Consider the following 72,089-nt stretch of genomic DNA (forward strand, 5'->3'; position numbering starts at 1 on the left):
AAATGTGTTTTTAAGGGAATTAATTAGTTTTAAAACACTGCCTGTCTGATGTTATTATTATTCTCATCTTTGAATTGAGAGATTAATTATTTCTCTCATATCATTAATTATTTCTCCATTTTCCTTTACAGAATAATACTTAGATGCAAACAGGAGATAAATAATTGACTGGTTTTTCTCAACTAGCATTATGTATTTTCCATTAGGAATGTATCTTTCCAACTAAAAACTTTTGGAGATTTTTTTCCCAAGTGCATTTAGTATATGATATACCTCACTCTAATAAGAACACTGTTCTATCTCTCTAGAAATATATATGTAGAAGAACATGGATCTGAAGTTTGCTGAATATTTCACTTAAATATTTTCTGAAATCATGTTCTGTCACTACTTACAAAAACCCAGTTCATAGTTTACTTTGAATATGGAGATATTCTGGTGTTTTATCAAACTGGAAATGTCCAAAATAAATATCATATAAGATGAATAGAAAAGAGACTTAATATATGCTGATTCTGTAAATGTCTCATATGTTTTCTTACGATGATTAATCTGCACTAACTCACCTCATATTACACACATACTAAAGTAGATGCTTAGGTTATAAAGAATTAAGTAGTATCAAGTTTTTCTCATGAAATGATGCCTGGTTTTTAAAACTTATCATACTGCACACTATTAGTGGTATATCAGGAATTAGTATGTAAAAAATGCAAATCAGCAGAAATATACTAAAATACTTTTCTATGAGCAAACTTCTGGGCCTAACGTATCTCTCTGTCAATGTGTTTTACATATGGATAGAAGAATTTTTCATTGCTTTTAGAAGTTAGATAATTACTGCATATATCTGAACTTTCTATAGAAAAATATATTATGAAATTTATTTATTGAGCTAGATGGATTATCGTTCAGTGTAAAATCTATGAGTATATTCACTGATGATGTAGTCAGTGACATTGTTGAGCTGTGGAATGTCCCCAGTCAAATTACTGGAGTTATGTGCCAACACAATAACATAAATAAATAAAACCCCCACAGCTATATTCACCTATAGTCATTTTTTATGTGTGATTGAATTTGGACTGGCAGACACCCACTTCCTCTTTTTCTCCTTTTCCTAGCTCCAATGTCAATGGTGTAGAAGTTGTAAAAACTTTTTCAATGGTATAGAAGTTGTAAACAGTTTTTTTGATATAGAAGTTGCAAATACCCTTTCTGTTTATCCCTTCAGTGCTAGAAATTTTCCACCTGGTGCATTTTTACTAATGAAGTCTGGTTATCTAACTTATTTGCTTAATAAACTCTGTGTGTATGTGCGTGTGTGTGTGTGTGTCTGTGTGTGGGTGGGTGGGTATGGGTGTGTGTGCATGCGTGTCCCACAAGTAGGAAATGTAACCAAATCAGTTGCACTTGTGGAATATGACAAAGTGTTAAAAAGGAAGCTTATTTTCAAAATTATTAGGCAAAGTAAATACTGCAATTTGAAAAAGTCAACTATTTAACCCAAGATAATTTATGCATATAAAGATCTGGGCTAAATGCTGAGGAACAATGGAGCCTGAGGGTATGTGTTTTTCCCATCTTTCTTTTTCCCATCACCCCCATCTTTCTTCAAACATATTCAAGTCACAAAGTATGGTTAATTAACTGATGTATTTTCTTTGCCGGAATTACTACTGAATATTCCATTCATTTTATTTTTCTCATATCTAAAGCTTGAAGGAAAAAACAATAATTACGCACTGTATAGCAACCCAAATGTATTGCAATTGTCTACTTTATTCTCCTTGGTCCATCTTGCACTCAATCAGTGGACAGCAAGTCTGACAGCACACATTACTTGCTAAATAATAATTTGGTTATGTGCTACTTGTTCCTGACAGTCTATTTATATTGCATTGATGACCTCTCTCTTATATATACCAAATCAAACATTTTATTTTCACAGAGCAAGATGGAAAATGGTACTAAGCTGTAACCTGCTGGTTGGCAAGTGAACATGTTCCTTTCTTATCAGGTATCAGGGTGTCTACTTGCAAGGGAAAACTGGTGTCTCTGAAGAGCATTGCCAAGGGAAGGAATTAGGACACAGAAGAAAGACAGAATCTACTGTAGAATAGAGTAGAGCCCAAGAAACTTATTAATAATGGAGTGAATTTTGAACAAGATACTTCAGGAAGGTGTGAAGTATGAAAGGACAAAACTCTGTTTTACATCTATTGTTAAGAATACATGTTGGATCTATTTCCCCTAAACTTTCCAATTGACTTTTTTACAAACTTGGCTCCAAAACCTAGTTTAGTAGATCACATAAGCACATGTTTTTGTTTTAAACATGTGATATTTAGACACTGAACTGAAGTGAAAGTTTGAACCAATATGAAAGAGAGAAGAAGAGTGTGTATTATGATAGTAGAAAGAATTTCTTAAACAAAAGCAAAATGGAAGAATGTTCATTAGGCAAAATGCAGTAAGTGGCTGGTTATGCCACTTACATTCATGTCTGGTGTGAATGGTGAATTAAGAGGAAAGAAACCTGACAAATATACTATATATTCAGTTTCTACAATTTTAATGTATTGAGCTCCTGTCATTGCTAAATCTATTCAAATCAGAAAAGAAAAAAACAAACAAATGAGAAAAATATATGAATTGTTGTTCAGTTAAGGAAAATAATGGCCTATTATTGGTGGTCTTTATGAAAACAGCTTACTCTTTTTCATTTCAGTAGCTATGATGCATAATTAACAGTCTTGCAAATAGACCATAGGTTGATCAGATAGTGGAATTCAATAGCTATTGCTCTAAGAATAATTCTGGGGCTACATGTTGTGTTTAAGATTATTGGTAGAACATGATCTATGAATGTTTTCCTGTGCACTATAAATCCTCAGCATGTCTTTTCCCTGCCCCCTCCTACCCCTCTTGATGTCTCACAAGAAAGCTGCCTAATTTAGCATAGAATAAAATAAACTCTATAGATGTGAACCTGGTTGGAAAAAGTATTTCAATTATATTCTACTTGCTGACATTTACAATTAAAAGCAATGAGTATCTTCTGTGAGTAATCACTCTGATGGATTGGGATTTCAGGAAAGCATTAACACAGTAGAAAATGAATAGGTAAAACATAAATCTCAGCATGTAAAATGATAACTTTTACTTCCAGAGCTCAGATTGTTATGATATATATACACATAAAGTCCTGTATTAACGAGGAAGGATTTGTTTTGAAAAGCATCTTTTATGCACACAGCTGTGGATTTCATTACATGTTGTTTATCTTTGTTTATTATAAATCCTAGAAAATGACAGTGCTTCAGGATAAGGTGAACAATTGTACTTAATTGCCTAGACACTGTTGTGTTGGAGTAGTTCAGTTTCTCTAAAAGCCTAGATGGTCAGGGAATACAGACCTGAGGTGAGGAAAAATGTCTTTGGTATCTCTGGGATGCCTGAAAGACTCTTCCTTGGCTTCCCACAGAGAGGGAAAAGTAAAGACTCGGTAATGATTTACCTTTCACGTAAATAAAACACTCACCTTTTTTTTCCCCCAAATGTGCAACAGACGCTCTGTGTAGGGAAGACTAATGCCATTCTTGACTCAGGATTTCATTTAATCACAATCAACATTGGATGTGTGAGGAGTCATTGAACCTAAATATCTCTTAGTTCCTTTTACCTCTGTGTGTAAATTCCAATACAAAAACAATTAAAATCTTTGCTGTCTTGAAAATATAGTTTGCATCACTGTACTCAACACAGTGTTTTATCATCTCACACTATAAATGGCTAGAACAGGCAGAATCCTGGAAGAAGACAGCACTCTGGCAGGTTTCTGATGGGAAAAAAAAGTCTGGTTGCAGGTGAAAGTGAAGAATGCTGCTTCTGAGAAGAAGGAAAAACCTTCACAGAGCTTTTTTTTGAATAGGGAAACCATAAAACTGTGAGAACAGGAGGCAAAAATTGAGGAAAAGAAGATTTTTAATGGGTTATTTTATTCCCTATTCTTGTTATTTTTTGTGTTTCGATGAAATATATACATAGAGATTGGAACCATTTTGATGTTCTTTAGATATCTATCTTTAAATAAGTAGGACAGTTTCATCAAAAGGCTCTTCCTCCTCTGTGGTCCCCTGACATAATCTTCCTGCACACTGTATGCCAATAATAAAATTGGAATTTTTAATTTAGCTAGTAAGTGAAAACCGCATCTGTTACAAAATGACCAGTTGCAAAACTAAATTTCCCAAAAGAAAAAAACCCTACAGTTAAAAGCCCTAGCTTCCAGCTGTCTCTCAAAGACAGAATAACACAACATGAAATAAAATCCCAAGGTAGGACAGTTTTCTGTCTGTCACGCAAAACAAAACAAAATTACCTTTTAAACTATTTATCAAATCTGAGTTTCACACATTGATTTTAGTTGTTATTGACGCTTGGATCACTAATGCAACATTTTATGTAACTTGAAATATTTCAAGTAAATAAAATTGCTTGACAGTTAGAATCCTGATCTTCAAACAAACATGTATCACTCAGAGCTCTGGTTCAATACACCATTCACTATCCATCTAGCATATTTTCTTCTGAAGACAAGTGGAAATGGACTGGCCAGATGAATGATGGCTCTTGTCAAGGTTTTGCCTTAGTCAGTACAATCACTGGACAAAATATAGAAATAACTTATTGTGCAGAAGCTGAAGCCCTGGTTCCTCCTTTCAAGACTGTGCTAAGCAGCAAGACCGGAGATGTGGTCTACATGACCTCCCTGTAAATATTCTGTTTCCTATACAAGTGATGCAGTTGCAACAAAGCCGGTGAATACTGCAAAGACAAAGCTCCCCTTTGGCCTGATTGTAGCCTGCTATTTTCCTTGGTGGTGAAAGATATGGCCTTGAATGTCCTTGGGCCAGGAAGAGTGCTGAGCACAAGATATTCACCTCTGACTCATGTTAGCTGCTGTGTATGTACTGGTCTTTTCTTCATATCTGCTTTAAAATAAAGCAACTACCTAAAAATTTAATAAATAAATAATAAAAGCCTAATCTAAAGGCTGTGTCTTCAGTGTCAAGAGAGCACTGGCAAAGAAATTTTTAGTTTTTGCTTGGAGATGTGCATGAGCTATAAGCCGATCTAGTCTGTAATGGGTGTCCTCGAAAGCACAAAAATAAAAGGGGTGGATTTTTATGTGAAACGTTGTGATATATTTCATCTATTAAGTGTTGTATAAAATGCTTGCATATACCTTAAATTGGTATCCCCGATGTTATATAAGTCCAAGGGCCATTGTGAGGGTGATGTGGATTTAAATGCAAGTACTTCAGTTTTGCCTCAGGCCAGCTTTATGTACTTCAGTCACAAATGGGACGTTTTCACCAGCTAGCATTTAAGGTATGCTCCCTTCTTCTGGAATATAATTAGATTATTGCCATTATGATACTAATTCTGCAACTCCCTCAAGGTGCTAAGATCTGCATACCATCCATATGTTCTGTTGTGTTCCTAAAATTGACCACAAAACCTTCAAAGTGTGGCTACTGACATAATTGTTACTGTTCTTACCTTTTGCAAGACACTACATAGTAAGATTTTTCAAAGATTCGAGCCCATAGTCTAGCATTTCTCTTTTGTCAAGTACATAAATGTGATATTTAAAAACAGGAGGGGAAGAGTGAGAATCTGATGAACTCCTACACCTTATTAGATGGCTTTAAAGTTAGATAATTTGAAGATTTTCCAGAGGATTTCAGAATGCTTCACTGAATTACTGTCAATACACCTGTGCAATAAGCTCACAATACAGAATTGTCCCAATACTAACAATGTTGTTAGAAAGGAGACATTTGACTAAAAGGTGATGTGATTGCCAATTTCTTTAATGGGCATTCGTAATGAATTTTATCAGAAGACTGATTCACATAGAACATGGACAATTACCTTTGCCCACATTTAATATACCACAATTGCCACATTAGCCTTGGTTTCATTACTTCTAAGAAGTACTTTACTTCCAAAGTGTATTGTGCAGTAGTATAATACCCTAAGCATTATATACAGATAAAAAGTCACTTTTCAATTGCTCATGTTTCCCAAATTATGATACACATAAAAAAAGAGGATGAGTATACAATACAAAATGTCTTAATCAGCAGAAAAAAAGAAGAGATTTAAGCCTCTTTTGAAACTTGGGTTGAAACAAAGATACAGAGATGTGATTTTTGATCCTTTCAATGACTGGATAATAAAATTCAGTAGAATTTATAGTTAAATCCTGTTGTATTCATACACCAGTGAAAATTTGTACCAGGTTAAGGTTGTGACAACACATTGTTTCAATTTATATATTTTTTTCTTAAACATATTAAGACTGGCTTGTATAGGACTGTTCAAAAACACACCAGGAAGTTCTCTAAGTCAAATAAATTATTTTATTTTTAGAAAGTTTTCTTAAAAATTCCTTTTATTTTTCTTTGAGTTTTTTTTGGTTTGTTTCTTTCTTTTACCTTCTGTTGAGACTTAACATATCTATTTAATTCTGAAATATTTAATTCTAGAAGGTTGAAAATTTAATCTTTCCCTATGAGGGAAAGCAGACATATAGATCTATCTCTCATTAGCACTAGATAAGAGCTGCTACCCTCATATGGTACACAAACATGCCACATCCTCTGTAGTCCTGAGCAGGCCTCAGCAAGCAATGTAACTGTAATTGTATGTGAGTAATCTTTGCTGAGTTGTGCAGTGAACTGCACCTTGGCACTTCTACATCTGTCACACAGGCTGAATTCTCAATATGTATGAACTGTCTACAAGCAGCTGAAAGATGAAGGCTATTTTTCTAGATATATTGACTATAGAGTCTATTTAAAAGCCTAAGACTATTCATTCCATTATTTTAATTAACTAAAACTTATGAGTTGATTGATTTTTGCAGACTGGAATATTTTGCAGACTGGAATAGTGTTTTGTTTGTTTTGAGTAGGAGGTGACATGAAGTTATGTGGAAACAGTAACCGACAGATATTGCAGAGAATTAAAATGGAAGCTACTGAAAAATACCCAGTCATTAAAACCAAAACTTTTTTTCTTGTGAAACAATGAATAGATATCTTGAGAATCTTTTTTTCAAAGATTCAGAATTTTCACCACATTATTTAATCTTTTCAGAAAGTTGTTTCTCCTCAAGCAGAAGAAACAGCAAAACAAAACAACTTTGCAGAAATACCTGATAATTGAGATAAGGAGAATATTGTAAAAATTGTCTTGACGTAGCTATTCTGAGTTATTGTGATGTATTAAAGTCAAGTGAAAAAAGTTTTTATTCTTTAGTATGTTGATCCGGTGGCAGGCTATTTAAATTTTTAATGATGTATATTTTAGAAGCTTTTATTGATGATGTGTTCAGACAATGCCCTTTAGGTATATACAGCCGCCAATACCAATAAAATGCCATGGGTTGTTTCAAAGAATCAGAGTGTCTGGGGTTGGAAGAGACTTCTGGAGGTCATTGGGTTCCACTTTCCTGTTCAGGCAGGTCCATCCAGGACCATGCACAGATGGCTCTGGAAAATCTCTGAGAATCTCTAAGATGCAGGGTCCATCTTCGGACCATCCAACTTCTGCCAGTTACTCCCCACCCTCACAGTAAAAAACTGTTTCCTGGTGTTCTGGAGGAAAATCGTGTGTTCTAGCTTATGCCACTGCTATTACCTGTCACCAGACACATTAAAAAAAGCCTCACAAGCTCTAATAAAAATAAGGCTAGAAGCAGACCATGGGTACATAGACAAACAGGGACACACAGAAACAACATTTAGTTTTCTGAAGGCATAATAACCAAAAGAGTTTTGCTAACTGAATTTTAGTAGACTAAACAACCTGTTTTACAGGAAAAGGAGAAGAAAGGATTTTATATTTGTCAAGTATGATGCACAGGTTGCCATTGCAGACTGAGTGAACTACAAACAAAAAATTAAATGTGAGAATATGCTTTAAAAAATATTTGGAAAGAACATGATTCTATCAAGGGAGATGTGGTGGGTTTTACTGAAAGCCAGCCTTGAAACCTTAAATTTCCCCCTGAATTCTAATAAAAGACAGTCTGCTTGAGATAATTTTTTTTGATGTCAAAAACATAACAACCTCCCCCCCACCAAAAAATAGCCAACACCAAACAACTGAGAGACAAAGACTTGATTTGACTGTCTAATTTAGGCCCTTTCATTCAACACTTACAAGACTATTGAGAATTTGCCAAGTAAAAAATTCCTATATTTCAAGACTTGTTTTTTATTAATTAGCAGTGTTTTGACATAGTGTACAGTAGATCAAGAACTGAATGTGATAAAAAAAGTCCATGTGAAATAAAAGCTGTTACATAATATTAAATGGAAATAATTTATTTATATGTAGTGCAAGTAACTTTCACATTCTTCCTTATGGAATGACACTGACGCCAGAAACTGCCTGCCAGATAAATTGTGTCTGAAGGAATTGAAAAATCTGAAAAAATATTCAAATAGTGATCTTCTCTGAAGGACAGCAATGTGGACCGTGTTATGAATGTGGATATCACATATGCAATAATTCAAGGCAAAAGGAAAACCGACAATCATGGCACAAGAAAAATCCTTGTATTAAATGTTACTGTACCTTCTTCCCTGAAATAAAGTTACTTTAAAAGCTACAGTATAAAGGAATTGTGTATTCACTATTTTTGCTGTTTATGACTCTCTTATCAACATCTGATGCTCACCTGCAATGTAGCAAATATTAGTATTGATGTTTTACGGTGAAGTATAGGTTCAATGAACGAAAGTTAGATTTTGTTCCTATTTATCCTAAATACAATAGATCTAAAAATAATGGAACACCAGTGTACAAGGCAGAAAAGCTAGATTTTAATCTGTATTTTTAGCAAATGATGAAATAGCACTTGAAAAGCATGTGGTCTAGTTATGGACAAATTCTTCAAGAGAAGCTTGAGAAGTTTTAACTGCAAGACGCTATTGTCCCTGGAGATTTACTGTGAAGATCTGGTCAAGGCTAAGTAAAAATCTCACCGTATTGAAGGCTTCGAACTATCACCTGATAAAAGTGACAATGCATGCAAGTAAGGCAATGTCTCTCCACTGTAGTGTAGGCACATGAATTTTGTCCGGTGTCACACCCTTAGACAGTCATGTCTATGAGGAAAGAGTTGTTTTATTTCTCTAAAATTCAAAAAAAAAGGAAAAGGAGGAGAACATATTTTATCAGTTTTACTGAGAAAATATTGGACAGATGGTAAATCAAACTAAGTGCACTGAGCATTTTAGAATGCACTTTGAAAACTTAGTCTATGAAAAAAATGTGTGATGCATTCAGCATTTTTTAAGGTTATGTTTAAGCTATACTATATCTAGAAAATATATTTATAATTTTTCTTGCTCACACCAATGAGTTAATACATATATATCTTTGTTTTGCCTTTGTTGGACAAGCCCAATATTCTGCATTGATGCCCCTCCATGAATGAATGACGTAAGGTTTCTATCTGGTTTTTGTTCATAAACCCCGCAAACTAGTGTCTCTAATGATAACTGAGTTATCATCTTGGTATCGGCTTCGAACACAAGCCACAGTCTTCACAGTGCCTGAACATTTTCCACTCCAAATATAGCCTTTGCTCATAAGCTTTTTTAGTTGCACACCTAAGTTTTTCATTTATAGGCTGGGAACATATGGAATATCAATACCAAATGTCTTTCAAGAAGTTCAAATTTAGATATGCAGAATTAGTATTATCTCTGTGGTTAGAACCTAGAACTGTCTGGAATTTCTGTTAAGACGAGTGGAGGTAATTCGTGGGGTGTTTTCAGTAATGACCTAAGAATCAACTAAAGGTTCAAAAAAACTGTCTTTGAATTTGTTCAGGAAAACATACATTTCAAAGAGAAGATTAGAAGGGATAGAAAAAGGCTGAACTATTTTTGGGGCTGTTTCTTTGTGGGAGGTTCTTTGTCTATCAGCCAGCTTCCTTGCTGAATGACAGCTTTTGCTGGAATAAGTGATAAGGACTAAAGGATAAAGACTAATTTTTTTCTCATTGAGCGAGATGACAAACCCACAAAGGACGCATGTGGTCTTAACTGCAATGTTTCAAAGAAAACCTTTCCTGCTTTACTAAATTGAATGTGTATTGTATATTTAGAGTTTTCAGAACCTTGCCTTTAAAAACACTCATCAAGAAGTGTGTTTGACTTGCACTATATCTGGGTAGTATCCATATCTCATTATTGCCTATTTACTGTAAACAGTCAAGTAGGAAACTGGAATCACTTTCATGATTGTAGAAGAGAAATTCAGATGAAATACAACAACAGACAAAAGAGACTTGTCTTTAAATTCCTGTGAATACTTAGGGTGATATTTATTATCCCTCAACAGTTTACTGTATTGGTAAAAGCACAATGCTTGAATCTGCTACAGGTTATGGCAGTTTGAAAACCATATTTGGTCACATTTAAAAGATATGATAAAGAATCATTATTTAATAGAATTTACATATTCTCTTTTCACAGCAACTGCACATTACTGAGAATGGCAGTTTAAATGCTGAAAGCTGAACAAAGTATTTCCAGTCCAGTAATTAAAGCTAGAATGGTATTCAGCAAACTTGAACAAAACCAAATAGACAGCTTGTTATCTTTCTCCATAAGTATAAATGTGTATCTATCTAGGTATATTGAGATATATACACACACACATATTTGATATTGTCATGATTTAAATCCAGCTGGAATTAAACACCACACAGCTACTCATTCAAACCCCCTTCTCTCCACCCTACCCTGGTGGAATGGGGAGGAAATTAAAAGTAAAATTTTTCTGTTGAGATAAGAACAGTTTAATAATAGAAAATAAACTAAAATATAGTAATAATGGCAAATGATAATAACACTGATTACAAAACAGGAAGACCAAGTGATGCTCAGTACATTTGCTCACCACCTGCTGACTGATGCCAGACCCCCACCCAGTGAACACAGATCAGTCTCTCTTCCCAATAAATCCCCCAATTTATATGCTGGGCAGGATATGGTATATGGAACATCTCTTTGGTCAGTTTGAGTCATCTGTCCCAGCTGTGCTCACTCCCAATTTTTTTTGTCTCCTCCTTACTGGCAGAGCATGAGAGAAAAGTCCAGTATAAACCCAACTTAGAAAAATCGAAAACATCAGTGTGTTATCAACACCATTCCCATTCTGAACACAAAACATGGCAGTGTTTTACAGATCGTGGTAGCTACTGAGAAGAAATTAACTCTACCCTAGATGAAACCATATATATATATATATACACACACACACATACATATAGAATATAGAAATGATGTACTAAAGCTTTTGTAGTACTAAAGTAGAGTGAGCAGGAGTTCTTGGTTCAATCGTTATTGATTTTTCCATACTTTCTACTTTGAACTATACCATTTTGCTAAAAAACTGGGAGAAGGGACATCATCTGCTTAGCTTGCTTAGTACTGTTTATGTAAAAAATTGCTATTTCTCTATGAAACCATTCTCGGATGATGCATTATACATTTTATTTGGCGTACTTAAAATTTCTGGTTTGCTATTTGGCTTCTCATGTCTTATCAGCTACTAGAGTATCTTCTCTTTCATACAATACTTCAAAATTTTCAATGTCTTACAGAAATTGAGAGACTCTCTAAACTGAGAGGTTCTTTGATACTTAAAATAAGCAATGCTAAAATGAAGTCCTTTTGATATACTGATAGAAATAATTTTCCCCCATTGATAATGAAAAATGAGAGTCTACTAACACTGATTATTTCCATGACGGGAGTTCATTACTTTTCTTGGATAATCAAATCAAAATTCATCATATAAAATGACTATTCTTTTTCATGTGGCAACGATCCCATTTTTCTTTCTATTACCTTCTTAATTTCTCCAAGCTGTGCATGACACTGTAAAAAAAAAATTCTTTTCCCCCTATCTGATAAAAATTCTTAGAACAGAAAACTTATCACATGAATAAATTTGTATGCATACTTGGTAGAGAAACCATCTCATTTAAGGTGAACAGGAATTTTATCAGGTCCTAATAGGTAGAAAATAATCTAAAAACATTTTATGACCACTCAAAGATAAATTACATACACATGAATTCAGAACATAAGTGATTTTAAAATAAATAATTGATATCTGAAGAATTAGAAAATTCATATTTTATGAGACTCTATTGACAATTTAAAAAGTTAGGTTTCAATATTTCTTTTATACAAGATAATGACTTCCATTCCCTCTACAGCCAATTGTTACAGAGGAAATTGGGGCTGTAGTTAAGAAGGAAACACATCTGCTCTCTTGTTAGAGCCTAAATTCCTCAATCCACCTGGGGAGGAGTATCTACTCCATGCAGTGAGTAACTTAAATTAGGCTTGTTATGTCAAGAAAAAGAAAAGCCAAAAAAAGGGAGGGTGAGAAATAAAAAAAAAATAATAAAAAAAAAAATCACCTTTTTGAGAATTACAGACTCAATTATGTTGGAAGAGACCTCTGAGATCATCAAGTCTAATCTGTGACAAAGCATCACCTTGTCAACTAGACCATGATACTGAGTGCCACATTCAGTCTTTCCTTAAACACTTTTGGTAATGGTGACACTTCCATCCCCATGGCAGTCCATTGCAATGCCCAATCACCCTTTCTGGGAAGAAATTCTTTCTGATGCCCAACTTAAACCTCCCCTAGTGCAGCTTAAGACGACCATGTCCTCTTGTCCTGTTACAGGTTGCCTGTGAGTGAGAAGAGACTGACCCCCACCTGGCTTGTCCCTCCTTTCAGGCAGCTGTAGAGAGTGATCAGGTCACCCCTGAGCCTCCTTTTCTCCAGGCCAAACACCCCCAGCTCCCTCAGCTGCTACTCACCAGATGTGCTCTAGATCCTTCACCAGCTTCATTGCCCTTCTCTGGACCCACTCCAACACCTCAGTGTCCCTCCTGAAGGAAGATTCTTCTTTCCATTTACTAAGGCAACACCAATGGCTAGATTATTATTTAGCTCTTAAGTGCTAAAGCATTCTTCTGTTTATCTGTAACAAGGCTGTACTTCAATATAATTTTTGGAGTTGTGCCTGGCTGACCCTCACAACTTTCTTTTATCCTGGCGGTCTCATAGCTGACTTCTGTAGTGATAGACATTGTTTATACAGAAAGGCTGGAAACTCAGCATTCAAGGAGGTGAAATCAGTGAAAAGAAAACCTCTGCCCCCTTCATGAGTTCACTTATTTTTTTCTGTGCAAGTTTGAGTAAAAAGTCTCCAACTTCTTTTTATTTTTAAGCTTCTCAGAGAATATTTAGAAAGCTGTGCTTGAGAATTCAAACATTAATTTCTTGTGGAGGGAGGATATAACCACTCTACCTTGATAATTTTTGAAATAAGGCAGTGGGCAGGCTAAGGTAGACAATGATGGCAGAGAAGAAAATAAGAATTAAACAAATGCAATATACTTTGATACTTTTTTTGTATTTATATTCAGTTACACAAATGCACATACATATTTCTATGCACAACTGTGAATTTTTTGGTTTTTTGCAATGCATTTATGTTTATTAGTGTCTTATATTTTCCTGGCAGCTCTAGTGTGTCAGGCTCTACAGAAAACTGTATTTTACAACATTTAGCATCTATAGAGAAAAAACTGTTAGGGGAAATTCAAATGAACAAGGTGTCCACAATGGAAAGAGAAATTAAAATAACTCTTAGTAAGCAGAAAAAAAATTAATATTAAGAAAGATTTTTTTGGGGGGTGGGAAATGTGTCTTCAGAAGAGACAAAAGCAAATGTGAAAGAGAGCAGAGCTCATTTATGTAAAGTTGCAGTAGCCCTGAATAAACAAGAATACTTGCAGCAAAAATTACATAGAGATGACAAACAAGGAGGTTTTGATCCCTGAATTGTCTATGAATGCATAGAACTGTTATATTATTGCAAAGTTCCGTACCTTCTTGGTGATTTCTCATGGGAATCTCCTCACAGCGCTGACTCCTTCTTCTTCACAGCACAGCCAACAAACTCCAGCTCTCCTCACAGCACAGCCAGCAAACTCTTTCCTCAACCATCTAACCTACTCTTTTGTAGCACTCATATCCTTATTGGACACAGCTGTGGCCTATTAAGGGCAGGCCTGTTCCTAATCTTTGGTGGTTGGTACAGCTGCAACTCCTCAGGTGTGAGACAACCTTCTGCACTATCTTTATTTTCTTACATTCTGTCCCTGCACATAGAGCTACCTATTTCAACATCAGTTTTACATCTTTCTAATTTTAGCTTTTATTACCCAGGTGTCAATTTTTTTTTTAAAAAGTCCTTACTAATATGCAAAATAGCTGAATGGAGGGTTTTTTTTGTTGTTTATTTTTAGTAAAGCAACTAATAAAATACAAAGTGAAATTGTACTGCTGCAGAGTTTTTATATTTGTCATCCTTTGTTTCATTTGTACACTTATTTCATTTGGAAAAAAAAAAGAATATACTGTATAATCCATTTGTTCGGTGATTGAGCAACAGGCAACCCATACATAAATTGCTTTCTTGATATTGATCAGAAGTGTCTCAGAAACAATAAAAATAATACACTAATAACTGATATTGTAGATTGCAGACACAGCACCACCAAAGAGCACCTAAGGAAAATTAGGAAGGAGAATGATGGCTTTTAAATTTGTTAGCTTGCTATTAAACTTTTGCATATTCAGAAATCTTTCTTCTTTAAAATTACTAGTCTTTCCTGAGGAAATCTAAGTGCTCCTTGAATCTTCAATAGTGAATAGAGGATTTTTGGCCATAAAATATGTTTGAGGTCAATTAAATTATTTCTCATTTGTTCTGCAAAAGAAAGGAATAACCTGAATCCTCAAGGCAAGAGTGAACAGGTTTTGTAATGTCTTTAAATGACTTTAGTTAGCAGTACTGAAGACTACTTTAATAAAACAATGAGAAAAGACAATTTTTCATATTTATCTAATTCACTTAGAGCAATACCTTGTAGGTCAATGAGCTATGAGGGAAGGCAAGAGTAGGAATTTGCACTTTTTTCATCCTTTATTTTCCTTTCCTTTTTACTGTGCTAAAAAGTACCAGTGCAAAAGACAATTGAAAAAAAACAAAACAATAATTCAAGACTTAAGCTGTGAAGGAATCAGCATCTTCTCCAAACAAACTTACTGTACAATATTACACATTGCATCTTGACAGCTGGCTCAAAGAGAAAGTGATTTTCAAGTAGAAGGTAAACTTAAAGCATGTGTTTTGAATGTCTTGGTCACCAAGAAAATACTTCAATACTGGTGGGGAAAACTCTGACCTCTGAATCTTCTGCTGAGTGGAACTATTGGAGCACCTATTGCTTTGCACTCCTGAAATTGTGAATTTGTTAATTTTTTATTCTCAATAATAAAGAAACTGAGAAACATGTTGAAGCACAGTTGGATACAGTAGGCATTTTCACCATTCTTTAAGCCTTCCTACTCTTCAGATAAGGGGTTGGAGACTTCTGTATGTTTGTGAAAGTGACTGCAGAAAAAAAAAAGAAAAAAAAAGTTGTTGGGATGCTACAATCTCTGAGTTTTCAAAACTGACTTCTACAAAGATATTTAGTAAACATACAGGTTGCTTAAATCATTTTGAAAAACTTCCATATCTATTAGACAGGCTACTCCTTAGATTTTATTATAAAGCTCTAAATTATTGTATTGGTATACCATTTTCCTTGTAATCTGGCAGAAGCTACTAAAAATTTTTGTTAGTTCTCAAAGATTGTTTCTCCCTTGGAGAAACATCAATGCTGAATTATTAGGATGCAAATAAAATAAGATCCAGCAAGTGGTATGCATGTAAAATGCTCTTCAGCATTGCTTCTGGAATCTAATTGATTCCTTTGCTCTCTTGTGATTGCTTCCTTTTTTTTAATTTTTGCTCTCTTCATGGAACTGCCCCGATGACCTGCTTTATCTATTGCTCGGATTGAATTTTTCCATAAATCCTTTTGCTTTGATCTAATGTATCTCTCAGGATCAACAGAGTCCTGAAGAGCAATTCTGAGTCACGACCGATAATGACACATTTTAGTATACAACCAAATTTCGAAGAACCCTTTTTCCTTTCAAAAGACTCTGCAGAATAGGGAAGTTACACTCAATATCACACTGCTGGGTCATGACAAGAGCAGGAGAGCAAAGCACCCACTCTATACATTCACTAATGTAGGTGAGGCCAGACTTGAAAATTTGACTGTGTACTCAAGTCAAGCATGGGGTATTACAAACTTTGCTTAATGTAACCAACTGTGATAATTCTCACCTTAATAAATATTAAAAATGTTTAATATGTACCATACATACTTAACTACTTTATGTGAATTTCAAAATACACTTTGTACTGCAGACTCGAAATGCTTTCATTCTCTCTGCTCTTGAAATAAATTTCTTATTATTCATTTTCAAGGTATCCCTTTATTAGAAGTTTCAGGTACATTGGCAGTTATGTGGGCTTTCACATGTAAATATAGTCTTCTGATTTTTCCTATACTTCCTAGATTTAACAGGAGATGAAAAATCTGTATTTGCTGCATGGTTTGAATAGTTTATAAAACTGAACGGAATAAAAGAAAAGATTTTATGATGACTTCAAACTTGTATTGACTTTGATATACTAATGCTAAACCTATACAAGTAGAAATTTTAGCAAATAGTTATCTTCTGCATGATGTGCTAACATTATGGGATTTTGTTTCTATTATGGCACAGATTTTTATTAAATATATTTTTAACCTTTTTTAAATAAATTTTTATTTTAAACTGACAGATGAATGATTCTCTATTATAGCTGTGTACCAAAGAAATGAATGCTTTAAAACTTGAAAAATTTCACTCGTTTCATAACATAATTTTTTTTTAAAGTTCAGGCATGCACATTTGTGTGAATATTTGAGCTAGACATGGAATATAAATGCAAGATTAAGCAATATAAAACTTTGCAGCATCTTGTTAAATATGTAACAGAAGTGGAAGGTGTATCTGATGCCGTTTGAGTGAACATGAAGCACCAGTGCAACCAGTAGATATGAAAGCACTAAGTTAACAGAAGTAGCAAGTGAAATCATATTCTATAAATCCAGTTCTGTGCAACAGTATATGGATGCTTCAAAAGTAAGAAATACTTATAAATAACATATAGAAAGAATATTAGGCCAATTAGGAAAATGCAGAAGATTTTGAGGCAAAACTTCTAAATTTGCAGAATTTGTTGTCATGCTAGCACATCAGAAACTTAGAAAAAACGATTTCTAATTATAAACAAATGGAGAAAAATGTTAGAGAGTGGAAATCCATCAAAACACAGATTTTTGTAATGAATAAATGTTAGTAATGGAAATTAAAAGTTCTTTTACTCATCAGACCCATCGTATTGTGGGACAGCCTTCACGTAGAAACATTAGAGGCAAAACACAGTTCCACTTTAAAGTTGGAAAATCTTTGCTTTATGAAAATGTAGGAGGTTAGAGAGTTTCAGCTTGATGTTCGGGGAAGTCCTTTTAACCTGTCCTTTTTAACTTTAGCAGCATTCTGTTTCACCATGGGCTGATTGCATTGGTTCAAAACAGTGCTCTTGAAACTAATCACTATTTGATTTGGGATATTAAGAAATGGAGTGAGCCCTGATCTTGGGTATACAGTAGTGCTCTGCTCTGCAATATTGTCAAAGCAACACTGTTAGGAAAGGTTAATGCAAAAGTATGTTATAATGATGATACCACTGCACAAAAATCATGTATTTGCCCCTCTTATCTGGATCACATTCACAACAGGCAGGATTTTAACACTTGTCAAAAGGAGAACAGTCCATCTGAAGATATGAGAAATGAGCTTGCAATAAATACATCTGCTCCTGCATTTTAAATTATTAATATAAAATGCCACACAAGTAAAAATTTTAAAATTAATTAATTATAAGATATGAGTATTTTGTGAGAAGATGGCTTAAAACACATTAAAAGCTGAGGGCTGAAAGCATTTGCCCTGTCCTCAAGGGAAAGGAAGCTTTTCAGCTTGTCATATAGTATGACCTCCAGTACATTCAAGCCACTAAAGTCATCCATGGGCAGATATTCGGACAGACAACATACTTTGTTTTAAGTTTCTCAGGAAAAGGGATAAATAAATAAGAAATCAGCAAAACCATATAAAATTACCAGCTTCCATTGTCTTCTTTCCTTCCCCAATCAAATGAGTAATATATATCTAAAATGATTAATCATTCACGTAAGTTTCAGGATAATTTTATCAGAAGAGTTCCTTGGAAATATGTGATTTTGTGAGCATACATCTCTTTTGGGGCAGCTAACTAACAAATCAAAACAAAAGCATAAATAACTAGTCCAACGACTTCAGACAATGCCTTGAGGAAAATGCTGATTCTAGCCGAAATTTTCAGGGGAGCTGTTTTAAATCTGACAAGTCTGAAGTCCTGTGTTGTAAGACAGATATCTAGTTTGCAGAAAACACATAATAAAGATCTGTTAAGTACTATCTGAAGTACGATCATCAAGGTTGTGCAGATGTTTCAAGAGCACGTCTCTCCTCCCACTGCTCTCTCTTCACATAAAGCTGCAACTAGAATAAGACAGTGTACACTTTCTGTGGAAAAGAAATTAAATGCCTTTCTAGGTCAGCAGAAAAGATTTTTCAGTACTTTTTTTCTCCTTTTATGTCTTTTAGGAAGAAACTTGTACTTCTAGACCTAGACAGGATATGTATGAAAAATAAATAAAAGCAGTGCAACAATTAACAAGGAAACAAATATAAACAAATATGATCTTTATGCAGAAGATCACGTGCAGATAATGTGTATTTTGGGAATAGAGTTTGCTGTTACTCAGACGGCTATAACATGCTGAGAAAAAAATGCATGGTATAGGAAAGCTACATAGCTATATATGCCAATTGATGTCCTATGTTTGTATGAATACATCCTACCATATACTTTCATGGTTTTTACCTCTATTATTTGACAAGAAAGTCACAAAAATTCTAGCTTGAATGAATTTGTGAGATGCATGCAACATTGCCTCCCCTACCTGTGTCCCATTGCACTGGGGACAAATCTATGAGTATTCTAACTCCATTTCACAATTAATCAATGACACTGTAGAAGAAACATTCTCTATAAATGGTAGCTTTCAGTACAAAATAGTTTCAATGTACTTCTTAATATTCTATGTTTGAGGGCCTGGCAAAGTTAGCTAAAGACCTTGGGCACGGTTAAATGACTCTTGAAATGGAATATCTTTTCTAGTAAGACACATGTATTTCTAAGGTAATGAGCTCTGTTGGGGGTAATTTAGATTACAGAATGCTTTAGATTATAACACTATTGTTTCTAATTAGGTATGCCTTAAAAAGGAGCATGAGTTTTTGTGTTACTGAATATTTAGTGACTATTAATTACCTGCTAAATAAAATACATAATTTTAAAAGATTAAGAAAAAAAATCCAATAATAGATATTGTATATCTTATGTACATAAGGGAGTACAATATGGTTGCTTGAGAAAACAGTTCCATGAATTTCAGTAACTCTGCTTCAGCACTTCAAAACACACCTATAACACCATACCGCTGAATCTGGCAAATGGGAGACAGATGAAAGACTGCTGAGCAAGCTGAGGGCTCAAAATTCCACTTAGAACAATTGTGAAACTTCAGCAGAAAGTGTTCTAGCATTTTCCTTTTTGTATAGATGAGAGGAGAAGGCAGTGTCAGATGGACTAGCTCCTCTATTGATGTAAATCAGCCCATCTAAGCTGATGTTCTAGAGATACAGAAATTTATACCAGCTACAGAGATGTTGTAATGCATATATATGAAATATATGTAGGCCTGTTCCATGGGTTAGCTTCTTTTCTGCTCTCTGGTGCAAAATAACCTTTTTGGTATACTCCCTTCTAAATGTTTCTATCAAGACAGTCTTTCCTTGTGTGTTTTTTTGCTGTATAACATTAGCTGAACTTTTCAACCTATCCAAAATATAGAACAAAATAATAATAATAATAATAATTTAAAAAAGATAAATAATTAAGAATTGTGAACATTGAGTGAAGCTGTGAAGTTCTTAGAACTGGATTTCCAGGACAATTAAGTGGCATAAGACAATTAATGCCCCAGAATTGGCTACAGTCTGGGGAAACCTTACCCTTACATAAAAAAGCTCTAAATAAGAAGCGGAATGAAGTGTGCTGTAAAATTGTGCAAAACATCAGCATACAGCTCTTGTGTGTATGACACCTCCACATCTTGCCTGTGCATGAGAACACCAAGTGTGGAAAACCCAGGGTCTGTCGTGCCCAGGTTTTTCCTGCAAGATGCATCACCGGGGGCTGCCTGCAGCTGGGTGCTCAAGCAGAGGTGATTACATGGGTGTGAGTCCTGTACCCAGATAATGTTCTAGCTGTAGCTAATTCGGAGTTCTTCGCTGATTTTATGAGGACATGTTTTCCTAGTAGGAAGGGCAAAAACAAGAACCCAAGGATAAACAGAGAGGAAATTTTAGTCTTACAAAGTACATAAGAAATGAAAAACCAGAAATAGAAACGGTAGGCTTTCACAGTTCACGTATTGAATTGGATGATAGTGCTAAAAATCAAAAGGAACCTTTCTTTGGACACATACACAATGGCCTGGAAATCAAAAATTAAGGTATTTTTATTGAAAAACAAACAGCAGTAATGAAAGAAACCAGGACACAAGCTTTGATAAATATCAGTCACACTACAGACAGTCAAAGAATTTGCAATTGTCTCAGGGTGCAGTTGGGATTAAATGGATATTTGTGTTTGGTGCTGTGAGGTTTTATCCAGAAATTATCATCTGGTTCAGTATTTCTGAATTACAGTGATTTCTCCTTTCCTAAATTAAGTTGGGTAGTTAGTTTGATTCTAGCTATTTAGTACTCTAACTAAGTTTAATTAAGCAGAATAGTGACTGTGTGTTTATGAACTTCATTTTTCTTGCTGTTATCCTGTTCAAAACTCTCAGTGTGGTTTTGGCATTCTGAAAACAACAGGTGAGCTCTCCTATGCTGAATTAGCACTGCATGAAATCTTATTGAGAGTAACAAAGTCTGATCCCTTGTGACTTTTACTGATCTCCTACAAGACTTTAAAATTTCAGAGTTCTAGAAACGAAACTGATCACAGGTTACTGATATGATGCCAATGATTTAAATGAATAGCCAAGACTGAGTAGTGGGAATAAATCCTGGTATTGCAAGGATTTGCAAGGATCCTTTGTTCTTCCAATTTTGCAAGTCCCTACCAATGTGACATTCATTGCCCTGTTACAAAACTGGGGTCTTCTGTTAGATGTTGGAGCCATAACAGTCTAGTCATGATTTTTCTTTTCTACACCCACTTTGGGGGAAAATAATAGATAATCAAAAGACCAAAACAATCAATGGATTTGTATTGTCAAAGGGGAGCTGCTTAAGTTCATGGGGATCAGAGATTCTTTCTGGTGGTTGAGCGCCAGAGATGGCTCTGAGTGTTGACACATTAGCGACACTGTGTGAGAATAAAGATTAGGGAGAAGAAAGTAATTCTGAGCATTTTGATAACTATCACACAGAAATAGCCAGCAGAAAGGAAGCAGCAACTTCAACATGCTTTTTACTTCATTTTAGTCTAGTTTCAATTAAAGAGAAAAAATATAGCTGAACAAATCCGATATAGATGTTCAGGAGCTCCATTAAGAAAGAGTCATGTGGCGATAGAGCATAGTTTTGAGAGAGGATAGTCCTAATTAACCAATTTGTTTTACAGAAAAGTAAAATCATGTTAGAAAGAGGGACCTTTCTTTCACAGAGCTTGACCTATGTTTTTTAAGCTTTTCTCCTTTATTCCATCTGCTTCCCAGGAACCACAGTTTCCTATAATGGCCCTGTGGTGCTCTCTTTTCTTGTCTGTGAAATACTGCAGAAAGCAAAGTGTCAGTACTTTGAGGACAATGGAAAAAATGGAGAGATCTAGCATCACTGAAAGATAGAAAGATTTAATGTGCGACCACCTGCAAAGGGACTAACTACTAACTACAAACAACTGATTGAAAATCAAAATAAAGGAACACACTTTTATGTTGCAGGAAGGATTTCAGTGGCTGCAGTGAAAATTCAGGAAAATAATTTCTCATGTATATAGTAGACCAGTGGTGCAAAAACTCTCTTTGGAAAAAATAGATTATAAAGTCTTATTTTCTTTAAACTTTTTTCACTTTCTATGATGAAAAGGAAAAATAAAAACACTATACCAAGAAACAAAGATGAGGAAGGAAAAATATAAGTGGGAGAAAATCCTACAAGAATTTCTGACCTGTCTCACCCACTCATTACTGATTAACGAACCAATAAAAAGATACCCTTGTATTCTCACTTGAAAGCAGGTATTTCACTGACTAGGAATGAAAAAAAAAAAATAAAGGGAGATTAAAGGAAAAAACAGCATAGTGAAAACTAGCAAACTATAATTAGCTGGAAGTTTGCAATGTATTTTTTGGTCCTGGTTCCTGTGTTTTAACACACTCCCCTGAAAAAGAAGGGTCTTAGCCAGGGTTGCACAGCTTGCACAGCTACATGCTTTTACTTTACTGAAGGGGAGTGAATTCAATATCTTGTATTCAACATGGCTTTTTTGGAAATCTTGAAAACTCACAGGTTCTTTTTTTCCAGTGCATTTGACTATGACATACATCTAGGCTAAATGTGGCACCAGTAAGAAGGGATCTTCTGCATTCAAAATAATCTAGTCTGCCAGAAAAACTAAAATGCAGGAAGAGTCTAGAGTTTGTATTAGCATGGCTACTTTGATCTTTTGATTATCATTTTTGTTATTAAAATGCATGAGAAATAACTTTATGCATATCCATATTAATTTTCTTGTTTAACATTAACTTTGAAATGGGAGTGTTTGCTGGTAGTGGGGAAATTCTGTAGATAATAAGGAACAGAACAAACTTCCAGTAAAAGAAGTGTGGCAAATTAATTATGAGAGTCAAGGACAGTAGAACACCAGATTATTAGTATCATTTTCGTTAAATCTGTAACAAAACTATAGCTTCTACAAAAGTTTCTTAAATACAGAAAAGAAACAGATATAAAAGGTTGAAGAATTTTTAAGAAAGGACTTAAATTGCTAGGCTTTATATATATTACTAGTGTTTCAAGTGATAATTTTCACTCCAGGTATCCTTTCAACTTTATTAAGCATTCTCATGGATAAAAATCTTAAAGATTATGTTAATTCTCTTTAACAGAAAACAAAATGTTAAATGATGTTCTAGCTTCAGAAAAAACAGTGTTGACACAGCCTATTTATCTGTACATGTATGCTCATATTATCCTCTAGTTAATGTAAAAACTTTTGAAGAATGTGAGCGATGATGATTAACTCAACATTCAGACAGGGTATTTTCTGGATGCTGTCCCATTGGCAGAGACCATCCTTCCTGAATACAGAAAATTCTGGTTAAACATGCTGCTGCTCCAACCCCTCTACCATTCTCTTGGGTTACTGAAGAAGTATATCCATGATTCTGTTCTGACTGCCTTTGTGGCAAAAGTATTTGTCAAATTTATCTATTAGGTTGACTTTGAATTAAAAAAAAAAAAAGTAGTGTTTGGAATTATACCTGAAACATCACTCCTCCCTAAGTTAGCAAAAAAGGGCAATTAGGAATGTAGATAATCTACTAGCACTGGTACACAGAGAAGCAGAGCTTTACTGGCAGACCTGTAATGATAATTAACCACCCAAAGACAGTTCTTAATTGGCAAAAATATTTACTTTATATTGCAGTATGTGTATGAAGCATTTTTCTCTCTTTTTGAAATAGAATTCAAAAGTGCTGTTTTCTGAATCTAATAAAGGATTATATTTGACATTTTTAAAAAAAGGTGCAGCAGGACACAATCAATGTTCCCACAGCCTAACTGGACAGATGGGCGTGACGGCAGTGCCAATTTATACTCAACTGAAAGACTGCTGTTGGCCAATATTTACTTAATTTGTTGTCACTGCCACTCTCATCCAAATGAAACTGCACATTACATAAAATACCATACTCAAGCCTGTCATTTTTGCTATGTTAGCTATGTTCATGATTATTTTACGTCATTTAAGGAAGAAAAAAAAGGCAATGGGATTTATAATAATGTACAAACACTAAATTATGTTTCACACAATGCAGTATAAATGGCAAAGACCTTGGCTAGGAAACCTCACTGTGTCACTGTTGAGAGTTTCAAGCCTGTGGTGTCAGATTAATGTCTGCTTGGTTTTGCTTGGTTTTTTGTGTTGTTATTGTTGTTGTTTTTTTCTTTTTCTCTTTTTTAAGTCTTTATTTCTAGAACATCCCTGGGTGTAGATATAAGATATTTTCTATAATTCAGCATCCGAAGGTCAGTGACTTAAGTTAAACTGTGCATGTCCTAAAATATCCAGTAAATAAATAGACGGACTGCATTTAAGGAATGGGTGGAAAGCATATTTAAAATAAATGTTTTTCCCTCAAAACAAGCATATATTAGAAATATCTAAAAATGTAGACAGCTTAAATTGCATGTTTTGCAAAAAGAAAGCACAGGCTGCTTTTAAGCTGAGAATCAGAGGCCTAATCCTAAAATACCCAATATGGGTATTTTAAAAAGCTTTCCTTTGAACCAAGAACAGTTGATATTATAACCTAAGTTAGAAATCATTGTCTTCCATAAATTACTTTTTCTTCATTTAAATAACTTACCAGCTAACCTATTGAAAAGCCATGGAAGAGATATAAAAATTATATTTATTATTAATAAATATATTAAATACTATATAAGAGTACTATGTAAGCTAAATACTGTGTAAGAGAACTAGCCAAAAAATTCTCTTAACACATGCCTAAGGGAGCTAGCTATTACAAAAACTAAAACAAAGAAGTGTGTCTGTGTCTTATCTTCCCTCTCAATATAAACTTTTCACTTTTTGGAGGTTTCTTGTGGTTTAACCCCAGACAACATTTAAACCCTATGCAGATACTCTCACACTCTTCCCCCTCTCCTCTCCTTCCCCCTTATGATGCAGGAGAGAATCAGAAGGCTGAAAATTAGAAAACTGGTGAATTGAGATAAATACAGCCTAACAGATAAAGCAAAAACCATGCTCAGAGGCAAAGTCAAACAGGGAATTCCTTTTCTGCTTTCCATGGGAAGTTCAGCCATCTTCAAAAGAGCAGGGCCCCATCACATGCGACTCTTACTTGAGCAGACCAACACCATCATGGTGAACATCCCCAAGTTCTCTTCCACCTTATAAACTGAGCTTGATGCCATACGGTCTGGAACATCCCTTTGGTCAGCTGGGGTCAGCTGTCTTGGCTGTGACTCCCCTTATTTTCCCACACACTCCCAGCAGACTCCCTGCTGGGGTGGTGTAAGAGGCAGACTAAGCCTTGATGCTGTGCAAGTAGTGCTCAGCAATAACAAAAACATCTATATATTCAGCACAAAACCAAAATAGAGTCTCACACTAGCCACTGTGAACAAAGTTAACCACCACAAAGGGTTAGGTTGTTTTTATTATTTTCCAAGTGATGAAACATTTCACAGGATTTTCAGGTATCAGTTTGATGGAATTCTATGTGACAGTATAGGTAAAAACTTCTCTCTTCAGCTTTGTTGATTGTAGTTGAGGGAATCTTATTATTTAATAAATTTATTAAGAAGTAATCATTGCGGTACCTTGCAATACAAAACCAGAAATATTATATTGCATTCTTCCACCTGGTTTCTAGTTATTGCAATGTCCAGGAAGGAACATGCCAAAATAACAGCTTTTAATACTCAGTAGGCATACTGAGTATGTTATGTTTCTGTTCTGGAGGTGACAGCAGTACTCAGGCATGCATTATTTCATTGAAAGTTTTGGAGGAAATTCTTGATAAGCCTGCTTGCTTCTTCAAAGTCAGTCTAGTTCCTAGTGTCTGTGAAAGTTAATAGAAAGTAAGTTATTATTAAAAAATAACTCACTGCAGATACTGTTAAAATATTTTATAGCAGTACTCACATTTTTAATGAGGAGTGGTCAAATTACATCACATCATGAGTTTCCCATGAGCTGATAGAGATGTAAGTCCAGGGACTTTTCTTTCTTTTTCCCCCACTTCTGAGACTCTCACTGCCAAATATTTTCTGTTTCAAAATCTGAAAGATGTCTTTAGAGAAAAGACTTTTCAGTAGTATACCTGAAGGATTTCACCACTTCTTTATCAATCATAATGTGTTGCAGTAAAGGGCTTATTATTTTTAAAACACAGATTTTTCTGAATTATAGTGGATTTTGTGTAGTTTTTTGCCATCAAGCAAAGTTGGTATGTATTTTTCTTCTGCAACTTAGGACTTTTGAAACTGCTGAACAAATTATATGCAAAATAATTTTAACATTTCCCATTATGCAAATATAAATAAACATTTTCCAGTATGGGTACTTTCTAGGGAAACAAAAGTACCTTTTTGTAAAAAAACCCCATTATTTAAAAAAAAGCATATAAAGTATTGTTTTTCTTAAAATGCTTAGTTGAAGGTAATGGATATATAATTAAGTCTTGTTCTTACTATCATAGCAAAAAAAAAAACAACCTTTCTTTTCTTATTTAGAGGAAGTTGTTAGTAGAATGAAAAAGCTATCACTCTCAGACCCACATAATCTTTAGTAGTAGAGTATTAATATTGAGCAAGCAGTTCTAAGACATGTTATGAGACATCTCTTATTGAAGAAGCGTAATAAATCTGAAAGGCACTTGGTAATATAAAGCAACAAGGAAAACGAAAATAGGAGCATAAATTTGTAAACTGTAAAACTGAAAGCATTTTGAATTGCCTATTACTAAAAAGTGCTTTATGTGGATAAGTCATCTAAAACATAACTGTGATCATGTAAGAAGGAAAATCTTCATCATAAATCATGGTCTCTTGTAAATAATTCAGATTTGTTTTGAGAGGAGTATTGTCCAGATCATCCACAATGCACAACAATAATGAAAATTTCTTGACAGGATTGGCCAAGTGATATGTAAGAACTGAAGTAAGAATACAGAAGTTATATCATATATGAAATTGAAATGCTGATGTTTTTCAAGGGAAATATACAAACTTAAAAACACAAGGAAAGCCTATAATCCATGATTCATCTAAAAACATTCAAAGCTAAGTTTTCAAAGTATATTTATTTTAAATTGCAGCCATGTAGCCCTGTAAAACCATTGTAGCATAATCTCTGTGTTTGTAATTTTGAAAGTTAAAAAATGCTGCGCTTTTAGGGGAAACTGTCTTTTTCCATTTCTTTGTCCATGTGACTTTATCCTAAAGTCTATCTTTGAAATCTGACTCAGGTGTTTTGTTTATTTTCTTTCACAGCAACAGCCTGTCCTCTCCATGTTTTTCAATTTAGTTTGCCTGGGGGCCTCGTGTTTGTGATTTGAACTATTTGATACCAGGGGAAAAACGCATTTGATCTAAAGCTTTACCACTGAAATCTTAGGCCACTCTACAGTTAAGAGAAATGCAAAGTCCCTCTTCCTTATTCCATCTAAAATCTCATTGTTTCTTTGTTCTGTAGAAGAAAGCAACTGGCAACAGGGCTGTGCTCAGTCAAATACAACAGAAACATCCAGGAACAATCCTTTTCAGTCCACTGTAGGCACTTGGGCTGTATTTTATATTTTCCTACTCCTTTTCTAAATCCCTTATCCCAAATTATGTTGCCTTATCCAAAATAGCATCAGAATGGAAGAATATTTGGTGAGAAACACTTTGACTGCATCCAGATGTGTCAGAAAAGTGATGGAGAATCGTAGAATCATAGAATGATTTGGTTTGGAAGGGACCTTATAGATAATCTCTTTCTAACCCTACTGCCACAGATAGGGGCAGCCAGATTGCTCAAAGCCTTGGCCAACCTGGCCTTGAACACTTCTCGGGATGGGGCATCCACAGCCTCTGGGCAACCTGTTCCTCACCACCCTCATAGTGAAGACTTTTTTCCTAGTATCTAATCTAAACCCCCTCTTTTTCAGTTTGAAGTCACTCCCTCTTGTCCTGTCACTACAGTTCCTGAAGAAGGATCCCCCTTTGGCTTTCTTCAGTAGGCCCCTTCAGATCCTGGAATGTTGCTATGATGTCTCCATGCAACCTTCTCTCCTCCAGAGTGAACAGTCTCACCTTCTTCTTCCCATCCTCACAGGGAAGGTGCTCCTTTCCCATTATCAACTTCGTGGCCTCCTCTGGACTTGCTCCAACAGTTCCATGTCATTTTTATTTTGGGGGCACCAGAACTACACACACTGCTCCAGGTGGGGTCTCACAAGAGCAGAGTGGAGAGGAAGAATCACCTTCCTTGTCTGGCTGGCTGCACTGCATTTGATATAGGGCAGAGGCCAAGACAGTGCCACAGTTGACCAGGAGATGGGGATGGATGGGCACTCTATGACTCAATGAAATATTTCATTTCTTCTTAAGCTTTTTTTTTTCCATTTTTTCCCCCCAAAGGGTAGCTAAGCAATCAATGGCTGAACAAATTTAAAATTAGAATCTGTATATTTTTACCCTATATGTTTGTTTGAGGCAATTTAAGAGACAGGAATTCTGGAATGGTTTATCTTTCCAGATGATATTAACCATTCCAAATAGAGATTCCACCAATAAGGGACAGATACAAGTGGATATAAGTGAAAATATAAGGTTTTCTAACAAGCAAAACAGCAACAGGTGAGAAATAACACAAAATAATATATATAAACAAAATTGCCCAATCCCATGAAATGCATGGGAATAAAGAAAATGATGGAAACCCCCTTCCCCACAAAAGATGGTGCTCTGCAGCCAAGTGCATGGTTATAAAGACAAAGGGAAGGTGGTGTCTGTCTTCTACCTCCTCTCTTATCTCTCTGTCAGCTGGAGCTCCAAAGGCAGCTGGAGTTCCTGGAGGGGCTTTGCCTTGCTCACGGCAGGGAATGGCAGACACAGCAAGGTGAAGCAGCTGGGCTGGGCAGTCGGTGTCTCCTCTCCTTGGTTGGGCACTGCTGGTGAGCTACAGGAGATTCAGACCAGAGCAGGGCCACCCTGTCTCCCACTGCATGGCACCACAACTTAGGACAGAACCCTTTGGATTCCCCCAAAGCAGTCCAAGATGCAAGAAAGGAACAGAAGGGAAAAAACCCCAAAGCGGACTCTCTCTCTCTCTCTCTTGAGCAAAGATGACCCCAAGCAAGAGAGAGAGTTGAGTTTTGGTGCTTCCAGCTTTTCAAGGACCCAAGGTCCTGGCTCTGGGGTCTTAGAGAGACAGTAACAGTTTAGATATGGAATACATGAACATTTTGAGTTACCCTCAACATCCCGGAATAAATGAGTTACTCCTACAAGACCTTCTGCTTAACAGAACACTGGTGAAATGGATTCCCTATACTGCCTGGGATATACAACAACATTCAGAAAGTGATTACAACTAGATTTAAAGAACTAATGGAATAAAGAAATCAGTGCTACTGAGGTCAATTCTCAGCTGGATATTGTCAAATAAAAACAATAATATTTTAATTTACAATTTGTCCTCTTTCAAAAGCTGCTCTGGTTACATGTGTATCTGTTACATTACAATGTTATTCATCAATTACTTGTTTGTCTTTTAATATCTACTTCCTGTGAAAACTCATATCAGCTATATTTTAGTATGAGTTACATACAAATGGAAAAGGCTGGAGAGCATAAGAGATGCATAAACAGACTCAAATTCTAAACTCTGCTTGAAATGGAAATATTGGTAATTTCACTGCCATTTTTGGATATCATCTCAGTTCTAAGTCTTCCTGATATTTGTAACATGGCTGCATTATAGAAAATAATTTCAAGCAAATACAAACAGGTTCAAAGTTTTACAAAGTGGTGACTTGTTTTTTTCCTTAAAAAACCAAAAAAATACAGACACTTTTTCTGTATTTGTTTTTGGTAATGAGAACACCTATCTCATTGCTCAGCTTGCCTAAACAATTTTTCTTTAACTCTTTGAACCTTATCTTTCTGATTCAGAAATTTTTAGGATGGAAAAAGAAAAAAAAAGGCAGCAAAACCCCCAAATCCTGAGTTTTTATTTTCTATAAAAGACATTAAAAGAAATCACTTTGAATTGCAACTTTTCATATATTATTTCAATATGGAAATCATATATAGACTTGTTTTCTGGAATTTGAGAGGGAAGGAGAAAAAAGGTAAGTTTTCAATTTTTTACTGTATTTTGCAAGGGTGGCTAAGATCATATTGGAATGTTCAAAACTGGCAGCTGACAACAATTTGTTTTACTAAATAAATTGAAGTATTTGTAAAGGTGTGTTCTTCAGATACATGGAAAATTAAGGTAGTTTAGATGCTACTACAAGTATCCTGAGAGAAATTTATAAGAACATTAAAAAGATATATTAATTAAGAATAAAAATATCTCTTCAGTCAAATTTGTAAACACATTAGATTATGCATGTGAAGGTAATGATGATGTCAATCCTAAGAAACCAGTTCCACTAAATAAGTGTAATCTTCATTGTTGATAAACATCTAATGCCAGTGTTTTCAAGGTTACCTAGGGACCATCTGAACAAAATGAAGTCAAGATGATTAGGTGTGCAGCAATGGCAAATTCCTCATGCAGTACCTGTTTTGGTGGCTTGTGAAAATGCTTTCTTTGGTTTCATTTTCAAGTAAAAAGTATTTAAATTAAAAAAATCCAAAACGATATATGAAGAGGGAGATTTTTCAAGCTTGTTCTTTTTATGGGAATCTACAGTTTCTCTTGCCTAACTCTAAGGAGTCACAGAACTGCTTTTACATTGCCACGGAAGCTCAGAAAGAGGGAGTGGGAAGGCCTATAAGCATTTTGACTCCATCCTCTGTGTTACAGGGGAGGTGGTGGTGGGCTGGATGTGTATGAACAAAATTGATCCCATGGGATAAAATTCTTCACAAAATTCTCCAAGGTGTATCCTTCCCACATGCTGATTTTCAGGAGCTGCTCTATCATGGGTCTTTTCCCACAGGCTGCAATCCTTTCAGGAATGGATTGCCCTCAACATTCCCACAGACAGCAGCTCTTGCCAGAAAAAACCTTCTCCTGCATGGTCTCCCTTCAGAGGGCTGCAGTTCCTGCCAGGAACTCCAGTGTGGGTTTGCTGCAGACTGCAGCTTCTTTCAGGGTGTTTCCACCTGCTGCAGGGTAACAGGGTCCTCCTCTTGCCTCGGGGGAATAGCCTGCTTCACCATGGTCTGCAGGGAAACCTCTCCTCCAGTGTCCGGAGCACTTCTTCTCCCCCTTTCTGACTGAACTTGATGTCTGCAGAACTGTTTACCTTATGTGTTTCTTCTGTTTTACACAGCTTCTATGCATCAGTTTGTACACTTTCTTAAATACCTTTTCACAGAAGGGCCACTGGAGTTGCTAATGGGCTCAGCTTTGGCCAGTGGTAGGTTTATTTTGGGGTCACCTAGAAAAAGCTGTGTCCAACCCAAGGGCCACTCCTGGTGGCCATGCCTGTTTCATAGTGGAGTTCGCATACATATACATGCAAAAAATACAGCCCTAAATTAAAAGTGGGGTCTTTAGGCACACAGAGACTTTTTGTGTTTCTTCTGTGTTTCATTCTTAGTTTTCCCCCTTCATGTTATGAGGTTATTTGAAAATACAGTTTCAGATTTATTTTTAAAATAAAAGCAGTCCAATCCTGCTTTTAGCAGAGGATTATTGAAGTTAGAAGGCATCCCTTGAGGTCACCTACTCAAACCATCTGCTCAGCAGAACAGCTATTACAGTTTGACAAGGAATGTGTAGAATCAGGCTTTGAATATCTGCAAGAATGAAGATATCAAAGTCTCTCTGAACAGATGTGCCATGTTTGACCTACCTCACAGTAAAAGTGGTTTTTTTCTTTTCAGATGGAATTTCAAGGTGTTTTAATTTGTGCCTGTTACATCTCGTCCTTATAATTTATCATACCTAAAAGAGAAAATAATGAAGCAGACATCTTAAGTAATTTAGGAGTTACTGTCAAATATGTAATGTGGCTTTAATGCAGAAAAGGAGGCTGTCTCTCAAATTGATAGAAGTTTCTTACTGTAAAATCTTCCTGCCAGGTCACAGTAAAATACAAGGACATTGCAAAATTAATCAATCCAGATTTTCACTGTCGTGTCTTTGCTTCTCTAAGTTTGAGAGATACTTTTTTCTTTCTAAAGTTCTGAGTCAGCTATTGACAGAGGAAAGAGGCATATTTAAAATGCTTACCTTGGCCCAAGCCCAAAGAGGCTGTTATGGCTAGATTATAGCCCCATTAACCAAACTGCCTGTAAAATCATTTGACTTGGCTAATGTCTCTGATTCCAAGGTCTGAGAATGTCTAAACTCATTTCTAAATATTGTAAAAGTTAATTAACTTTATAGTCTGAGTTGAATGTCTATTAAAATGGATAGATCTGGATTACTGTTTGGATATAAAATAATATAATTAGTGTTGCTGAAAAGTAGATTGTAAATCAGCTAGATGAAATCCTGAGAAAATATGACACTAGAAGAATTCTTTAATAGTTTTTTCTTTAAGAGTAATTACAGAAAAGAGTACTCATGTTTCTGACATTGAGGGAAAAAGCTGCTCTTCCTAATAATATTTTTCCTTTCACTCCCCATTAATTTGCTGCAGATGGATCATAAATTTATGAGGAATGTTCATACAGCCTAAACTGACCCTGAAGTGCATCATAATTATGCCCTATTATATTGCTAACAAATTTTTTGCTTTGAGATTTTAAAACGTTCTGGCATAATTAATGAAAGAAAACTATACAGTGACTCATTATCACTGCTTTGTACAGGAAACTCAAAAAACGAGGTTAAATGCCGTGCCAACAGATCTTGTTTAGTCAAGAATTCCTAAGAGGCAGTTATTCAGCAAACCAATTTCCACCACATCTGATTATTATTCATCTCTACATATGCATTGATTTTTGTGAAGAACTTGCACAGTCTGCAATGAGCAAAGTGAAACAATTCAAAGACAGCTAAGTTAGTGAAAAATGAACTAGTTTTGGTATTGGAACAATATAATCACATTGTCTGGCTGCTTCTGGAAACCCAGCAGAGCTTTGTATTGTGTTGTACTGTATTGAGTTGGATTATTCTCTTGCTGTGAGCTGGCTGCCACAGATGACTCAAGAGAAAAATGTACAATTTAGTTTGGAGTTACCCACAGAAACAAGTCAATTTCATAGATATATTTCATAGGAGATGAAGGACTTTAGCATTGTATTTAACAGATATATTTATTTACTTATTTTAAGTTTAGAGTATTGAGGAAGTGCTGCGTAACAACCATCATAGTTTGATCTAGAAAAATGGGTAATAAAGACAGAGATCATGTTTCCGATTATAATAAGCAAGACAATAAAGTATGAATCACATTAAATGTGGCGGATATAGGTTTGACTAACATGTGCTAACAACTCTTTGTTCTTCAGGGAGAAAAGCTTCTACTATACCATCTCCAGCAAAAGCAGTGCCATTCATCACACCAAATGAATAACAGTAAGATGGAAGGACTAGATGCAGAGCACATTAATTAAGTAAAGTATTACTTTACTTTGACTAGAGGAAACTTTGATTTCAATTGGTTTCTGCACACTAATACATTTCCTAAAACTACTATAAATTTTTATGGATGGATTACTTTATCTGAAGAGCTCACAGTGAATTACGATTTGTACAAGGCTTTGCTCTCTGAGACTTAATGTGTGTTTCTCTCTCTGTTGAACCAGACTTCATAAAGGTTCTCCAGAGGTGCTAGGCATCATTAAGGACAGAAGTAAGCTCTTCTCTCTTTCACTGAAATACTGTATTTATTGCTTCAATGTAGTAATGTGAGTGTCCTTTTTTTTTCTCTTTTATTTTCACTGTCTATACCTGGTCCCCAATTATGGAACTAGAAAGGATGACCTTAGGAATGCATCCAAATGAAAAATAATTCATATTTTATTCTGTGCCAATATTTCCCTGAAAAATTAAAATATATAAATTTAAAATACCAGGCAGTCAAAAGAATTAACTGGAAACCTCATACTTTATCAAAAGACTTATTTCAAAATCTGAGCACTTGGTGTGACTTATTATTTATGTGGAGCTAAGTCAATTTACAGGAGTAAGAACCCTGTGAGGGCTGCACATTTTAGAACTGTTCTCACAGTTCTTCTGCCTGCAATTTTAGAAAAAGAGAGTTTGCGAACCTACTAACTGTGGGGAAAAACTCCACAAACTCTACAGACAGCTACAAGCCATTTAAATCAGAATGCCAACAAAGAGCCTTTAAAACTCAACTGTAAAGCAGAACTTCTTTCCTCCTTTTCAGTCTGTCCAGAGAAACAATCTGTCCAGTCTGTCCTCCATCTAATGGGATTTTATGCTTTTATGGGCTGAGGACTATGCTGGAATTTAAAATATCTCATGATCTTCAACATATGAGGACACTATGATCTGCATAGGTCAAATACCAGCATCAGAAAGATATTGCAAGGCTATTTTCCTGGCTTTGTGCTCTCTTAAAAAAAATTCCCCGAACCCAGAAAAATGGTTATGCCTCCTCCTTTTCTGCCTCTCAAATGAAAAGTTAATACCACAACTTTTCTAGGCACTGAAGACCTTCCCAGATTTTGGGGTATTCATTCGTTGCTCAGTTTACACTCACAGATTCCAACTTGTACACCAGTTGTGTCAGCTCTGTAATGAATATCCAATAGCTGAACAAGGAGGAGAACAAGCTGGAAGACATTTGGAGCCAGTCCCTTGTTCTGGATACAATCTAGCCTATCTTCCTAGCACTTTTGATAAAATTTTGGCAAGGATATATCAGTTTCACCATGCAGAGAGCTCACTGAACTTTGATGGAAGTGTTAGCTTTGATGGTCTGGATTTTAAATAGAGACCTATCACATAGAATCATCCAGATATTACAATACACAGAATACAAAGGTGGGACAGTATCAGAAGTGTATAGTAACATTTTTAGACTTAAATTATCTGCTTCTTTAAGCAGAAGAAAAATGACTAGGAGAAAAGATTATCTGTTTCTTTCCTTTCATAGTAGTAAAACCTGAATGTAATGCTTGAAAGAAGCAGTGTTCTAGGTAAGATTTTGGTGAGATATATTTTATTTTTTATTAGACTTTTATTTTACATATATTTAGATTTCTGTAATGGTTTTGTTGTTTTTTTAATTTTTTTTTGGCAGCTTAATACCAATTCCTTTTCTAAAGCCTCATTCACATTAATGCAATTGAGTTGAAGAGACAAAGCTTCAGAGGCAGATGGCCTAATAAATCCAGAAGTAATATTGGTGCAGCTTTTGTATATGTGTTCCATCACTCAGTTTATAATTTTGTCTTACTCGTAAAGTTCTTTTCTAGTTTGTTTCTATTACTTATGGCTTGAGATTTTAATTTCATAGTATATAATTTTGTGAAAGAAACTTACATTTTTTAGCTTAAAAAGGACATTCTAGCACAGTGATAGCTTTATGTAATCTCCTCTTCCTGGATAATTTATGCACATTCCTCTGGATTAAACAAAAAAACCCCATCTTCATAGTGTAATAATGACTCCAGGTGCAACAAGGTAGATGTAAGATTTGTATTATAATTTATTTTATGACATTTACTTTTTATGTACTAATTGATCTTGCCTAATTTTTCAGTGTTTCTTTCCATCAATGGATCATCTTATTGTAGTTCCTTCCTAAATAGCAATTAGTAGTGTGAGATAAAACATGAAATGGATTTTTAAAATCAAACTCCTCATCCTTCCTTTATGAAATAGAAAATTCATTGAAAGTAATTATAATGTTATAGTATGCCAAACCAATACAGCAGAGGATGGATAATTTGATTAAATACAGGTCTTCTAGTTAAACAAATCTTGCTATTTGTAATACAGATGGAATTTACAAGCTCACATGACTGTCCAAGAGAAAAACACTAGGATTTGATTAGTGACCCATGTTCTTTGTTACAAGAACAAAACTGTCTTGTAATATAGTAAAGACACAGTACAGTCAGGTTTTCAGATGATACAGTGATTTTTAGTCCTCTCATGTGTGTAACAAAGTGACTCCTTATATAAGAGTGAAGCTGAGTAGCATCTGAAGGAATCATATTACACTTTTCCTGCCTACTAAAGAAGTCATACTAATGCAGGATATCTGGAAATAAAAGCCATAAAGTATAAAATGCTCTCCCCTTGCTACACCCACTGGTTTGACCCTCAGCATTATTTTAAAGCAACTTTGTACCCAGCACAGAGCACTTGATTTATACTGCGTTTTGTACTGCAAATAAAAATGCAGTAATTCTACAAAAAAATGGCAGGTTGGTATATATTTACTTATATTGGTTGACCACACAAGATGAAATATTGCATTCCACAAGGGAATATCATGGATAATAATTTTTTTATGTTAGGAATATAAGGAGGTCAGGGAAGCATTTCTCTATTTTCCTATTTCTCTTTCCAACTAAGTGTTCCTTGTAAACTTCAGTAAAGGATGCAAGTAAGGCACTTTAATTTAGAAGAGTTTACTTGATCTATAATTTTACACAACATCAAATTTAAATGTGTTATGTTATCATAATTTCCATTCATATTTAGTTTCTGTGATCTAGAAACAGAACTACCTAACATCATAAATAAGATTTCTTCTAGGCTTTGCTGTCAGATATATTGTGATGGACAAATTATACAGCATAAACCTTTTTCCCCAACGTAAGATGCTGCAGTACTGCAGCTAACATTGCAGTACTGATATTGATAGTAGTTCAAGATTAAATGTTCTCATTGTCAGTGATGGACAGTGAGGACCTCAGTTTCAATAATCTTCTCCCAACATCTGAGAGTAATGAGCTCTGGTGACAGTCCAATGGCAGGAGTATAAACAGTAGTTTTATACCTACCATGATATGTGCAATTCTGTGTCTGCTTGCATGTTTTTGCAATTAAAAATACAAAGTATATGTGATCAAATATACCCAAGTAATCTACTAAAATTCAAGCTAAATATAACTCCCCCAGTCTTAACATTTCTTACAGTTTAACATCTGACCACAATATTTGTGGATTTAGACCATGAACATTGTCTTTTATTATGTAACTAATATTCCTTCCTGTCAACTGCAACCTCCTATAAAAAGGAAAGATCAGAGAGCTTGATGCCTGTAGCACTCATAATTCTGACCTTCACTGTTTTCAACCAAAAAATCAGTATCTTTCTTATTTAGTTATTTTAAACCCCAAGTTGCATCTCTGAAAGAAGGGTGTATGAGGGAAGAATTTATGCATACAATCTACACTGATGACTCAAAATGAAAAGTTTTCATTGCCTGGTAAACCAGAGCTGTAACAGGAGTTTAGAACTGAGGTGCTCACTCCTGATTATCAAACTTCTGTTCTTCAGTTATAGGAAACTAATTAAATTTCTCAACCCAAAAAGCCATTAGGATAGTAAATGTATTACTTCAAATATGTTTGTAATTAATTTGTTCAGCGTTTGATTTATTTATAAAGATAAAAATATGTGGAGGGGGTGATACTCTGTGTGAATTCTGTGTAACTGCTAAGTAAACAAGAGTTGATGTGTAATATTTATCTCTTCTGCATTCCCTTTTTTGCAGCAGTAGCAGCATCCTAGTGCAGTGAGTATACAGTAAGACCTTTGACAGTAGAGGCATGTGTAACCATTCACACTAAAGGCTCTAGGAGAAATTAGCCACCCCTGCCAGTAAAACAAGCTGTAGCTTTCACCCTGCCTCACTGCCTGAAGTAGCTGCCAAAGTCCAGTGACCTCCTGCACATGAAAATTTCTTTTGTTTCTTCTGTTCTTCTGAGGGATAGGATTTAATTCCTTTCACTTTTAACATGCAAAGAAACAGTTTACTTCTGCAGCTGGGAGAGGAAATTGCTTGTTTATTTGGACAGCCTTGAGGGATGCAATGAAATTAGTGCAGCAATTTGCAATAACCTTAGGGGAATACATGCCACCAAAGATTGCTAAGTACAATACACTTTAATTGGAACCCTCCAGCTTCCAGGACACTGTCTAAATCATAGATGCTAGGAACAAATGGCACAGAACAGGTTATGGCCCAAAATACCATAAAGTGATCAGACCATCCCCCTAACTACTCTCTACATTGAATCATTATGATTGCAATGAATAATTCACATTTCTACTCTGGTCTGATAATCCTATGATCAAAATAGGTTGTGGAGGTAGCTCTTGGGACTTTTCTGAAGCAAAACTTAAAATCATGAAAAGCTGTACATCATAGCTGGGATTTTTTTTAGTGCAAGGCTCACATTTTGCTTATAAATACAAGGTAGGATACATACTGAAGTTGTGATGGCTAATCATATATAGCCCATGTTCAAAATATTTTCGGTGCTGTAAAATAGTACATTTGCCAGTTCTAAAGATTCAAAATGCATTGATCAGGACAAAGAAAATATTGAAAGTTCAAAAAAAGGTCAAGGAAAAATGTGAGTTTTGAATGCTTTTTATTAGCATTCCGTATCTTAAATCACAAGTCACATTTTTAAACTTTCACCTAATCTCTAGGGATTTAAAGTATCATTTTAGATATGTTTCTGCTGACTTCTGGAGCTGGGATAATATGAAAGCCATTAGATATTCCAAGATTTGTGGAGGAGATTATGTGAATTTCCAAGTTCTAACAGTATCTCCTGTTCAGGCAAGATAGAAATGTGTCTCAACATGTGAAAAATATGTCTAAACCAGTAAGAGACACATTAAAACATATTTCTGGAAAACAGGGATAACAAATAAGTAAGGTGTGTCACGTGTTGAACTGATCTGTGCCATCACAGGAGCTGTCCTCTCTTCCAGACATGATTTGGGACTATAAACTTACAAGTCAAACAAACTCCTGATTTTCAAGGTAGCATTATTGTCAAGGTATATTTCTCTCAAGCCCACCTTCTTATCATGTCTTAACTGTAGATGTTAATGTGTCATAAATCACAGAGGACTAGGGAAGCACAAGACATGAGTGAGAATACATTCTATCTGTTTCTACTGTTAACTTAGCAACCTACAGAAGGACAAGTTGAATTTTCTGACATATGTTGCAAAACAAAGCCTTAATTCTTTGTAAGGATTATTACTAGAAAATGCAAAGTGGGAAAGAAAACTGTATGGAAAATATTTTGTCTTGATATGAATGATAATAAGGTTCATGTAAGCAGAAACTCAGTCAGTGTGAAGAGTATCTAGTTCTGGTTGGATATGATCACATCATAAGTCATGCTGTTAATGCCTTAAGTAGATGCTTTACTAGTGCCAAGGTAGAGGCCTTGTCAAGTCTCCAAATGGAAGGAATGTGTTAGGTTTTAGCTTTCATATTTTCCAGATTCTGTACTGCATTAATATATAACTCTGAACTTCATATAAAGTGTTAGCAAGTTCTCTTCACAGTTTAGTTAGACAAAATAATCCTTTTCCAGCCCAAGAACCAAGGACACCATTGCAGCTTCAGGCCCAAAAAGCATAAACAACGGTGAATTGAAGAGGGCAAACTCTTCAAAATGGGAGGATGGGACTTCATAACTTGAAGCTGGACAATTAACCCCAATAGGTAAATGGACCAAAACTTATAAAAGTGTGAAACCTCATGACTCGGTGTCCATCTTTGGTGTTGTTCCAGCCAGGCTCTTGTGCTGCCCAAGGTGTATCATTTGAAGGCCTTTTAATAAATACCTACTTTATTCCTGTAGCACCATCGAGCCTCTGTTCTAGGTAGCCTCTCAAGGCATCACTATGTCACTTGCTACAAGTGGAACCACAGCTGGGACAAGGCACAATGTTTTTGAAAATCACACGCCATGTCCTAAATTCTTACTGGCTAAAGTGCTATTTCTACATGAAAGAGTTTTCAAGGATGTAACTCTGTCTGTGTGCTGAGGCTTGTGTTTAGATTGATTTTAGATGAGGAAATGGTACAATCTTTGGATCAAAATAGATTAGATAAATCCAGTTCAAGGATAAATATTGCCAGTGAAAGACAAATGTGCCTCGTGATGTTTGCTTTTCTCAAAGAGAAATATTTTGCTTAAATATTAATAGAAGGGAGGTTCAAACTGTAGGTGTTGTCCTTGCCTGTGAATGACTGTCTCCTAAGGTCTTTAATTAAGTTTTTTTTTTGTTTGGAAATGAATGTGGCATAGCAAATTATGTGGATTTGGTCACATCTCCCAAAAGATGGGAGAGACCATTATCTGAGTGCTAGAAGAAAAGCTGTCCAATCTCACTGATATTATCAGAATAAATGTGTAAATGTCTGAAATAAGCTTATAGTACCTTTTAGGAGACAGTTTTGGATGTTAACCAGTATGGAGCTAGAGTCATCCTTCAAGATCTGAAGGGTGAGTGACAGGTTTTCAGATATTAATGCAATATTTACAAAATATGCATATTTATTAGATGAAGATAAAACCAACATGGATTTTATCCCTCAGAAACAACAATGAAGAGCATTTTTTTTCATAGTCACTATTAATTTCCACATGCATCTTATATGCATCCTCTTCCTTTCTTCTCTTTCCCTTCCCTCCCATATCTGTGTCAGGAGCACTCTCTCATGATGATATGTTCCAGGTTTATTAGGAGTAACTTATAAGTAATCTCTTAGTAAAATATTAAGAAAAATTGAATTCCATTATATGTCATGTCACAGAATATCCTGAGTTGGAAGGAACCAACAAAGACCATAGGTTTCAACCCCTGGTCCTTCACAGAACAACCCTAAAAATCACATAATGTGCCTAAAAATGTTGTCTAAGATAGTCTTGAAATCTGTCAGCCTTGGTTCTGTGACCACTTCCCTGGGGAGCCTGTTCCAGTGCCCAACCACCCTCCAGGTGAAAAATCTTTTCCTGGTATCAAGCTTACTCCTTCCCTGACAGAGCTTCAGCCCATTCCCTCAGGTCCTGTGACTGGGCACCACAGAGAAGAGATCAGTGATTATCCTTCCTCTTTCCCTCATGAGGAAGCTATAACTGCAATAAGGTCTGTGCTCAGTCTCCTCTTCCCCAGACTGAACAAGTCAAGTGATCTCAGCAGCTCCTCACACAGCTTTCCCTCAAGGCCCTTGACCATCTTTATTGCCCTTTTCTGGACACTCTCTAACAGCTTAATGTCTCTTTTATATTGTGGCACTCAAAACTGCCCCCAGAACTCGAGATGAAGCTGCCCCAGTACAGACAAGAGCAGGACAATCCCCTCCCTTGCCCAACTGTGGTGTTGTGACTGATGCACCCCAGGACAGGGCTGGCCCTCCTGGCTGCTAGAGCACTGCTGATCCATGTTCAATTTGCCATGACCAGGCCTCCAGGTCCCTTCCTGCAGTGCTGGCCTCCAGGCTCTCATCAGACTGTTCAGGGTGCCTTGCACCAGGTGCATCTGGCACTTGCCATTTTTAAACTTCATATGATTATTCTGGTTGGACATAAGGAATTTCTTAACTGAAAGGACTGTCAAGCACAGGAATGTACTGTCCAGAGAGGTGGTGGAATCACCATTCCTGCAATAGTTCATGAAATGACTAGACGACATTTAGTGCTGTGGTTATTTGAAGAAGTGTTGATTGATCAAAGGTTGGGCTCAGTGACCCTGGAGGTCTTTTCCAACCTTAATTATTCTGTGATTCTATATTGAGTGATTATCCATCCCTCTAACTTGTCTAGGTCTCTGCAAGCTCTCTCTTCCTTCAAGAGAGTCAAGAGCTCCTTTTAATTTAGTATCATCAGCACACATATTTAGTATATCTTTGAGTCCTGCATCCAAGTAATTTATAAAGGAGTTGAAGAGAAGTGCTCCTAAAATGGAGCCTGGAGGAAACCTAGAGAACTAGGTTGATGTAACCACATTCCCTTCAAAAGAGTTAAAAAGTCAAAAGAGTTAAGAAACACTTTGCAATTTAAAGATGGATTATAGAAGTGTTAATTGGAAGTGATGAAGTTGAAATTAGAATATAGATGTCCAACTCAACTCATATATTATCTGCCTTGACACTACCCTCTCTTTTTTGAGTATGTGTTGACATCACTACCAAAATATTCTCTGGTTTTCTTCACAGTTTCAAAAATGTTTCTTCTGCTGATACACTCTACCTCACCAGGTTCTGTGAAAAATCACAATTTCAAAGGAAATAAAATGGCTACTATTAGTTAAAATTTAATTTCACTATTCTCATTTGCATACAAAAATTTGGAAGCTTTTATTTTAATTTCTTTCAAGAAATTATAGAAAAAGTATCTTTTATGTAACATCATTACCATTCTTTCTGTGATCCAGAAGAAAAACGGGATACTGTCTAAAAGACTTACTGGATAAAATTAAAATACGATGTATCAGTAAAGATGTAAATAAGTATTGATATTTTATGACTGGTCTATAATTTGATAGGTTTAGAATTTGGTTTTATGAAATATAATCTAGGTGGCAGAAAGAAAATAATTCCAGTTTACAGAACAGCATGCACTGATTTATATTGTCTTTATGTTTTGTTAATAATATATCAGCTAGTTTCCAGGAACCATATGATATGTAAGGCAATTTCTTGCATTGTATCCTTCCTCTCACCCAAGAAGTTTCCTTCAGTTGGTCTAAATTATCCCTTGGGCCAAGAGTGCAGATTTCACATGATGAACTGGCTCAGCTTAGTCCAGCAATAATGCTAAAGAATGCAATATTACTCTCAGTCAAAGCACCTGATTCTGCCGCATGTCTGCCACTTGAATTATCCTGTGGATGAAAATCAGGGCACCATTTTCCTCTGGAAGAGTGCTTAGATGGATTCTATGAAGAGGGCATCCTGTTCTTATGTATGCAGCATGATGAATGACATCAGAATGATGCAGTTCTGCTGAAGGCAATGGGATTATGATGCATTGGTATCCAAATATTACAACTTTAGCTTTGGAATGAATATTAATAATTTCCACTCATATGCTGTACAGCGCTGAGAACATAAAGTGATGTCACCTTAATGTTACCTCTTTTGCTGGCCTTAGTGTCTGATGAGCAGGTTCTCCAGTGCAATATTGTGCACACAAAAAGCCCCAGTATGTGAATAGTCCCTTATGACAGAGACATTACTCTTTCCCCAGGCCAATCTTTATAGGCTTATAAGTCCTGACTATAAAGCTGAAAGGCTTGACAGCCCTGCCTAACTGAGCATCCAGGCCCCATAGTTCTTGAAATCCAGCTTAAATGTCTCATCTAAACCCAATAAAGTGTTAGCATGCTTTATAATGGGAGCTGGTGATTAAGGTAACCTAAATAAATTTTGCTCTGAACCTTACTTTGAAAGACGAACCAGAGCTGCTCAAGAAGCTGCATGTGCTGCTTATAAGCCATAGTTCAACCAATTGTGCAATAAGGTGCTCAGACTGATTTACACTCAAGCAAAAGACAGATTGGCAAATCTAAGCAAAACTAATGAAATTGATAAATAGACCCAATAAAAGGTATTATTCACGCACATACATATACATGTACATATATAATTTTAAAATATATTGGAAAAAATATTTTCAACACAAATTACTATGAGGATTTATGCTTGAATAACTGTAATAATTTAAAGTACAGAGCTATTTTGATCCATGTATCATAGCACTGCACAGCCTTGCACGAGAAATCACTTCACAGATTTGATAGGATATCCATTCCAAGCACTACTGAAATTACAAGAAGGTTACTTAACAGAGAGAGTATTTAATTCTGCATATGAATGATTGTATAAGCAAAGAAAAATACTGATTTTTTCTTGAATTACTTCTGATATCTGACTGAGCCTGCCAAATGTAACTAATCTTTTCTTTCTAATACTGTAACAAAATTAGGATTTTCAGTTAATTTTCTTAGTTACCCTGAAACCCTTTTTCCATGTTCACACAGTTCTGTGAAATGTCTCTGCTTCTGGCAGTCTCTTCTATTTTCAGTGTTGGTGTTTTGTGGAGATAGACACCTTCTTTAGCATGTAGATCAGATTTAAAAAATAGCAGAGGGCACAGAGATGCTAGAGACTATGAGGTATTAAGGTAATTCTATGCCTAGAACCAATTGATGCAACTTCTAAGGATAATTGAAACAGCATTCCTTCTTCAGAGCTTTTCTGTTTTTTCCTTTTAAAAGACTGGAATTGACTGTGAGGACACATTTCGTTTCTCTGCCTCAAGAGCTCTTGATTGTTGTATGCTGGTTTTTGTAGTTTTTTTTTTTTTTTAGCTTTGTAGGGATGCCTGGAATGTTTTCTTTCAGATTATATTGCTTCTAAGGAAATCAACAATTTTCCTCAGAGGTAGCATGTAGTGTCATCTTGATTCCTATAGCACTTAAAGGGATTGTTGCCTTTTGAAATGCTTCCCTATATTTTCGGCCTGATTTCCTGAGTGTAAATTCTGATCTGGAAAAAAATTATTTCTTCAAAGGCTCCTGAAAAGACTATCACTATTCCTCCTTTATGGTATTCAAAGACTCCTTTTAATGCACCCAATCTGCTTTGGGTATTCAGTCATGTTAATGTGCTAACACAGAAATATGTACTCACAAAGATGAGCATTCAATGTGTGAGAATCTGTTATGTGAGAACAGGCATATTCTTACTCTCCTTAATGAGCCAGTCCTTGAAATGATACTGGGCCAGCCAAGGTTAAGATATATGCATTTGAATTTCTAAACAGTAAAAACATAATAAAGTTCAGACGCAGAAAGAAATGGCAAAAAATTATTTTGAAAAAGAGTCTCAAATAAGCCCAGAAGCCTGTCTGTGTTCTAGAAAATCTGATAATTTGTGCTAAATCCTGCTTTCCAGTTTTGGTGGTGGCATCTGTCAGTAACATATTTTTTTCTATTTTCCCAATAAGTTGCATTCACAGACAATAGCTCTCCAATTTGTGTATACGTGCTTGTGTGCATGTATAGGGTGTGGGTGGAACATGTAAACAATGCATTCTTGAAAGTATCACATGATTTCTCTCTTGTTATTTATTTATAATTATGCATTGCATAATGTATATATACCTGCATGTAATATACATTTCTGTGTAGGATTATTTCTATGTCTGGAGCCTTTTGTTCAAGTCTGTGCTGAATTTCTGTAATGAAGTCCCACATAACAATATGTTGGCACTGAAGAAAACATTCATGTGATGGAGCACACTTCACAGAGTTCCTTAATGATCTAATGAAAATCAGAATTACATGGGAATGTATGAGACTACAACCTCATTTGTAGCTATAGACAAGATCAAGTGTTTAAGGCATCAGGGAATGCCTTCTGCAAAATTCTGTAAGGTAATGAAATTATGATAATTTTACTTCATTTGATTATGCTTTAAATTTACTTATTATGGGTGTAACTAGGAATTTAATGTATTGTCTGATGTGGCAAGCAATAATACTTGCAAATGAATCTTGAATTGGTAATCTTCTCCCCCCCTCAAATCAAGCTTTCCTAATGCTTCTATAAAGCAAAAGTAAATGGCAAAAATTCCTTTATTATAATGAAACAATTTATAAAGAACTTTCATCTATTTTTTAGGTTATTTACTTTGTTTTTAGAAATTTATATTGTTTGTTGCAATTTAATTTATGAGTCCTCTTTTACATATGACCTTTAGATGTTTGTTCATATAAAGGTGAATTAAAACAGAACCCCTTTTTGTTTCACCTTTGACAGCAGATGAAAGAATAGTCTCTCCTGCACTATATGAAATAGCCTTGTCTTTTCTAACATTCTGCTTCACCCAAGGTGATTTCTGAGCCTTCTGAAAATTCCTTAATATCTTCCCTGTATTTCACAGTTATTTTTCTAATGTGTCTTCATACTTTTATGGTACCAATTGTGCTTGTACTTAAGATCCTCCAGTCAATTAAGCAGCTGAACCTTAATAACAGTCTATTAGGACACATCTTTTCTGCTAATTTTTGGGGCCTGCACTGCCTCTTTTTTACTTTGAAATAATAAAAGGTTTTTCCACTCTCAATTGAAACCAATGACTCAATTCCTGCTTATTTGAACTGACCCTGGATTTTCCCAGAAAATATCTAAGAAGAGTAGTTAACATTTGCCATTCTGAGCATAAAATACTTTGGAAAAGCTCCATGAAATGCAACCTGAAATTTTATTTAGAAAACTGTTGTGCCACACTTATCAGAGCAAATGGTAAAACCCGTGGTTCATTCATAGATGTACTGTTGAGAACAAAACTCACTAAATTACTCATGATTCCATGTTTTCTGTCTTCATCTCATCATACCTTGCTATTATGACCCAATTGTTAAAAGAAATGCTTCCTTCTCCTCTTTTAGGCCTGGGATTAGAGCCTTCTTTTTTGCCATCTGGGTTTATCTAAAGTTCCTCTTCTGGTGGCTTATGGAAATTTCCTTATTTGTCAGTGTTCTGAGAGAATTAATTGTGCTTTTAAGTTCTTGCATTTGCCCCACAAGATGCAGTGATAAGAAGATAAAACCACTACTGTGTCACAGCTCTTCCCTCTTACAGCATAACACTAGCTACACAATCCTATTGTCATTGCAGATCCTTTGGGGAACACAGTGGTTTTTTGCTCAGTATGTTCATTGTCCCTTCTCCTGGCATTTGGAGTTATCTGCAGTCATACATCCCTCTTTCACTGGCCTCCTTTCAGGGATAAGCTTTCCATCATTAAGAGGCTGAAATAAACCAAATGAAATAAAGAAACAATATAAGATTCATTAAAATAGTTATTTTCATAGATTTATTTGCATTCTTTTGGATTACTCTGACAATATAGCAGCAATTATAAATTTTCATGTGTTGTGTTATATGATGCAAAATAATAAAATACCTTGAAAAGTTAGGACTTCAGTTAGGAATTCAGAATTGTATTTTGTATTATTTTATTGTTGTCCTGTTATTAGTTATCATTTTATGATTTCTAGATGTATCTATTATATATTACAGATAAATCTATTTGTATGGTTTTTGTTATTTTGTTTTTATTATTGTCCTTAAATAGAAAGTGCTAAAAATATATACCATAGTTAATATATGAGTCACACAACACAGCCTTTAGATTTACAGAAATGTGTGTGTCTGTGTGTGTGTGTTTATCTATATGAATATCTCTGACATATTTTAAAGAATTTCCATGTAAAATTGTAAATTACGCTGGGATCTCATGATGGTTGGATCTGGACACATGCTGTGAGATAGCCAAGGTCTAAGAAGGACTTACAATTTCCCCATTGAAATGGTATTAACTATAAATATAATGCAAAGGTTAAATGGCTCACAAAGGCATAGTGAGATATTCACTTAGCTGGTGAATCATTCTCTCACCTTTCAGTCAGGCTATCGATGTCCTTTTCTAAAGCCCAAATAAATATGTTTGCAGCTTATCTATCTCAGCTGTCTGAATATTTTTGCCTTTTAATTGCCTGAAAAGTCTAAATATCTATGTGAAAATCTAAAGCTTATTCTGAAGTGAGACTATATTGATTAATTGTACACAATCTTGTATAATTACAGTTTATCTATCTAGCAGTAGAAAGCTTTTGCATGCCTGGGCTCCTTCTAAACAAAAGCTCAGGTCATACAGAAGAATTTCAGCCAGAACAGGAAATGAAAGTTGTTTTGCTTCCTAAAAACCAAAATAGCAAACAAGTAAACTTTAAAACCCACTGTAAATATCCTCCTATCCTCCTATGATATATACCAAGAAACCATGTCCTATATTCCTTGGTGAAAGCCATGTGAGGCTTTAAAGAAGAAACAATCCAGATATTCTTTTGTGCTCTCTGGTCATGGTTTTCTCAGTCTTGTCATCTGTGTGTCAGCACTGACACACAGGTGGACAAATCTCTTTTATTTTAGCTCAGTGCCCAAAGGCAGAACATAAGAGCAGAGAAACAGCAGACAAGAAAGAATAAATGAGACTCTTTTTTTGCTCAAGGTCTTGGGTCAAATTGGGTTTTTAATCTTTTTGACATTCTTGATATAAAGCAAAAAACCCCAGTTTGGTTCTCTTTGCACAAAAAGCAGTTAAATATTTCTTGCCAGTATATGGACTGTTGCTCAAAAAAAGCACTTTATTTTTGTCACCATGCTCCTCTGCCATATTTTACTAATGATGTTTCATTCATTTTTCTCCAATGGCACAGAAAATCTGAAAGTGACTTTGAAGGATAGTGGCCTTTATTAGTTCAACATTTCTGCTATCAATGCAGTGCTGCTGTGATGAGAGTACTGCACTTTGATAAGAGTAAAGGTAGATGAAAGGAATGTGATTTAAAATTTTAGTGTCTTTTTAGGACAAGATTGAAATGCCTATGTATTAAAAGAATAACGTTTTTACTTCAGTCAGATGTGCTTTTAGAAGTAGAAAGGCAAAGAAGGCTTGACATCCTCTACTTGTTTTCCTGCTTCCATATTTATTGCAATTTTTTAAACTAAAAACAACTAAAATATTTAGCCTCAAAATAACATATCAGGTTTTTTTAGGTGGAGGAAAGGTGATGTTTATGTCAGAGAGTAGCTAGTTTCTGTGCTTTTCAGATGTCTGGCTGAATTCGGCTACCAGAAGAAACTGTGCAATAATATAGGAAAAATAATATTGAGTAACAGTAAAACTGCAATACATATCAGAATAATGAGATCCTTACCACAAAATTTTACTGTCTTGAAAAAAGGGTGATAAAAAAAGAAAGGATTCAGAACATAGTTATGATAATGATTTGAGTTCAGGAAAGAGTGTCTTATAATGAGAGACTAAAAACAACTCAATTCATTTTGTTTACCAAAAATTAAGTTAAAATGTTACTTGATCTTGATCACTGCATAACTACATGAAGAAGAGTTTTTGATTTAAAGACTACTTTCATCTTATAGAAAAAAACCCAAACAACCAAAATCAAACAAACAGGATCCATTTTTGAGAGAAAAAAATAGACCTTTTTATAGAAATAGACAGCAAAGTTTTAATTTATTAACAGATTAATAGCTTTCATTAGGAATGCAATGGGATTCCATATTTTGAATCCTTTAGATGAATATTGGGTAAATTCCTTAAAAGACTTTCTAAGTACCAAATAGATCTGTAGGATGTATACTAACAGGAAGGAGAAGATGGAAGAAACTACCCTCCAAAAGCCAAACAAATTGCAAAAAATATATAAGATATATATAACAGGGGATCCATCTAGACTCATAACTGCCACTTCTCACTCAAAACATGTGTCTAGGTTCAAAACTGCTATGTCATTTTGGAGTTATGTTTCCACAGACTGTATCAAAGACTAAAGAGAGTAATTTCTAGAATGTAGGGTATTTTATTTGAACACATGGCAAATAAGAGAGACTAGCTCTAACTCATTATCTCTTCCATGAAGTCAGATACCATTTTCCCCAGCAATCTCTGGTTGAGATATATTATACTGTTTTATGGAAAGATGGAAGGGGGGAAAAAAGGTACTTTGTATATTATTTGTCTTGGAACTATCTGGGACAATGTCCTATACAGCATGTACAGTCCAGCAAAACCGGATCATTTTTAATCACCTGCAATTTGAGTATTGGGGCATATTATACCCAGAGAAGAGGATAGGGACAAGATGGTCCTGGAGAACAGGAGGCTGAAGGTCTCACAGCAGTCTGCAGCTTCCTCACAAGTTGTTCAATGATAGGACCCAAGGGAATGGCCTGAAGTTGTGTCAGGGGAGGTTTAGGTTGGATATTAGGAAAAGGTTCTTCATCCAGGGGGTGGTTTGGCACTGGAACAGGCTCCCCAGGGAAGCGGTCACAGCACCAGCCTGACAGAACTCAAGAAGCATTTGGACAACACTCTCAGCCACACTGGCATTCTTGGGGTTATCTTATGCAGGGCCAGGAGTAGAACTTTGATGATCCATGTGGATCCCTTCCACTTCAGGATATTGTATGATTGTACCATACTCATGGCCCCCTTCGCTTTCTGTCCCACACAAAACAGGGCCTGGAAAGTCAGTGAGCATCATGATGCTGACCCTCTGTGTCCAAAGTGTGAAGAGTGAAATCAATCACCCATGACCAGGATTCATCAAAAAGTTGAGGATGATGTGTGAGCCTTCTCCCAGGACAGCAGCCACAAGTGCATAGGAGCCTTGTAGGTTGGTGTTATTTACTAGTCTTTTATGAGCTTATGAACCCCAAATTACCACTTCTTATCCCTACAAGTTATTCAGGTCCTGGATAAACTTCATGGAAACTGCAACATTTTATGCTGACAGCTGTCATGATACCAATGAGTTTGAGTTCTCCACCATCCAGGATTTAGGCCAGGAAAGCATCCATGACTCTCAGTCTGCACAGGTCTGACTGCCTCGTGGCAGATGCTGTTTACACATTTCTGGTACCACATTCTCCTTTTTTGAGGCTCTGCAGGTTATCATGGGTCTCACCTTCAGCTGGCCTGCTGAGAGGTGGCAAACCTGATCAAACAACACAGCTATGTTGGTCACCACTTGATGTGCTTTGTACAGCCTGTATGAAGGCATGGGGAGATGGTTCTAGGCAGAGCGGCCACCACTAGGTTCAGCTCCTGCCCTGAAAGTGGAAAAGTGCTCTCAGGGAGTGGAGAAGTGCATAAACCATCTGTGCCCATCTGGTTCCGTGCTAGTTCTGTCCAAGTGCCCACAAACACTAGCAGTAATCCACCATGCCTTCAAGCTTCAATAATCAAAAAATACATTTAACTTCTCTTCCATCTAAATTCCTCTCACATTTGTCAGTCCTTTGTACTCCTTCCTTTGTGTTATTTTCTTTAGCCTCCTGTGCTCTCTGCAAGATGCAGGTTGAGCTCTTTACACAGATTATGAAGACATTCTTTATTTGCATTTATTACCCACCATCACTGTCCTTACAAGTTGAAGAGCACTGTCTCACCAAGAGATATGGCTGTCTAATGTTATTGCTCCTCTGTACTCACTTTCCTCTTTTGTCACAGGTCTTTACATGGTTCACAAATAGTGTTTTCTCTATTTTTGACTGTCATTTTAGTCTTTCCCTAAGACTACAGGTTTTCCAAAGTTTTTTTTTTTCTTTTTTCTTCTTCTTTTTTTTTTTCTTTTTTTTGTTTTGCTCTTTCTCCCCACCTATGGAGCTTTGGCTTCTTTACCTTCTTTCTTTGGCTCTTTGTGCAAAAAACACCAAACAGGAACTCTGCTCTGCAAATGAGGTTCTTGAGAGAGAAGGAAAGGTCACCCTTAAAAGCTGATTTACTTACTGCCTTCTCGTCTTTGAGCCATTTCATTTTCTACATTTAATTGCTATTCTCTTCATTGAGGGCCTGTTCTGAGCTGTGCTTTCAAACTATTTTGAGGAAAAAACCTTAGATTTATTGAGTTACATATTAATTTACTCTCACTGTCACCAGTATTTGAAAGGCAGTTGAATTGTTCACATCTAACATGACTTTAACACTTAGAATTTACTAAACCTTAATTTTTAAATCTTAAACCTTAAATTTTAGTTTTTATCTTCTTTCAAATTTGCCTAAAATGGAACACTTAGATCTATAATTATGAAGCTTGTGATACTTACTGAAGGGTGATTCATCTGTCTAAGTATCTAAGGCTTTTTTTGAGAGAGAAAAAAAAGTGCTATTTCTCACAAGAGTATTATGTATCCAAAAAATATGAAGAATTCTTCTGCTGCTCTGCAGAAACTCTTTTTCTTTCTCTGGATAGAAGTAATTTCCTTTCCAATTACTTCAAAGTTCAGAACTAAGGGAAAAATAGACTGTATAATAGCCAAGATCCAGGACATCATATCAGAGAAGGAAGAATGTAACTAGGGAGGAAAGTTGCTCTGAGATTGCTTTAAAAAATATTCTATTAGGGAACCATTAACATCTTAGACTACACGTGAACTGTGGAGCTCTGAGCAATTTTAATCTTCTTGACTGCTGACTCAAGCTGTGTTGCTGCACCCTGCTAAGGAAAGGACACAGACATCACAGAACATGCACCATGTTTCTTGTCTTTGTATGAGTGTGAAGAAACATGGAACCAAATATAAGGGCCACATTACACAGTATACCCCATTTCTGCCACAAAGCTCCTGGCTTAGATCTCTTTTTGTAAATTGGTCAGAATGTCTTCAATATTTTTTTTTTCACTCTGGCTAAATTGAAATTGGCTCTGCACCAGAGCTCCATTGTTCTCTGAGTATTTGAATTTTCTGAGAAATTACGTAGAAATCTATACTAATGAGATACTTTCAGGCATACGTTTCTGGCCTTTATTTTTGCTGGCCTTTTACTGTTAAAAAGTCTGAAAAAAAGCCCAATTTTGTGATACAAGAATTCAGTAACATATGTGGGCAGAAAAATCAGTTTACTATGGCATGAATTACCCCCTCTCTGTTTCCATAATTTTCCATTAAGGTTTAAGGGTTTTGCAATAGTTAAACCCTTTTTTTTGCTTTTTTTTTAAAAACATAGGTCTGTGCAATGTACAAAAATGCTTCTTTCAAGCATTTTCTACTTTCGTGACCACAGGAGTGTGCTGTTATATCCTTCTGTCACCGGTGATTGATAATAATGTTGAGATGTCCATTGCCTGTACTTGGTTTTGCACCTAAATAATATTAAAATGATGCATATTTTTTGTTTAGACAGTTAGGTTTTCCTGAGTGGAAAAAAGAAAAAAAAAAAAACAATGTTTGAGCTGAATGTGTTGCTGTAAGGCAAGAAAGGCAAGAAAATGATTGATTGGGTGAATATAGAGCAAGTGGAGAGATGTGTGTCTTCACGTGTGTAATAGGTTGGGCCAGGAGCTGATGTTGGGTGGGGAAATACAAGGGAGGATGAAAATGTGTTCTATTATCTGGGGTATTTTTGCGATATCAACATGACTGGAAAGGTACCTTAGCAAGCTGTGCTAACAACTCAGAAAATACGTGGGTCCAAAGCACTCTTGTTCACCTCATATACTTGCTATTCGAATGCAGCAAAAGATGTTTCAACAATAAAAGCTTTATTAAGGTACCTTTAATGATGGGTGCAAGTTCTTATGTTATAACAGCTGCAAAGCCTGCATACTGAATATTTCTCAGTTTTCATTAATATTCTTGGTTAGAGGAAATCTTCCTTATTGTGGAGATCTTCTCTATACATTACAAGAGCTCAGGTAATCAGTGACAATTACTTGTCATGGACAACTGTATGTTGTTGCTACGTCATATATAAATTTGTAAAGTAAGGTCTGAGATCTTTGTGGATAGAAAATTTTCCTTAATTCTCCTAAACTCCCCACTTGCCTCATATCTACAGTCATACCCTGAAAATTGATTCCTTTTTTCATGTCAATGAAATAATTTCATTTAAATTTTCATATCTATAGTTGAATATTTCTGGAATTAAAGTATATTTTAAAACAAAAGTACTTCTAAACTGCAATGTATTTACAAAATTCAGAAGTCAGAAAACACTTTTAGATTTTTCCAGATAGCCCTTCAATACTTCAATTATTATAATCATTTTCTTGTATTCTTTGTATACTCAAAACTTACATTGAGTTTTAGGTGCATAAAAAACTCCTGCTGATTTAAGTTACTATCAAAGGTGATTTTGACCCCCAGCTCCATAATTTCTGTTTCTCATTCTCATGACACAAGGTGATTATGACTCTGATTTAGTTCTGTGATTAAACTTACATTGACTACTTAGGGTACAATTTTTCTGCCCAGCTGAAATACCAGTTTCATTCTCTGTCTTCTGAAATTTCTACTCATTGTTACATTTTAAAATGTTCTCCTTTTTATTTCAAATATTTACCTTGCAAGTGTAGTAGATACTGACTTCCTAGCTTTTCTGTTTATTTTTAATTTATTTCATGATTGGCTAAGCTTCCTTTGCTGCATCTGTAAAATGATGTTTGCATAGATCATTATTCATCAATTTAGCTAACTTGCTCAATTAACTGGCATAATTAAAATTCCAGAAATCCCTAAGTAATTATTAAAAGTAAGGTTTCACATTTATTTTATCTGAACGAAATCTACAAGCCACTAACACAACAGCTGCCAGCACAAGCTCTATCAGTAAGGTGATGCTTTTCTTTCCTTTTAATCGTGAATACTTAACAAAGAGATAGGCCACTACAAGAAAAATCCCGAAACAGTGTGTCATGTCATGTCATTGCAAACTCAATCAGCTTGTGAAATGGATCATTAAAAATAAATGTTTGGAGAATGATTAATGAGAGATGCACATAGAAACCAGTGTTAGGATTGTAAAAGAAATATCTTTAATGAATGAGATTTTAAACAAAGAATATTATTGCTAAAGCAAAAAGTGAAAGCTGTTACTCTGTACTAAAAAAATGCTTTTTCTTTTTAATCCTCCACTGCAGACCTCTACATGCCTTTCAAGGTATGATGGCAGTATCCATTCTAGCTACCTGGTTCCTAACACAACTGAACTCAAAGAGAAAGCTCAAGAATACATGAGTTTTCACACTGCTGCTACAGCAAAATGTTTACTTACTATCTGCATTCTTGTTTTTGCGATGCAGAATAATACTACTTTTTGTCATATGACATGAGACCTCAGATTTATATGTACCATTACAGGAAAGTATGATGATCTCTTTTCACTTTGCTAGGAAAAACATTAAGTACCTTTTTTTAATTTCTGCTCTGTCACCTTCAATTTCTTGTCCTTTCCTTTCCAGAGCAGCTGCCTACAATCCAATTTTCTTCCTAGAAGGCACTTAAAGTCATTTGAGGAAGAAGTTGCACGTTGCTGCACTGGTTGATAGTAGCAGAAGGATACTGAGCCAATGATATACAGAAAACATTTATCTTTCTTTCATATCTTTTTGTCAGTGGGTTGTTTTTAAATATAAAAGCCTAAATAATGTATTTAAAAACCAGCTTAATTGACATAGTCCTACAAGTCTTAAACACTCAGTGGGTCAAAATGAAGTGAAAGTTCAAGATATGTACTGGGTTTTAAAATTTAACCACTACTTATGAAGTAAAATGCAGATCTAGAAAGCTTAATTAAGTGTACAGATTTGAAAAACTTCTCAAATGTTACCTTTTGATCGGCAAACCATTTGATTGGTGATTTCTTTGATTAAAAGGGGATGTATATTAACCTGGAGAAAGGGAAGCTGCAGGAAGACCTTGTCACTCTCTACAATCAGCTGAAATGTGGTTGTAGCAAGGTGGGCTTTGGTCTATTCCTCAAAGTAATAGGACAAGAGAAAACGGCCTCAAGTTGAACCAGGGGAGGTTTAGGTTGGATATTGAGTAAAAATTCACAGAAAACATTATGAATAGTTGAAACAGGCTGCCCAGGGTGGTGGTACAGTCATTATCCGTGGAGGTATTTAAAAGATGTATAGATGTAGCGCTTGGAGTGTGGTTTAGTGGTGGACTTCGTTAGGTTAATGGTAGGACTTCATGATCTTTAAGGTATTTTCCAACCTAAACTACTCTGTGATTCTATACAAAATCTTATAAAATAACATAGGCTATTCTAAGAAATTAAAAATAATTTTAAGTTCTCCAGGTTGCAATCAGTCAAACAAAAAGTCATAGGTGGAGAGACGTTGCTTGTCTTTCTTTTCCTTGTTCCTGTCATTGCTTTTTCTTAGGAAATGTCACACAGACGGAATCAGAAACATTTTCTTCTGCAGAAGATCAAAACTGTAACTACATTGCAAATATCTAACAGACAAGAATGTTAACCTTACCTAATACACATATTCTTTCTAATATTCGTTACTGCATATGTGTGTGAAGGAAGAGCAACAAGTCTATGAAGAAGTGATAGGCCACCTCTGTATAGAAATGTCAAGAATGACCAAAAAAATGAACTCTGTTAGAGTTCAAATATATTATGTTACTTGTCTTATGCCACAATTTGCCTGTACTTAAAATTTACTATAAATTCAGGCTTAATCTTGTGCTTCTAAAATGTTGGATAGAATGCTAAACTCAGACTGTCAAAAGAAAAAGAGTCTCAAGGTAAATAAAACAAGACTGTGTGGAATAATCAGAACATGGGAAAATAATGTGAAATCAGTTTCTTTCTGAGCACTACATCTTCTGCAGTTACAGTTTAATTGCTAAGGTAGAAGTAGGTATTTTTTAAGAATAATGTAGACAAGTTGTTGGAGAACTGTGAGGCTAAATGGAAGTTTTATATATATTTTTAGTGGGATCTAATTTCTCAACAAATTTTGGTAATTTATTGCAAATTAGTAAGCATTAAATTTATTGCAAATTAGTAAGCATTAAACTGATACCCGACTTATCAGAATTTGTGTTTGAAAGCCTGTCACCTAGTGTGGTAAAAAAGTCTAACCTCCTCACCCAGCTTCTGCTAATTACAATAAGTCAGTCATTCATTCAAAGTAATGATGCAGGCCTTGAAATTTTATGTTTGCCTTTATCATGAGGGCATAAAGGAAGGAAAGGTCATCGACATACAGCATTAAGTGTCTGAAAACCATTTATTGAGGTAGTCTGCATAAAAATTAGTTTTTTGCATGGAAAACCTATAAAGTTTAGAGGACACGTACCAAAGTGATCTTAACTTCTCATAGTGCAGATCCTCAGGTTAACTCATTAAAAATGCTAAACTGTCTGTCTTATGAAACAGAAGGAAAGTCTTAAGAATAAAAATCATGTTTAGATACCTTCAGGAAAAATTTGGACATCTCATTCATGGCTAGTCTTGAAATTTTACATAAAATTGTCCAGCTTCCTCAAGAGAAGAAGATGGAACTGGGAAATGTATACCTTATGCATCCAACTGCTTCCATATACATCATCTTGGGCCATAGTTAGCTTTGTCCTCTGGGTAGTAAAATGATGAGCAATGAGAGATGAGACACAGGTGGGACAGACTGGGAATTTAAAAAACTTATGGTTTAAACCCAACTGGCAACTAAAACCACAAAGCAGCTCATTCACTCCCTCCATGAGGGATGAAAAAGAGAAGAGAAAAGGTAAGAGAACTTGTGAATTGAGATAAAGACAGTGTAATAGGGAAGGAAAGGAAAAACAAAACAAAGCAAAGCAAAGCAAATAATTCTTTCACTAGGTCTTATGGGCAGGCAGGTGTTCAAGCATCTCCACAAAAGTGAGGTTCCACCACATGCATCAGCGACTTTGGAGTACAAAAGACATTGTGACTGTGATGAAAGATAATTGGGTCTTTGAGTGTGGCCTCCTCCTTCACACAACCTCCCTCTCTCTTTGCATTTTCTCTGATTGGCAATATGAACTGTTCTAAGACAAGAAAGCCAGGTGGGAATTGCAAATACTGTCTGGATGCTCACATGATTGATAAATTCCAGAGATGCTGGAGTTGTCTGTGATTGACCAAATGTTTGTGATTCACTTTGGTAAACACTGTCCTGCAAAAGGGTGTAAAAATCTGCTGGACACTGGACGAACGACGCCAACTGGGCAAACTGGCAAACTGGGCAAACTGGCCTCCAGTTGTTCTGGGGGGATCCCCTCCTTAGCAGAAACATTAGCAGTGCGTGTCCTGCCCAAAGCCAGGGAGAGCCCACTTTGGAATTGGTGAGTTAGTCAAAGCATTTCAAAGTGAAATAGTCAGATATGGAAAGAAAATAATGAATTAGCTACATAGGTATTTTGTTTGTAATTGGGCATTCTGTAAGGCCAGAATCTGTAAACCTGTATGTTTCTAGCTGAACCTGCTTATATCATAAATCTTTAGATCTGCTTATATTATGTATTGCATTAAAATATTTAGATACTGTATTAGAATTAATCTAATCAACCACAGTAAAAGATGGAGAAGGAAAGAATGTGATATGTAAAGTGCTTGCAGCACAACTAACTGCTGCTTAAAAAAGTGTCAGAGACTTACCAAAGGAAAAGGCCAAGACAGAAATTACGGAAAAAGGGATAATATGAGAGAATAGTCAATTGAAAGAAAGAATAAGGAACTTAAAAGGAAATATAGAAGTTAAAATAGAATATTCAGAGTCTTCAAATGTTCAAGTTAAAACATTGATATTCTTATATCTGTGACCAAGACATTTGGAGTAACACTGAGAACACAGAAAGAGTCAGAACAGGAGGAAAAGAGCCTACCCAGACCTATAATTAAAACAGAGCCCACTGCAGTTAGGGGTGTTAGAGCAAAGAAAATACACTGGAAATCCAATCCATATACACCCAGAGAGCTTGCAAAACTCCAAGAAAATAGCTCTATAAGTTGTTGTGAGTCACTGGTAATCCTGGCTTTGATATTGCTTGTCCAAAGTCCCCAGGGAAAGTGTCAGAGCTCACAGGAATTCATCGAGTCAAGAACTTTTGCTTAGAGTGACCCTTTTATCCAGGCAAGGCACTAAAGCTGTCCTATCTGGGTCACAAAAAATTGTTCTGAAAAGTTATCCAGTGCACAGTGCCAATTCACACACTGAGGTGAGGTATTTCTAACATTATTCTAGATTGTGCAAAGCAGGGTGGTAACCCACAAAAGCATGGCTCCCCAATCATCAAAACATTACACTCTTTTTATATTTTAATATGGAAAGGCATCAGCATTCACTGGTTAAAAAGTTGCTTAACTTTCTCATTAACTCATACTCAACCCACTGTTTTATAGTTATGTCTTTTGTTTCTCATCCGAATTAATCTTCATTAACAATTCCTCTCCACATTTGAGTCAGTGGTCCATTTTGAATAGGTGGCCAATGAGTCTGTGGTCTTGATGTCCCACTGCTGGTATTACCTTTACCTCAGATACTGCCCAGTAGCTTTATTTCATAAATTCTTATATAAATTATCTCCTTTCATCAGATCAGTCAACTGTGATATGACAAACAAGCTGGGGTTACTATAAAAATATTTATCCGTACTTCAACATGTTGAGTAAACTTTTGCTTGTTTTTAAGAATCTGAAATTTATAAGGATAATATTAAACTGAAACAGCACTGTGAAATAAGTTATTGGCACTCTCGGTATATAAATGAAAATTTTAAGCCTATTGTTTTTGAATAAAGGGCTTGATTACTTTTTTCCCTGTACTGAGACAGGAAGTTACTTGATGCAGGGAACCACTGTGACTTCTAGAGAACAGAAGTATCTAAGTATCCATCCAAGGATTGTTTGAATAGTATAGTGCCAGAGAAGTCAAGAGGAGTGTTTGTCTTAGGACACCTCTAGGGGGAAGGGGAGTGAAAATAAGTTCAATGAACCCCCCAGAAATTGAGTTTACTATTTTGTAAAGGTTTTAGGTGAAAAGGTTCTTCTCAGATTTTTTTTTTTTTTTTGTCATGGGTTTGGAAGTAAAAGTCATTTCTAAAATAGAACAAAATGGTATTAACTTATTCCACAGTGTTAGTCTTTGATTTTGCTGGAGCTTTAAAAACACTTTGAACTCCTCAGAGAAAAAACACTATATATGTGTAAAGGATTACCACTGGATTAGCACACAGCAGTCAGTTATGGGAAATAACTAGCATACTAGTGTTGAAACTTTTAAAAGACTTGGTTTTTAGCTTTTTTCAATGTTTAAGTTAAGTTAAGACTCCCTTTCCTCAAATGGTGGAAAATTAACTAGGAGTGAATGTTAAGGCAACAGCTACATATGGAAGTTGTACTGCGTTCTTTTTGTATAATTTGAGAAAATTTTTAGAAAGCAGTTTTATTTTTATAATATATGTGTTTCTGTTTGCCTCTGGCAACTTGACTTAGAAGCTGATACTCGCTATAGTACCGATCGTGACCGGATGCCACTGCAGTAGAAGAAAAAGCAAAGAAAAAGGAAGACAGCAAACAAAATTGTTCAAGCAAAGCTCTAAGGACCACGGGCAGAACACAGCAGGAGAGTATGAAAAGCAGGTTGGAGAAACAGTGAGTTTTTCTGCAAAACTAAGCAGTGGGGCAAGAATAAAGTGGCCGATCAAGAAATCCATTTCTCACACAGCACCAATTTAGTTAGGAGTAATTTATGCAAGAAAGGTGATGCAGAAATAAAAGGTGAAAAAATCTAAAATGTCAACCAAACTATATGGAGGTAAGAAGCTTCTCAACAGGAAGAATAGGAAATTCACAAATGAAGAGAAGGTAGTATAAAAGCAAAGGAAGTCTTAATTGTTTTTTCTGAATATAACAGGGTAGGACATCTTAATAACCTAATCATACTAGTGATTCTTGATAGTAATGAAGGCCAATTAAATCTGAGTATGTACACAGTAGAACTGGAAGCAGACACACTGACAACACAAGTTCTAATTGTGATTCACAAAAATGTTTATAAACCAAGGAAAAATATCTTGTGTTATTTTCAAAGCAACCTAAAACACAAATGAGCATAGATTCAGAATATGTAAATTTCAAGGCAAATAAAAAGGTCAAAAAGAACCACTGAACTGCAAATCTGAGCCTATGACAGAAACCACTGCAGGCAGATAACAAAGCATATTTCAATGGTTGTCAGGTGGCCTGAAGTTTCCGGCAGAGATTTTTGGATAGTCTGAGTTTAAAGCAGCAAAACTCATTGGAAAGCTTACAGGTGACTATCAGAAGAAATGGGGGATGAAGACATCCCCCAGAGTCAATGACACAATTCCCTCTGATATTCACCACACAAAACAGCAAAAAATACCAGGTCCCCATAGTAAAATAGGAAAGCAGGTGACTGAGTTATTAGAAGATATACTGCTTCCTCTCCTTACCTTTAGCAATTAGAATAAAGATACCTAATTTATTTGCTGTAGAAATCAATGATGTTGACTCCTTGAGGCCCTTGATTTCCTTTGTACAGCAATGTACCAGGGGAGGGATTTGCCCCTGCTATTTTTAGGAGCTCTCAAGGTCTGGCAGTTTGACTGTCTGTGGTCCTGTCACTTACCTTTTTGCTCCCTCTGGCACAATCTTCCTTTTGATTTCTATTTCATAAGCTAAAAGGAAATGATGAAAAAAAATCTTCTCTGTTTTAGCCAAGTCTTTATTTGAGTCTTCTGTAGAATAATGTTTTAATCCCAGGAAAATGTAAAACATCTCAGTCACAGGTAACATCCACTTGTCACTTTCTGGATAGCTAAAATGTGAGCTTCATAATCTTGTCGAGCATCAGACAAGATAAAGAATATAAATTTCTTTTGATCTGAGTTTCATCAAGAAAGAAAAGGTTCATCCTGTACATTCAAGGGCGCTTGTCAGTTTGCCAACCCCACGGCTTCTTTAGCACAGGTTTGCATAGAATTAGACATTGTAAGATACACAACTATGTGACAATTGAAACATTCTTTAAAGTGCATTGAAAAGCTAAATTGAAAATTTATTTGCTCTGGTTTTGGCTGGGATAGAGGTAATTTTCTCTGTAGTCACTAGTTACTGTGAGGCTGTGCTTTGCATTTGTGCTGGAAACAGCATTGGTATGCCAGGATATTTCCAGCAATGCTGAGATCTACTTTACACAAGAGTCAAAATATTTTCTGTTACTCACACTACCCCACTATCAAGTTTGCTGTGGGTGCCTGAAAACTGGGAGGGGACACACTTGGGACATCCAACCCCAGCTGACCAAAGAGATATTCGTATAATGTCATGCTCAGCGAAGAAAGCTGGGGGAAGAAGAAGCAGGGGGAGAGTGTGGGATGTATTTGTGGTGGTGAGGAAGACATTCAGAGTGGTGGTGTTTATCTTCCTGAGTCACTGTTACATGTGGTGGAGAACTGTCTCCCTGGAGAGGGCTGAACACTTGCCTGATCATTGGAGGAAGTGAATTAATTCCTTGGTTTATTTGCTTATATGCATGGATTTTGCTTTTCTATTAATCTCTCTTTATCTAAGCCCATAAATTTTCTCACTATTAATCTCCTGATTCTCTCCTGAGTCTCACTGTGTGTGAGTAAGCACGTGACTGTGTCATTTTTAGTCCTACTGACATTATGCCAGGACAGCCCACTGGGCACCCAATATGGGACTTGAAGAGTTTGAGATAATGACAGGTTTGGCTGTAACATGCTAGGTTGAATTCCTAGCTATTGTTAGCACCATTTAGCTATTAATTAGCAGGTTTCTATGCTTGCCATGGGGCTCGCTTGTCATCCTCTGTGTGAGAGTCTTGTGCTTGTTAGAGGCTGCTTCTGGCTTTCGCTGGTCGCTGTACTGCTGTGCTGCTGTGCTCCGTGCTCTGCTGTGGCCAGGAACACCTGGATAACAGCATGGAGGTGTGCCTCGGCAGGCTGATGGCCAGGGCATCAGTGTGGTTTCTGTGCTGCTGTGCTGAACAGGCTGGAACTTCCAGTGAAATGGACAACGACCTGTGGAGGAGTTCCTGTGGGAGCAGGACAGCCAAAGGTTTGTGGCTGTGAATAAGTCGACAGAATAGCAGATGCATCTTGACATATCTGTGGCTGTGGTTATGTCCGTGCTGCAGCAGGTATACCTCTGATGGGATTTTGGCCCAAGCATAAGTCTCCACTGGAGAAGGTACCCCTCAAAACATCAGTGTGTGTGTAAGTTTATACTGCATGTGCACTGTGAAGCATCCATGGTTGTGCATGAGGTGGTGCTGCAGCACCTCAAAGTATGTGGCCGGGGATAAGGCCCTGAGAGAGCATATATTCTCCTTACACCCATGTTCAGTGCTCTGCTTTTTCTTGAACTGAAAGTTTGCAATGTGTTTTGCAAGGAAAACATATGCTTTTTATATCCTGAAATACTTGAAAAAAAAGACAAAATCTGATCTGCAGGTGTACTGAATAAAAATTCCTTTAAAAAGTGAAGAAGATAGTTACTCAGGATAATATTCAACCTGGGAAATCTGTCATTAAAGTTGACTAGCTTAAGAATGGAATCCATCTGCCAATCCTCTGCTCTAAATATAACAAACATTGAACACCTGATCATGTCATTGCCATCCATTAAGACAATTGCTTTTTCTGGGGCAGAGCATGATTACAAGTCCTAATACTATTGTAGGGAGTGATTCAAAAGAGTGAAGATTTTCAGTATTTGTAGTTAAAATAAGATTACTATATCCACAATTAGAAATTTAAGAAGTATTCTGATTTTTTTAATCTGTTTTTTTTGGAGTGAGGTTTAAGTCATGGAGGTCTAAACACTTTCCAAGTGATTAAATAATCTCTCAAAAATCAGTTACTCTTGGAAAAACTATATCAGTTACCTATGTTTTAAAGATTTTGCTTTTGATAGTCATTCTATATGTTGCAGATGAAATGCATTCCACTGTGAGGAATATTCCATTGGATGCCAATCTACTTGTATTTACTTTAGCAACAAATCCTTTGCTTTCTTCTCAAACGTATGAGCACAATAAAGGGAGCAATCATTTCTACATCTTAATTTCCTGTGCTTTGTTTTCAACTTTTAAGTAAGGGGAGTAAAAATATCCATAATATTCCAGTATTATATAGGTTATGGAAAAAAACCCATATAATTGAACATTTCACCAGTTATAGATAAAATTCACTAATGCTGGAAGATTTAATTCTCTTCCTAGTGTGCTTATGATTGGATTTTATTACATACCAAACTTTACCTCCAATAGATCCAGTGTGTCTTAATTTCTTTGTAACCTTTGTCTGTAACTTTTATCGTGCATCAAAGTCTATTAGCAACTATAATATATCATTACCAGAAGGCGATTCTTCGCTCAAGTTGTCTTTAAAACACTGCTTCATTTCTTTTGACATAGGTTTTCTTGAAAGTTTTTCCTTCACTACACTCAAGTAATATTGCCTGGGAAATATTGCCTGGGATCAGGAGACCCTGACACCTAAGCATTTTTGTTCATTAGGATGGTTTTCAATAGTATTTGAAGTCCCTTTTGTGTTTCCCATGTGTATCACAGTGGTTTCACAGCCTTTCCTACTGTACTTGCCTTTGAATTTAATATTGTAGCATTACAATACAATTCGAGCTGTGTGAATGTGCTGCTGTGTGATGTGATGCATGTTATATTCTTTCTGACTTGATTTTAGAGGTTTATCTGATTTTTTTCCAGCATAGTATTTTGCCTAAAATTTTTCTCCATCATTTGAACAGTGCTAAAATATTTAGTCACAGCTTTGTGGACAGATGTATAAAGGTAAATTCAGAATAGATTGGAAGCCAAACAGCTCTCTGTAGGAGTATGGTTTTAGGAATCTACAGTCTTAAGAATAGATCTAATTGCCTGGAATCAAGAGATTATGGAAATCTATAAAACATGCAAATAAGCTGGAAAATTTATGTACCAGGGTCTAAGTATATGATTTGTAGAATAGGGGTCTTAGTAAAGTTGGCTTTGCATTTTCTTAAACCTTTTATACATCTGGCACTAGAACTCAGTAGTTTTCCCTTAACAGCAATAATCACAATAAAAAATTCTCTTCTGCCTAGCCTGTTAACTGTTTTTACCTTGGAATCTGTGTTAATGAATACATTTCTTGACTTCAGGGAACATTTAAAAAGCATTGAGCTGATTTCTTTTTTTATATTGCTCCATAAATTTGATAATATATAAGGGATGACAAGACTGCATAATTTCTTTGAAGTTAATTCATTAAAAGAATTCTTTTTTTAACTTAATATTAACAGATGATTTCTAATCTGTGTAAATAACCTGAGCTGGAATCCAAGGATGTTGTGCTTGTTTGGAATAGGTACATTCTCAGTCTGTAGGATTACTTCAGGTTTACATTACTGTAGCCTGTGCAAAATGGCAATTAAGCACACAACATAATGGAGCACTGGAATATCTTTTTACTAATTTAGCTAGATAGCTTAAAAATTTTGATGCTAACAAACCATACACTAAATAATAAAACATATACAATACCAATTTGTATTCCCCTTACCTTTAAGTATACCAAGGAAATAATCTGAACCTCCTGGGAAGACATAAAATTTATAATGTGTAATTATATATTAACTAATAGTTAAATAACTATTTTTAGCAGATGGAAAAATAATAATAAGCTGAATATTGTTATTATCTTTAATGTTAATAGAACAAACATTTTAACTGGCAGTTAATTGTTAGTTTTTCTCACAATAACAAGGTATAGAAGAATGAATAAACTCTATCAGCAGAGAAAAAGAACAGTGTAAAAAGGGATGATGTTGCCAGCTCACTGCCTAATACGTTATTTACAAAAGAGTATTTTAGCCATTTGAAACCTATGGACCTATCTTTACATAATTATATATCCCTGAGATTTGCGTATATGTTCTGATTTGTTTGTAGACAAGTGTGAATGAAAATGAAAACTATCAAGTAGAGATATTGTGTAATTACTATGAGTGTCTGTGGAGTTAAGAAGCCAAGTCTCCAGCAATGAGATTTTGAGATGGTGTAAAAGGACAGAACAGCCAAAGGCACCAGGACCAAAGATAATGTACTGAAGAATAACAGAGGACTGTATGATTTTTGGAGATTCCTAATGTCTCTCAGATATTATAAGTAATGTGTAAATTATAGTGAATTTAAAGTGCGGGATTTGCTTTCCCATTCAGAAAGGTTTGGGGTTTTATGATAAATTAGAGTCATTGAGGCAAACAAGTATGCTGGGACCTGACAGCCTATCCAAACCAGGGGAGACTGTTCTTTGTTTGCAAGCTGGCAAGACTTCTTGTGGGAGTTTTAAACAAGGACCAGTGGGACAAGGGTATGATATCAGGAACAGGGAAGGTAGGGGATGGCATGACACTGTTTGAGGGCAGCAATAATGATGGGAACATTCAGGCTGCTCCAGGGAGCACTGTGTGTACAACAGTGTCAGAAACAAGCAGGATGAACTGGAAGCATTTATCTTTTCCCTGTGATGTCATTAGTGTCAGTGAGACTTGGTGGAATCAGTCCCATGATTGGAGTGCTGGAAAGCTAGATCAGGTGGGATGGGTTGTGCAGGCAACGTGCAAATATTGCACTGAATGTAAAGGAGAGGCTTGAATCTAAAGACCTTTACAATTAGGGAAAAACACTCTTGGTGAAGATTAGAGGGATGGAAAACAAAGGTTATGTCTTCACAGATGTCCACTGCCAATAACGAGACCAGGATATTAAAACAGTGGAATTACTCTGTAGGCAATTAGGAAAAAAAATCTCTGGATTCATAGCCTTTGACCTCATGGGAGATTTCAAGTTTCCACTTATCAACTGGAAATGCCATACTGCTCTGACAAGCAGCTCTGGGAAATTCTCAAATGTTTGAAGGTAATTTCCCATCACAAGTAATCAGTGAGTCAACTACAAAAGGTCCTCTCCTACATTGTTATTTATAAATACAAAAGGACTCAGGAGAGATATGTGATATTTTATCCACAGTGATCAGGATATAGTTGAATTTAAAATTTTTGGCTAAATAAAAAAGGGTAACCAGAATTGTTATGTTGAGTTTCAAGAGAGGAAACTTTAAGCTGTTCAGGTGTTTAGCAGTGACTCCTGGGAATCTTCATTTGAGGGTTTAAGGATCAATGAGTACTGGTCAGTTTTGAAGAAATATAATTTAAAAATAAAAGGAGCAGATTTTAAACTTGTGACATAATGCGATGGACATCCTATCATGTCATAGGCCAAAGGGAGCCAAAGACTAGGTTGGCTCAACAGGGAACTCCTTTTGGAACTTATAAGGAAAAAGAGATTTTATGATCTCCAGAAGCAAGATCAGACTTCACAGGCAGACCATAGAGCCCTCATTCACATACACAGGGGAAAAATACAAAAGACCACATCTCAACTAGGCTTGACATTGGCTACTGTTGTGTCAAATAACAAGAAGGAATTTTTCAAGTATGTTAGTAGCAGGAGGAGGCCCAAGTAAAACAATGGAATTCAGAAAAAAGTGGATATATTTAATCTTTTTTTTCCTCTCAATCTTTAATAATGCTGATACACATTGGGCTGCCTGATTCCCTGAAACAGCAGACCACAACTGGAACAGTGACTTTCTGTTTGTGGACATGACTGCTTTTTCACTTTTCCTATTGCTTTTCTGAGTTTCTGAGAGCAAGGAGTTGTGGAAGATGTCAAGGAGGGAGCACAGCCAGGATAGCTGACCTAAGGTGGCCAAGGCGATATTCCAGTCTGTAGAATATCATGCCCTATATATAAACTGAGGTGAACTGGCTCAGAGGGGCCAATTGCTGCTGAAGGCTTTATTTTAATATTTTTAAATTGCTTTTATCTCAATCTACAACTTGTACCTGCTTACTGGGCATCTGCATGGCATGTAGTGCCAGCTGTAGCCAAGCTACACTACCACCAAAGTTGGCTTCTCCCCATAGGCATTTATGATTTTCTTGATCTCAGTTTGTTTCAAATGGAGACACGTTCAAAAATCATGGTCAAACTTTGAGGATTCCTCACAAATCCACTCTGAACACTGAAATGCCTGCGCTTGTTTTATCAGTGATAGACTCAATTTTCTTCATAGTAGCTAGTAGAGGACTATACTTTGGATTTCTACTGAAAATATAGCAAGTTTCATTATTACTGAACACTGCTGAGACAAAGCCAAGGCCTTTTTTGCCCCTCCTACTGCAACACCAGCAAATAGGCTGAGGGAGGAGAACTAGCTGGGTGGGAGACTGTTTGGAAAGCTGGCTTCAAATGACCAAAGAGAAATTTTGTACCACAAGGTATTAGTTTCAGTATTAAAAATAGGGGAAGAAGAAAAGGGGAGATTCAGAGTTAGAAGAACAAGTTCTTGCAGTTCTTAAAAAGCAAGACAGATAATTATTCTGATGGTTGATTATGAAGAATGATTAAAGCAGAGAATCAGTTGAACAGTGTGCTAATATTGATGCTTAAGGAGTTTTGATATTTTTTTTTTCATGTACTTTTCCTACATGTGATGTCATTAGCCTGGTATAAACAAATAGTTCTGAGGTGTACTTGCAGCTGATTTGCGCTCTCTTTGGCTTCCCTTAAAATTTTCTTAACTTCAATCCCATCTTCTTTTTCTTCAAGCTACTCTTTTAATCAAGCAACCTGTGGGGGCAGGAGGCTATGGAATTTTTTAATTGATATGATCTGACTAGGAACATCCTCTTTTTCCAAGCAAACAGAGTTTTTCTTATATGCTTTGAAATATTGTGTTTAATTTACACAGTAAAAGTATGTTAATACAAGATCCATGCTGGCACTTCTTCCAGTGTGCAGTATGGGGTTTTTTTGGAGGCTTTGTGTGAGTACAGTCTTCTATTAAATTGTTATACAACATATGATGTGAAAGCAGAAGGAAGAAATTGAAAAATGGTTTACGCATCAAAAAAGGTAATTTTTAATTATGCATGTGTAGAATTACCAGCTATGGTTTTAATTCCCTTTGTTGGTAGAATATCAGTTTAGTACAAGTAGTAAACATGAAATGGCAGCAGACACTGTTTGAAGAAAGAAGTTCTTAGCATACAAATCCATAGTGTAAAGGATACAGACACTGAGAACAGATGGTCTGCCAACCATAGAGAACTGAAGCAAATGAAGAAAACAACATAAACCCAAAATTTTATTTTACAGCTTCAGAGGAAAATTTAACAGTCTATTCAGAACATAAAACAAAACTGGTCTTATAGCTCTGTCCTCATCTTTGGTGTCCCTTCTTTACGATGTTTTTTTTCTTTCAAAGTCTCTAAAAATGATTTTCTGAACTTCCTTGTCTTGAGGTTAACACAAAATAAATCCTTGTATATTCTCTTTCCTTAGGGTCAGACAAGGCCCAGCTCTCTTTCCTGAAGGTTAAAGTAAAAATAACTTAAGACACAGCTGTTTCCAGGCAGTTTTCTTTCCTAAGAAACTTGTTTACTTTTTCCCAGCAGAAAACTACCTTATTTCTGTATTATTTTATCTTTTTGTAAACTTTCAGCAACTCAGAAATTGGTATTCTCAAGTCTTGTTTCCAAATAGTAATTCCTATTTAATAACATATAGATGTGGCTTCTGTTTCCTACCCCAGTACTCCAACTGAAAACTCTGACCCTGTATGAATAACAGATTGTCTAATGTGCTTTTTTGTTTCAAAACTAGAAAATGAAGACCACATATAAAATGACCTAATTAATAAAATAATTCAATTTTTTTTTAGTAAGATTTTATATGCCTGCTGTACTATCAAAGCTGTGGCAATGTTCTCCTATGTTTTTCAGGAAGAATGGGGTTTTTTTCCTTTTATGCTGTAACATTCTTTGGCATAGATGATTTGCAGATTTTTAGAGATAACAATTCGATAAAGACTATTTGAACAAATTTGATTAAGAAGCACATATTGATGGTAAGTTATGCTTACCTGTACTTGCCCAAATGGACAGTAGACAGAGATATAATTACTTGATCTTTTCCACATGCAGATGACTCATTCATTTGAGCATGCAAATGATGATTTATCCATTTATTGCTAAGGAAGGCAAAACCTTAAGCTCTCCTACACTGATTTAGATCTGACTCAAAATTCTGGATCTAGTCTCAGCAGGTGTCTGAAACTTACACACAGATTTTTGCAGCTCAACATTGGCTTCAGAAAAGCTTTTAACCACAGAGCATGTGGAATGCTGTGGTGATTGAGGATGCTGCCATCTTTCTTTGGCAGACAAATAAAAAGTGTGAGTATTCTCTGATGTTCTCCAGGCAAAATAAGTTGGATTCATTTAACTGTCGGGTGAAGACAGTTGAACCAAACTGAAATTACCTGATTTCATGTTAGAAGAAGATATCTATCCCATTTTTACCTATTGCTCTTCTTCTTTTCCCAATTCTTAGCAAATAAAATTAATGTTTAATTTGGATTAGAACATAAGGCACAGATAATTTTTAGAACAGACATGAGCTGTTCTCTTAAGTAGCATTGATCCAGTCATATTGCTAATTTGTGCAGTATTTTTTCTGTATTATTTGAAGCAGCTGTAAAGAGACGCTAATTACAAAATATATAAATGACAGCACCATAAACTTTCCTTTAATACCAGGAATGTTAAATTTTTTTATTACTGTATTTTTTTCTGACTCTTCTCATAGGTTAATGGGTTAAAAACGAATAAATTTTTAAAACTCTAAAGAAGTAATTCAAATTTTCTTTACCCAACCCAATTTTTCTGACTCTTTAGCTTTGTAGGTAATCCTTAGGATTGTTAACATTTTCGAGATAAAGAATTATACCCATGTGTATCTCAGCTCTTTTCAAGAAATGTGCTTCACCTTCGAGCTGCTCCAGCTTTCTTGGCCTCAATGAAAAGAGACAGCTCTGACCTCCATTTACCAGTGGATGAAGGTGTTCCTGGCATTTTGCTTAGAGACAATCTACACTCTGCCACAAAAATCAAACTAAGATTTATAAGATAATGCTGAACTGACCAAAACATTGTATCTTCATTAATGGAAAGTAACAGAGAAACCAGTAGAGCTAGTGGCATTCTTCTGAAGAAAAAGCAGCAACAAGAAAAATTGTGAAAGCAAGAAAAAGGATGGATGAACAAAAGAACAAATGAAGTGCAAACACTTTGCCGTTTTTTCTAGTATTACTGGGGTGTGGAATAAAAAGAAACTTTGTTTTTAACCTGAACTCCTGAGGGTAGATCAAAGGAATTTCTACTACCTTGATGTAAGCTTAGAATTCCTACATTTATCCATATGCTATTTTCATGGTTCTATTTCAAGTCCTTGTTGGTCAGAGTGAAATAGCACAATAAAAGGATTTAAAAACTAGGTTTTAAGCAGATCATTGAATTCTCCTCTGGTGTGAATTTCTCTGCTGACAGCATTTTTATAATTTCAGATTTACTTTAAATCCTCTTAGGATGCTAAAGTAAATAAAGAACATTTGCCAAATTTCCCACTCAAAACTATTAATAGAAATTGCACAGTTAACCAGTAGTAGTAGCTTAACCAGTAGTAGTAGCTGGAGGATTGTCTTGTATTGCTTGAATATTATTTAAAAATGTGCTTTATTCTCAGTGTAAGTGTTCTCTGAAACAGATCCAGCTGTACTGTTAGTATACCTGATGAGTGCTGTCCTACTGAAACTCACTTTTAAACTACAGCAGCTGAAATTTACTGGACATACACAGAAATCAAGTTCTATACCTACACAGATTCATAATAGGATTTCAGCTTCAGATTCCTTTGTCTAATCTCCATTTCTTCTCCTAGCCCCTTCAGTTAAGCAAATACTGCATTCACAGAAATATCTTATAGAATTATTACAGAAGAATTTCTGGATTTTTCAATTTTAGAAGCACATTATAGTGAAAGAAGGCTGTTTTACAAGTGTGAGTGATCATCCCAATGTGGCAGTTTACAATACCTGCAGCATAGTGGTCAGCTTTATGGATATAGGACACTGAAGAACAATGGGGTGTGAGTCCTATAATGAATAGTACTGCAACTTTTATAACAAGGGACAAAGGAAAGCAGGTAACTTTTATGGATAACTTTTATGAATACTTTTGCATTTCCTTGTTTTGCAGTCAATAAAACAAGATTTCTCCATATCACCAATTAGAGTTTTACTCAGGTAGAGTTTTACACATTTCCTGTGTTTAAACACAGGATATCTAATGTTTTATCCCAGACAGACAGACATTACTTCTGTATGGTGCATTTCCAAATTCTAGAGTCTTCTTTCTCCTAATCTTATTAACACTTTTAAATATGATTCAGGAGATGGAAAGATTTGTGTTAATTGCAACCTAGATCATTAAATTTGCTCTCTTCATCTCTGCTTCTGCCATATCTGCAAATCTACCTACTTCCAGTGCGATCATTATAAGATGTGTCACCTTTTTAAATTCTGAAAGACAAAGCTTTTGCATTTATCACAATATGTAAGTGCATATGTTTACAGGAGAGAATAACAAAATAGTTTTTGTTGAAAGGGAC

The sequence above is a fragment of the Agelaius phoeniceus genome, chromosome Z, assembly GCF_051311805.1.
Source record: "Agelaius phoeniceus isolate bAgePho1 chromosome Z, bAgePho1.hap1, whole genome shotgun sequence".
Taxonomy (NCBI): Eukaryota; Metazoa; Chordata; class Aves; order Passeriformes; family Icteridae; genus Agelaius; species Agelaius phoeniceus.